At 35.4% G+C, this 72089-nt stretch overlaps 1 protein-coding gene across 1 annotated transcript; it reads left to right on the top strand.

Moving 5' to 3' along the window:
* Window positions 1–37398: 37398 nt before the first annotated feature.
* On the top strand, window positions 37399–63215 carry LOC129248466 (zinc finger protein chinmo). The gene is given in 7 exon segments (XM_054888020.1): window positions 37399–37528; window positions 59162–59379; window positions 59509–60239; window positions 60371–60509; window positions 60621–60861; window positions 61101–62720; window positions 62805–63215. Coding segments are annotated over 6 exon segments (2799 nt in total). The 5' UTR covers window positions 37399–37410; the 3' UTR covers window positions 62453–62720; window positions 62805–63215.
* Window positions 63216–72089: the final 8874 nt, after the last annotated feature.

The raw sequence follows: 72089 nt of genomic DNA, 5'->3' as shown, positions 1-72089 counted from the left end.
TTCTGGTAAGCTTATATCGGTATACTTTTGATAAATAACTTTCCCGACTTTAATAGATTTTGCTTTTGAATCGATAAATCCTAACTTTCATTTACAAATTTCATATACAATACTTTATTAAACTTTTAGTGAGACGTTTGTCTACGAATTATTAATAGTGAAAATATCGCATTAGGACCAATAAAATTAGTGCTTAACAAGAAGAGAGTAAAGTCAACGCTTTTTATTTTGTCAAAAGTCCAAAAATATGCTTTAAAAATCATTCGTTTTTTCTGACACATCGAGAACAGATTTATTCTTTTAAAGATCCTCTAGAAGTGCTCTCATACTTCTTCTTTTTCTACATTCCCATACTTACCGCTATTTAAATTCCTTTATGCCTGCAGTTATGTATGGGCATATTTTAGGTAAAAACAGCTTTAAAATGTTGAAGTTTGTACTCTTCCTTAAACTTCTTTAACTAAAGCTAAGCCGGCTCCCTGCATGGAGTAATAGAACAAAAGTCAAATATTTTATGACAATGTTAGCTTGCTAAATGAATTCGAGTTCCACCGACAGACGTGAGTTAAAGTGTACAAATGCGTTGTTCGGTATGTGTAAATATCTGCACCTGCCGGGCGTATGAGTAACCTGAAGCAATTAAAGCTTTGCATGGCCAGCAAGAAAAGTATGTAATAACAATCGAAACACGACTAGAGAAACGTAAAGCAAATACCATGGCATGGAAGAGATATCACCAAAGAGAAAGGCAGTCGCGCGCGCATAATGCAAGGCACACTCTCAAACCAGTGTTGCCAATTTAGCGACTTTGTCGCCAGAATTGACGACTTTTGCTTGAGTCTTGGCGACAAAAAAAAAGTTTTGACGACAAAAATTATTTAGCGATTTATCTGGCGACTTTTGATTACCCGTGAATGCCCTTTACCTTCCATACTCTAGAGTAACAATTTACTGACTATAGATAAAATAACGCAATCCGTCGCCATTTTTTTCATATGAAAATTTTCGAAATTCCGTACGTACAACGATAACTACATTTATACAAATTAACAAGCAGTTTAAATTTTTAATTCCAGATGATCCGTTTTTGAGTAATCGATGCGACCTTGGAGGAGGAAACACTCCACGAGATTGTTTATAACTTTTTTTATAAATTATTATTTTTCCATTAAAATTTAGGATGACAGTCTTTAATGGACATTTAATAAAATAAAGAATCCGATCCACAAGCTCCTTCATTTTCCCCCTAAAAAAAATCACTTATTTCTTTGGCTGTCACAGTGGTGTTCCCCCTTGAAGCGTAGCTTTTTTATGCCACTTTTTCTTTACTATGCTTAAATATATTTTATAAATCCATTTCAAGACTTTAATTAATATAATATAGTAAATTGTTATATGATTTGCCTGGTTTTATTATAAAAGCGTAATAGTTAATATTATTAATTGTATAAATTTTCAAATTTCCATTAGAATCCAGTACTGGATCAACTTCGTAAATAACTTTTTCAACATTGCTTGAATCACTCATGCTTTCCAATGATATTTTAAAGATACGAATGTTTTTCAGACACAAATTAACAAAGCGTTAGAAAATTTAGTAGATTTATCGAATCATAATAAAAAAAAAGTATTTCAGGAGATTGAAACTAACTTCCGTGTTGATCTCAAATTTCAGTAGAGTTGGTATTACTGGTTTAATTATTATTCATCTAAAAATTTTAAGTCCGCAGCTGGCCTCTTGTGCACCTCTCAGAATGAAATTTAGGATCCGCCCCTGATGGAGTTAGCGACTTTCTAGCGACTTTTGATATTGGCCCTAGCGACTCAGATTTATTGGCGTTGGCAACACTGTCTCAAACACATATCTAGTCGCAAATACACAAAGGCGGCGGCCAATGGACATTGATGGCTCAGCGTACCAGCGTAAGGACAGATCAGCAAATTCGAAAAAAAATGGAAAAAATGTATGTACATGCGTAAGTGTACGTACAATAAGAGTGTGTATACAATACAAAAACTTAGCAAATCAAGGAATGAATGAGTGGGTAGGGAGCCTTGAGCAAAGGATTGTTGCACCAACAATTTTAGAAAACTGCGACCGGAGGCAGGCCACCGTTGGCATTGCTGTTGATTGACGTGCTTTTTGCTGATGCGCGTCACTTGATTGGTTTGTGTCTACAGGTACACAAAGCTATGCCAAGCGGGCGGTGAGTGCCATCCTGGTTACCGGTCTGACTGTCGACCTGCCTGCCTGCCTGCAAGTATTGATAAGGCGCTTGAGCACACAGCGAAAAAAGTTCGCTGGCTGGCTGGCTGATTCGTCGGTTAAGTGCCTATGTCTAATGGCAGGGTGTCTAGTCAGAGCAAAATTCAAAAGAAAGGGTTAGGTGATCACATGTACGTTCAACCAAATCTCACGCCCCACCGTCGACGCCGATGTCGTTAGTTCAATATGTGCGTGAATTTTGAATTTTTCATAGCTACGCGCGGTTATTTTTTATATTGAAAGCTAAAAGTTGCGGTGATTGGTTTGTAGCTGCCTCACGCATCCATATAACTGTACATATACCTTTGTTTAACTACTCTGCATTGGCATATCGGGGCGAAAATGCTGGCAAAAAATTTCGCCAGTAGCCAGTTATGATTTTATTACATCGCTAAAGGCGATTACTCATACCTGGCCGCTTGTATATATTAAAAGGCTGTAGCTGTACTCGGCAGCTTTAACTTATTTATGCAACGCGCAAGAATCTAGTTTTATTTTCTGTCTAAGTTTTTACATAAAACGCCGAAATTTAGTATGCACGGCTAGAAGTTGTAAAAATATTAAAGTAAGCAAATTTTCTTAAAAATCAGTTGTAGAATAATAAAATATGAATAATGTTAAAATTATCTTAACGGTTTTGCAAGGATAATTGTTGCCAAGCTCTCTATTTGTTTGTTTTTATGAGGGTTGCTATTTATATTTCTAGCCTGAAAATGGAAAAATGTTTATTCGGGGTTGAAAATGATTTTATTGCTTGTCAAAATATTCGCCATGATGATCAGAACACTTCTGCATTCATTTGAATCAAATTTCGAAGCACTTGGCACAGACGCGTTTTCATGGAATTTTTACCTCAAGGTGATCATGCAAAATTTTATTGTTGCTCATAATTTATACTACTGCTCCAGGATGCCTCAATTTCACGGTATGTTGCATTACGATGCTCAATCAACCAATTCGCACAGCATCGATAGTTTCTGACACAACGACTGATTGGAATTCGTTGGTGAGCAAATAGCGGCCATTAAAAAATTCATTGTATGAGTTTTTTACGGTGCTAAGGGATGTTGCTTAGTCGCCGTATAACGATTTTAGTTCATCGATGCATTCTTGCCTTCTTAATCCACGTTGAAAATTATGACATTTTTTTTTAAGTTTTTTTGTCGAGTTATAAACAACACTAAAATGGCTCACACATCAAAACGTTCTGAGTGCATTTATGATACAATATAATATGAGAAACTTTCCAATAAAAATGTCAAATGGCGCTTGACAATATTTGAAGTATCCAAGATCAGAAATATCAATAGCAACAGTCATAAAAGATCGCAAGGAAGGATTTTTTCATCGAATGCAATTCTCACACTGGCTTCAGCTACAGATATGCGAGGTTCGTTTGAAAAGTCCAAGCAAAAATAAGAACTACTTACTAGACGACCTCGGTAGTCTAGCGTAAGTGCACTAGCCTGCTATCCCAGAGGTTGTGGGTTCGAATTCCACGTAAAGCAAGGGCCTCGTACTTTTCCAAATTTACCTACTTTCCCTGTTTCTAAAACAAAACAAAAATGCCTCCAATTCCATTCCTCAACCCCAAAACTTATGCTTTCCATCCTCTTTCCGCAAATAGTCTGCGCATTATTTGAACTGTGGCTGCTTAAGCAAGCAAAAAAACGACACATAGTTACACATTGTATCAGTAGCGCCAGCAAGAGGAAGCGGGTGACTTCGTTAATAGCGCAGACACACAAAATTTAGTTAAGTCTTCAACCATCTGTGTGATCCTTCTGGCCAAACAATGTAAAGCACAGATGGCGTTCCAAGCAGTAAAAAGGCGTTGTTCCTAAGCAACGATAGGTGGGCATTCCCACTACTTAGAACTGATTAACGAAACCAACGCAAGACTGAGACTTTTCGAGGCCCTATGCTTGGTTCTTTAAGTAGATAATAATATACAATACCAACCTCTTAAAGCATACTCACGACTAAATCTGTTCGAGTATGGAAGCTTTGAGAATCTGGTAAATCTATGAGAATCTGGTAAACAACAAAAAAACGAGGGATGTTCTGTTCTCACTGCGAGAACATTTCGTTCTTATAAAGATGCCTTCTTGAACTTTTAATTGAAGGAGCTAGAGGTCTTGTATAATTCTTTACTTATGAAAGTAAAATTCAAAGGTGATAATCGGTAAAGGCAACCTATCGGCTTTGAGACCATACCCTTTTTACTCAAATGCCTCTATTCAAAATTGACGAGTTGTTTACTTTAAGTTTTTGGGATGAAAAGTTCAAATAAATCTACTTTTGTATCCCGTCCATTCAATAACTATACAGGGGCGTGGTCACAAATTTTGGCAATTTGTTTGTTTCTTAGTTGATTTGAAGGTGTATCTATTAAAGGTGGTATCGGTAAGTAAGCTGAATGGTTTTTTTTCTCCGTGTTCATGTAGCTGTCAGCCCAGAACGAAGCAAGGCGAATTCGTTCTTTGTTTTCTACTTGGTCAGTACCGAGGCGAATCTATTAAAGATGGTGTTGGTAAATCAGCTGATTTGTTTTGCTTTGTCTTTCGCCGTATCCATGTGGCTGTCAGCCCAGAATGAAGCAAGGCGAATTCGTTCTTTGTTTTCTACTTGGTCAGTACCAAGGCGAACCTATTAAAGATGGTGTTGGTAAATCAGCTGATTTGTTTTGCTTTGTCTTTCGCCATATCCATGTGGCTGTCAGCTCAGAAGTCTAGTTTCTCAATACTTTACTTTGGCAATCAAACGTACAGAACAGTGTTGTTGGTCTAGTGCCACCACCTTTAATAAATGCGCCTTGGCCAGTACTGTGGCTTAATAATCAAACGTACAAAACGTTGTTGTTGGTAATAAATGCGCTTTTTTGATTTTCATAATTTTTTTATGAAAATATCGTTCATTCTCCTACAAAAACCATGTAAGGACATCCAAGTTTAAAATTAAAATAAAAGTAAACAATCAATAAATTTTCATCAGAATTTCAAAAGAATTATTTTTTTGGGACTTTTAGAAAAATTTCGCGTATGCAGAGTTGCATCCATTTGAATTTTGCTGGAGCTCTTGCGCCTTTTCTCCATAAAATGAATGCTCAAAATTTTTTTTATATCGAATAAATAATCGAATAATCACTTAAAACTGCGGTAGTTGTTTTGACGAGCGAGGCTAATTATCACCTACGTCTCACCACAGCTGGTAGGGTGCGTCTACATTCAGTTTAGCATACAAATTCGGTCTAGACCTAATTTGAAGGTCTTAAAAATCTTTTCTTAAACTTAAATCTAAATCTACCATTCAGAAGTGTACAGCTTCGAATCTACGGGTATGAAACACCTTCACTGAAAAAAAATGCTTTTAATAGCGGTCGTCCCTTGACAGGCATTGGTTAACTGTCTTATACAAACATTTTCGAGATAGCGCTTTTCATGCCTTCCATTTGTTCAAAGCCTTAAGAGCTCACACATCGATCTATAGTATACCAGTGGCGCATACCTGGTTTAAGGTTGAGTGTTAGTTCCAGTATCACAATGGAAGGGCACTTATCATGTTTGAAGAATATGAATCCATATATTGCCAGTATTATTACCAAGTTAAATAAACTTAATTAACATTGACGAGTTGATTGTGCGAATTTTTTTCGGCCAAATATGAGCTATTTTCAGCTTCACCATTTTTTGTTTTTTTTTTTTGTTTTTGCAAATATGGCAGAATAAATAAGAATTAAAAAAGAGGCAGCAGTCAGTGTTTGTTCTTCAATTAAAAAATAACAAAATTCCATGCCAACTTTCGAGAGAGGAGAACTTCCCGCATGCTGATGTCTACAATGCGTGGGCACATGAAAGTCCTTAACCCGCCATTATAATAATTTTTTTCGTAGTTTTTTCTATTCACATTGGCAAATGCGAGTAAATTTTTTGACATACGACACAGCGCAAAAGGCAAACGTTATTGTAAAACTAAATTAAGATTGAAATGTAAAACTGAAAACGTTTTACACAATTACAATGTATCAATCCCAAATGAACAAACATACATCAGCACACCTACACATACAAGTGCCACCATACAAACGCAAGTGCATAAAGAATAGCTGATGGATGAATGGGTTTCAGAGAGGCAAAAATGCGATGAGTGGGTTTCTGGAATGCCCTCTGGCATGAGGGCTGGCTCCTGCCATACGAATGGCGTCGCGCGACTGACTGTTGGCGGTTGAATGAATGTTTCGAAATGTCGAAATGATGGAGGTGAGTAGTTAAAAAGCCTGCATCCTGGCCACTTTCGATATCGATGAATTGCACGCTATTGAAGTAGAACGAGCTGAAGATTCGATTTCGCGCCGAATTGGCCATAGAAGGGTTATTGTGGGACGGAAGAGCGCCGGCTGCAACTAACTGCTAACTGCCAACTGCTTAATCGTACACCAAAAAGCACTACGTTAACGAGGGCGAGTGGCTTAAAAATCGGAATAGCTCCAAAAATACAATATTTCTTTGTCCATTTGTCCATTTTTTTCTTTGTTTTTCAGTCGCATTGTTCGTTGCTTGGAATCATTCGACTGCATAACTTACAAATCCGTTTGGTTTGCATATGAGCTGGCTATGAAGTGGCGTACAGTTGTTGTTGTTGTAGAACACAACAAACATGCGTGCTGCTGGCAATAAGTTTTGCACTCACTACCCAATCTATTTCTCTTCAAATCGAACTGCTCGAATTGGTGTGACTGCCTGCCGGCCTTCCTGCCTTCTGCCAACTTGGCTGGTACAACGGGTCGTATGAATTTTGTATTTCGTTTAGATATGTACATATGTATGTAAGTACATTGAACGCTTTTGTTATGCTTGCAAATCAAAGAGAAAACACACACACTCATGCCATCTGGTACATAGAAATATTGAATAGAAAAGAATTAAAAAAATGGCAGTCAATGTATGGAAATTTGAAGGGCAGCGAAAAGTTAAAATAAAATAAAACACAACAAATTGTCTTTATTCAATGGCAAATCCAATGATGTGCGCTTGGACGGATTTTGACAGTTCGTCAGCCGATGTGTCAAGCTGAAGCAATCACTCACACACGCAAAAACGGAAAACCCACACACACGCACTCAATATCGGTTGGCACTCTGTTAGCTGCTATCGCTTGTTACAGGCTGTTGGCCAGAATGCTGCTGCAGCGTGCGCCTTTCCGGTATTGAAAAGCCATAATATCCTTCATTTTTCTGTGTATTCAAAAAATTTCCTATCACTGCGTCTTGTATAGCCTTCGTATGTATGGATGTAGCTCGTGAGCTCGCAAATTCATTGCTGCTCTAATCGCAATGGTTGGCGCGGCTGATTTAGTCTTCGTTGGCTGTTGTAGGCTCGTCTCTAATTTAAACCCTTTCCCCCTAACAGGCCATTCGATTTGCGTGAGGATGAGGTGTATGAGCATTGAAATGGTTTGATGAAAAGTGGATAGTGCCTTCATTCATTTCATGTTTTGACTTGCTACATAAATATTTTTTCACTGCTAATAAACATTCTTCGTTGGGATTTGTAGGTGTGGCAGGCATTTTGTGAATAGGTACTTATGTGGGGAAAAATGCTTTAACGAGAGATTTAAATTTTTATTGCGTAATGGAAGTATTTTCAGTACACTTCGAATTTAATTTTGGTTGCGCATTGCGGATCAGGTTATTGAAAATCGGATACGATGTGGATATACACTAGAGCTCTCAATTTTGCTCGCACATTTTCGATCAGCCCGCGCAACGTGCGCGGGACATCTGCTTGATGCTCATAACTCGAAAATTTTCGACCGCAGGCGCGGTTACATCAACCTTTTTGGAGTTATTCGAGGAATAATTTTGATTATTTTAACATTTTGTCAGCACTTTTTTGAAATTCTACAAAATATCAAGAATGATAAAAACAAGATTGCGCTCATCAGAAAGTGCGTGACGTCTCATTAGTATAGTTGTGCAGTGTTGCTAATCCTTTGCTCTTCGCAATAAATTTAGTGCTTTTTTATATCCAAAATGCGATAATTTTTGAGTTTGGTGTTTGTTTCTTTTTTAATTTAAAGCTACTAAAATTTAAAAAAAATTGTATAATTAAAAAACATGACTTAAATGGCCACTATTGCATTTAAAGCTTGTACTGGAAGATTTCAGTGCTCTTTAAAATTTGTTGATTCTTATAAAATTTAATATTTTGAAAGTGTAAATCTAATTGTTTGCTCCTTTTGAGGTAACGCAAGAATTTTGGATCTTCTCTCTCAACATTTAAAACCTTTTTATAAATTTTGAAAAGCCCTGGAATTTACGCAATATGAATTAAAGATACTCCATAGAGATTTATTCATAGTAAAAATAAAAAAAATTGCAGATAATACTGAAGAAATCATAACGATCTTTTTGAAAAATGAGTACCCTATCTTGTTACATAACCTCAAATATAGCAAAAAAGTTCGAAAACAAATTCTTTTAACATAAGTTTTAAATACAAAGATGGATTTTAAAACTCTGTTTTTCAATACATTCCATTTTACATAATCACAACACATTTGGTTTAAAAACGCACACAGTAAAGACAATTTGTCATGCATACAAAGTTCTTCAAGTAATTCAATAAAAATTTGGTATTTTCTTTTCTTTGAATGGGAATTTTAGTTCCTTTTTATATCCAAAACTAGGCAACACTGCAGTTGCGAGAGAGAAATTTGACTGGTCGAAAGAGAAGAAGAAGAACAAACTTGGAAAAAAATTTAAATAAAGCGAAGATATACACACAAATATGATAATTACAAACACCAACAATAAACGTAATCGCCGACAATGTGACCAGATGGACTAAAAAATATATATATTTTACAGAATCATAAACATCACAGTTTAATTTAAAGAGGCTAAAAATATGTCATGAAATAAGAACTAAAACTCCGCTAGCGAACAAAAAAAATACTAAATCAAGTGACGAAATAGTTAATCTGGTCACACTGATCACCGATTGCACAAAGGTGACGTTACGGAAATAAGCCTCTCCTTTTCGGCAAGTCTTAGCAAGTGGCAAATAGATGAAGCAAGTGGTACAAATGAACATATCTTGGAAACGCGGCAAGAGAGCTACCTTAAATTATATGTATGGGTAAGGCAGTGCGGCCATACTCACTAGGGCCATATCTTACTCGATAACTTTGTGGTTCCTTTCGCATGCAAATTTTTCGTCAAGTTAGTCGAGCATAGAAATTGAGAGCGGGGAAATGGCGAATAGAAGAGGCGTATTGTTAAATGCGCTGAGAGCAAAGTAACGGTACCACAATGGGCTCCACCTCATTATCCACTCCATCGTGAAAAATTATTTCTACATAACGCTAGCGTCTTTGGAAAATTTAAGAAATGCTGACAAATAAAATTGACAACTTTTGTTAAGCTACTCAAATCAAAGACTTGAAAATTTCAAGCAAACATTTGAGCTGTTGAGCAATGAACGATTTTCGAGCGAATATATATATATTAGGGCGGGTCGATTTAAAAATCGCTCATTGCTCTGTGAAAATCGTATTCTAGGGATCAAAATAAGAAACTTTGCCGAAGGAACCACGCCTCTAAAACGAATTCTGATGTCCCACTATTTTTGGCCTTTACATGAAAAAATCAGCTAAATGGCTATGTTTTTTCTTTATTTTTATTTATTTATAATAATATCTATTTTTTCTCTTAAGAAATTTATTTAGTCAGAACATATGTAAATGAAAAAATTAATTTAAGTGAGTTATAGAAAAGAAACTAAAAAGTTCGACCCAAATTGGGGGACATCAGAATTCGTGTTAGAGGTATGGGTCATTCGGCAAAGTTTCTTATTTTGATTCCTAGAATATGATTTTCACAGAGCAATGGGCGATTTTTTTTGCCTCCCCACAAATCGACCAGGCCTAATATATTATATATACATTAATAACAGGCAAGATTCGTGCATCAGGCAAACGGAACTACTCTGGGCTTAAGCAGGATATGCCAGGTAGAGATATCTAATAAAGGAAAATGAATCTCGAAAATTCTCAGCCTAAGTGATTTTCTTCGGGCGTTGATTTTCTAGAACGTTCTCAGCCCAATTGATTTTCTTCGGTTTTAGAGCTTAGAAACTTCTCAACACATGTCATTTTCCTCGGCTTTATATGGATGGCAGCGAACTGAAGAATAGAGTGGTTCTGTCTACCAGACCATTGCAGTATTTCTCAAATACAACCGGCAATACAGGAAACTGCTGATTGTGTAAAATCAAGAGTGGTCAGAGTTAATAAGAGCTTCATATTTTCAAAAAGCCAATTTGTGATGAAGCTACTTAACTCTGCAGCAAAAAACTTCAAAACTTCACAGCGACATACTAGGCGATGAGGCGTCGAAAAACCTTCACACACCTACTTTCTTCCGCACTCTGCTAAGTTAACGATATACCAATTGCTCTGATGGTGGTCTTGGTCCATGTATTATCCAAGTTTGACCAACTACGGGCTGAAGAATGCCGAGAGAGCCTATTGGCAGCAGCCTCAATTTAACCTAACTCTGTCGCTACTACAACATTTTCTCTCATTACACGCACTGGCCACTAAAAATCAGCTCACCTCCCTCTATTCATATATGCATCTCTGTAAGCTCACACCCTTTCAAAGTTTTTGACAGGTAAAACTCGAAATAACAATTTCAACTGTCAATTTCAAGCAAACACAACTACACCTACAACCAGATACACGCGTATGTACAGTGTGTGAGTATGCATGTTTGCTTTCACAAAACTCTTGCCTCAATATTGTTATGCCTTTTTCAGAAAAACAATTTTGTCGCATGGTCTAAACTCTTGCCTCATCATGTATTACTACTGCTATTGTTATTATTGTTGTTGTTGTAGTTGCTGTGCCCTTGTCTCGCTGTGAAAATTGTGTAGCATTACAGCATGTCTGTTACCTTTTTGACATTTGATTGAGATTTGTTATCGGCGGCGCATTCATCAATGATAGATGCGTCCAAACGATTGGGAGCGAGGCGAAAGTATTGGGCGTAGGGGGAGGGAAATAAAAATTGCGCACAAACAGGCAGGCACGTTGGTAAGTTGGCAGAGGAAACAGAGGGCAAGTGGCGGCGGTTGTTGGTTAGTGGCACCAAACGACTAACTGCCTAGCAGCCGCAACATTTGTGCGCTGACGAGCCTTATTTAACATTTTTTTTTTATTCGTTTTAATTTTTTCTTGCTATTTTGTCAGTTCAATTCAGTTTGGTCAAAACGCATGGCTGAACAGCTGTGTGTATACATATATAATATGCCGATATGCAGAAGTGTGTGTGTGTGCTTGTGTTGATGGCATGCTAATGCCGTTCGCCGGTGACATTTTCCTGCGAATTGTCGCACATTCGAGCTACATCACACATCCACCTACTTCCATTCGCACGCACACATAAACACGATTACACTCACACCCATGCAGGCGTCAGCAGTGAGCCAAACTTTGGCGAGGACACCAACCGGCTGTTCGATACTTCCTGTGCGTTTGAAGATAGTCCTGCTCTTCCTTTCTTGCACCGCATTCTCCGCCATATCTTTAGGCCAGCCACTTGTGTCGCTTCGGTATTCATTGTCGCTAACAACGCGTCAATGTCAGCCAACTGTTGTATACCGTTATTATTTGGACCAGGTTTTTGTTTTTTATATTTTGTTTGTTTTCGTGCCTTGGTCCATCGACCAGCAGCAACCAAAATATCGCAACGTTCCAAAGGCAGAAAAACCATTCAAATACGTCCAGCAACATTCGCGGCGTCAAGTGTGTGCGTGTGGGTGTAATTTTTTTTATTATTTATTTGCCTTCTGTTTTTCTGTACTCATTTGTAACGTTATTGTTGTCCATTTGTGTTTTTGTTTATTTTTTTTACATATATACTTTTTAATTTTTGCTGACAACGCGTTGCATGATTCCAGCTTCAACCCACAATGTGCACGCATCCCACCACACCAGCTGGGATTGTGAATTGTTGGCGGAAGTAGAAAGAATGCTGGGGCAGACATACGTGTACATACATATATACGAGTATAGCTCCAGTTATTGTTTCTGCCCTGCAAGCCTCCAGCTGCGACACAAGCGAACATCCTTGCAACACAGGTTTAAATGTATGTATGTTCCTCGTCGCATAGCTGGCTGTCGCACTGATAAGCACAAGTCACAAGCAATACTACAGTACACCACTCGCCTCGGTCAACAACAATGCACGGCATACCTGGTAAAATTTCCATCAGTCACATTCGTAACAATTCGCGCCGTCTTCGTAGTATGAGTAAACTCGTATGTATGAATGTATGAGTGTATGCATGTGAAGTTATTTCTATTTTATGTACTAAAGTGCGTGGTCAAATGAAATAAAGTTGAGAAATCTACGCGAATCGCGTTAGACAGGTGAACAACGCTAATTTAGCAAAAAATGCATACATATTTACAATATTTATGTTTATATTTTAAAGTATCATAAAATGATCAAATAATTTTCCAAATCCTTGCTGTCGCATACTCGTTCTACATGAGTAATAGGTTGAACGATATTCGCCTTAATCGTCGCCATCATCTCACAGATCGCCCGCATACGAGTATGATGATCTTTCACAAGATTCTACAAAATGCAGCGGGTGCTACTTTCAAATACGAGGCGGAAATTTGAAAGAAAGCTAACACAATTCAACCTACTGAATGGACAGATACTCAATCAATCTGGCTCCGCTCATTGTGGCTAAAATCTCTTTTTCAGCAAGATTTTCGAAAAAAAACATTGACCAATAATCCATCACTCTAAAATGACCACCAAAATGTCATAATCTGTAGATAAATTGGGTTTGAGCAATAATGTGAGAGGAAACCGAAATAAGAATGAAAATCTTATGTTTTTTTCGGCCACATTTACTATACATTTTTCCATATTTTCCAATACGATCTCTAAAACCTGAACTGATTAGTGATAATATAGCAGATAAATTGGCGTAAATGAGTAATCCAAGAACATTACGCTAAATTCAGTTTTATAGATAATGAACTGTTAGTATAATGAAGTCTAAGTTTAAAGGCAAAAATTGCTTTCTTTTTAATACGATTGTTAAGCATTTTCGTCCATATAAAAGACTTTCAAATATACGCTTTATGAAAAAAATCATAATATCGTAAAAAAAATTGTCAGAAATCCACACGACTTTTGAACGACTTCAACTTACACTTTCTTGAACTAGAATTTAATTGGCTTTAAAACTGCATATCCAATATCATATCTTCTTTAGAAGATTTTATCTTATTTAGAAGATTTTAGTTACACATTTGAAAAATTGTATGACAGTATTTTGAGGAGCCGACTCCGAACGGCAGATATTTTTATGAGGACCTTTTTCATGGCAGAAATACACTCGGAGGTTTGCCATTGCCTGTCGAGAGGCGACCGCTATTAGAAAAATGTTTTTCTTAATTTTGGTGTTTCACATTCTCTCTCGACCTTTCTAACTCAAGTACACTTTAAGATATAGCACACAAGCCACCACTCTTTCCACCTTCCATATAATAGTGATTATCAAGAGGGCCAATATGTAGATTTTTCCCTAAAGTGGCGCAAAATTAAATAATTAATTTAATTTTTGAGTAAATTTTTTACTAAATAAAGAAAAACTTTTGAGTAATGAAATAGAACACGGTTTACATAGAACTCGCTTTTGTCCAAGTTTATTCGTTCCTATACTTCTTTCTAGAAACAAATTTCAGTGTTTGTACCTACGTACATATTAACATACCGATTAGAATCACTGCTCTAAATGCACTTTTTACTAGCAGAAGGTCAACCAACTTTCATTGACTGCATTTTGCTGCTACAACCCTAAATATCAAGAAGAAAAGTTTCATAAGAGTAGATTTACGAAGTGATAGGTATGAAGTCATAAACACCACCAACAAGTACTCACATACAACTTGCCACTTTCTGCATTACTTACTATCTTATTGCTGCCCGAACAACAAAACTAGAATAAGCACAACCAGCAATGACTTGTAAATTGTGTAGATATCATTAACCCTCCGATGTTCATATGGGTCTGGCCAGACCCATTCGATCTTTAAATGTATGTAGATCTTTTATTTTTAATATCTGAGGCTTCTTAGTCCATGACTTCCTAAAATGTAGTGTGCTAAACACAATGAAGTGGCAAAATTAAGATTTTTGCTATATTTGTTGTAAAAATAATAATTTTAAACTAATTTCGTTAATTAAGCTCACATGGGTCTGCGCAGACCCATATAAGCTTCTCATGTAAATTGGTTAATCGTTAGGTGTAAACAACTAAACTGTTAGCGGAGGCAGCGGCAGAGATAATTTTTTAGTTGACATTTGAAAATTAAAGTGAACACGTGTTATTTTATTAGTGGGAAGTGTTTTTTTAAATAAAATGGAACAAGTAAATATGGATGAAGTTGATGTGACGACGCGTTTGCTTCGTAAGCTAAGTGCAGCAAATGTGAGTTCGGAAGAACGTCAGCGACTTCAGGCACAAATTGAAGAAATTATGGGACAGGAGTCCGATCCATTTGAAACAAATGGCGACGTAGAAGATGATGAATATTTTCCAGATGAAGATGACTTCGGTGAAGCATCAGATATAGAACAGGAAATCGAGTTAGAGGCTGTTCTGGATGAAAACCATGATGTATCGAGGATTTGTATAGAGAAGCTATCGCCCTTCAGGCTTCAACCTCAATGGAATCATGCAGCACATCTATTACCCAGGGCCTTATATACAGGTCGAAAGATGGTAAGATGTGGAATTCAAATCCTCCACCACCTGGAAGGCCTCATTGTCACAATGTTACAACTTTTACTCGTAAAGGGCCACTGAAATCGTAAGTATCATTGTACGGGAAACCAACAGAAAAGCCGTTGAAGCGTTTCGTCTATGGAATGAAAAGCATCCCAGTAATAAACAGCGTTCTTGGGTAATGACTAACGAAGACGAAATGTATCCCTTTTTTGGGATGCTACTTATTGCTGGTGTATTCCACTCGAATTCTCAGCCAGCGAAAGAATTGTGGGCCAGTTACAATATGCCAATTTATAAGGCCACTATGTCATTGAATCGGTTCAAGAGCTTAACTACTTTCATCCGTTTCGATAACAGTGGTACTCGTGCTGAGAGGTTGAAGCAAAGCAAATCTGCTGCCCTGGACGATGTATGGCTCATGCTGATGGCCAATTTAGAGAAAGCATACACTCCGGAGTGTCATGTAACCGTCGATGAACAGTTATTTCCATATCGTGGGCGCACTCGATTCACCCAATATATTCCGAGTAAGCCGGCAAAATATGGCATGAAAGTGTGGTGGATTTGTGACTCTGTTTCAAACTACCCTTTGAAAAGTATAATTTATACCGGAAAACCACCAGGTGGTCAGCGAGAAACGAATCAAGAGAAACGGGTCGTCATGAAATTGATGGAAAATTATATGGACAGCGGTAGAACTGTTTATGCTGACAATTTTTTTTCAACATACAACTTGGCAGAAATGTTGATGGATCGTAGAGTGGCTTTCGTCGATGCCGTAAGAAAAAATAAGACTTTCATTCCGCATGAATTGCTTAACCCGAAGCGTGATGTTAAAGCACTTTATTTTGTTATCACAATAATAATATCGCTCTGTGCTCGTATATGGCAAAGCCGAAAAGCCAGTAATTATGTTATCCACTGCCCATTACCGTCAAAGCACCGATCCATTGAAAGGATTCAAGCCAGATAAAATTTTGGACTACAATAAATTTAAAGCGGGGGTAGATACAATGGATCAAATGTTGACTGGCTATTCGTGAAAACGCTCGACAAACCGTTGGCCACTGGCAATGTTTTATAATATGCTTGATATTGCCGGTTTGGCCTCATTCATCATCTATGACGAGCTGAATCCGGCAAAGCAGAGTGATAAGAGGCGCTCATTTATCATTGAATTGGCACGGCAGCAAGTTATCCCACATATGACGAAACGGGCGACTAACCCTTTAGTATGGAGGTTTGCTCATATAAGACAAGCAATGAATCTTTTCAATATCAAGGTGAGTATGAATTATATACACACCTACACATATCTCCGCGTATAAAGATATGTGTATGCATGTATCCATATTTATTAATTTAAAATAAATTATTTCGCTACTTTTAGGCACCGGAATCTTGTCCATCGATATCAGATGCAGCACAGCAACAATCATATGCTCAAGTTGCTTCAACACAGTCATCGTGCTACCATTGTGCTGCTTCTTCTTCGAAAAAGCGCCGTAAAACTCGTTATAACTGCAGCAAATGTAATCGTCCCATATGTCTTAATGAACATTCCATGCAACTATATAGTTGTAAACCCAATTGCTCTTCGTAATTAATACTAATCCGTTCAAATAAATAAATAAAATTATTTTTAAAACCGTATTTCTTACATTATTTGTATGGGTCTGGCCAGACCCTTATGATGCACTTACCGCATCATAAGGCACCGAACATCGGAGGGTTAAGAAAATATCAGCTCGCTTAGTTAAGCAGTTGCTTGATGGTCCTCAAGTCATGTGCAACGAAGTGTGAAGCCCACAATACAAAGTTTTTCTGCAATGTTATGAAATATACCCGTATGTTTGTATGTGTGAATGTGTCAGAAGCATATGAGAGTCAAAACGGTAAAAGAATAAAAACTAGCAGCAGAAAAAGAAGCGTGTAAATGACGTACCGACACCGCAGCGACATGGAAATAACACAAATTTTTGACCGGATGACTGACTAATGTTTTTTTTTTCAGAAATAAAAGGCGAAAAATAGTTAATTGTACAGCAAAATTCATAAGATGTACTTAGTTGTGTTTGCAGTTGGTTTACCAAAAAGTAATGAAGACGAGGTGGAAGGAGAAAATATGCATTTGTTTCTCATGTGCATACACCCTCGTAAATGTATAGCACACACTTATACATATATAATATATAATGTATTTATGTATGTTTGTATACAATTTGGAACCTTGAATGACAGAATCTTCTTGCTGCAGCAGACATGCTTTTAACTGCTTTTGATAAGCGTGGCATCGTGAAATTACTTTGAATTTTTGAAGTGAAAACTTCTTTAGAATCGTTGGGAGTGATTTGGGAAAAAGTGAAACGAAAAAAGCGACCCTCTTGGCTACGAAGCGTTATATTATATGTTGATATAAAGGTAGCGACGAACTAAATAAAAATAACTTTTATTTTTTCTTGTGATTCGAACCAAGGATTTTGGATCGGAAGATCACATTGCTAGTCGCTCGGCTACCGCGTCATGCTGTAGGTGCTGGCCTAAAAGTTATTTAGTTACGAAGCGTTGATGTTGATATTGATATAAACGTAGCGACGAACTAAATAACTTTTAGGCCAGCGCCGACAGCATGGCGCGGTAGCCGAGCGACTAGCAATGTGAGCTTCCGATCCAAAATCCTTGGTTCGAATCACAAGAAAAAAATTTTTTTTAAACAGATATTTTATTTTATTTTATGATATGTTTATGAGGAGCTTTTTTTCATGGCAGAAATACACTCGGTGTTTTGCCATTGCCTGCTGAGGGGTGAGCGCTTTTAGAAAAATAGTTTTCCTTAATTTTGGTGTTTTCACCGAGATTCGAACTGACGTTCTCTCTGTGAATTCTGAATAGCAGTCACGCACCAACCCATTCGGCTACGGCGTTTGTTTAATTTTACTGATGCAAAAATGAGGGAAAATATTTGAATAAAGTTTGCTTACTGTTTACACATTTTCCAAAGGTGACGGAGAACCAAAAAAAAAGTCGATTTTCAAACAAATACGAGTGCATATGTGTAATTGTATTAGAGTTTCGGTCACGCCCCAGCAAAACCTGCGTGCATATGTGTTTGTAACATTCAAGAAAATGTATTTGTGTTAGAGTTTCGGTCACGCAGGTTTTGCTGGGGACGCTCATAATAGCAAACGCGTGTGTATTTTTATATTCGTAAATATTTTCATTTTTAAATATTTACCGCAATTATGCCGAAAAACAATGCAGAAAAGTGTCGTGAATATCGACAGAAAAAAAAATCAATAAATAGCATCACGGAATTCATTCACGAAAATTTAATAAAGTATACACCAGAAGTATCGCGGATACTTAGAAAAGATTAGGATAAAGTTCCAATGATTTTAAGTGGCGATTTTAACGTAAATTTTGCATTAGACACAGCGGTTCCTTCAATTGACTTTCTCAATACAACATTCAATTTAAAAATGTGTAACAATCGCACTGAACCGACAACACGATCAAAAACAACAATTGACGCGGTATTTCAAAGATATGTTGACAACATCGAAACCAAAGCATTTGTATCATATTTTAGCTATCATAAGCCACTCGTATCATTTGTTGAAATTGAAAACATTGAGGATGAATAATAATAAAATGAAGAAAATAAAATATGAACTTTATAGCAATATTATAATGAACCTATAATTATCCCGCCCCTAATGCTGCTTTCGTCTCATTCTCTCTCAGTTTGTCTTACGGAAGGTTTCACTTCTATCCCGTCTAACCGTTAGACTGATATTTTTTTTTTTAAGACTGCTACATAATTTAGATTTACTTAGATGGTTTACTTAGAGAATGCTTGGATTTCGTTGGGCAAAAGATGTTTAATCGCCAAAAAAAAGTATCACATCACGGGAGCTGAGCGTAAAATGAGTAAATCGATATTTAAAGTTATCGACAATACTTGCTTTGCTTTTACTTTCCTATGCATTGCGATATTGTACGTGGGTAACCCTAAAAGTTTGCGGAAAAACATAGAAGAAGCACATATTTTACTAAAAAAAAAGTTGTATTACTTTTAAAAATATTTGCCTTCAATATATATCTACGCACTTTGCGTCCGAAAAAATCATTTATCGAAACATTTACTTCACTACGAAATAAATAACGGATATTTTTTTAAGAGCTAAGACGGACATCGAGTACGAATGAAAATATTGAACTCCTCGCTACAAGTTTACACGTTAATGTTCGTCAGTCCGTGCGCATGAGAACGGTTACGTTGGGACTTCTAAAAAATATTGTGCAAGAAATATTGAGGAAGGATCTTAAACTTCACACCTTCAAAATTCAAATCGTGCAAGCGTTTAAGCCCACTGTTATTTGGAGTGACGAATCCCATTTAAGTGTAAAAATGGAAGAACAAATAGGTCAACTAAAGGACAGAATCCACTACTAAAACCCACCACATCAAAAGCTGTTTCACAGACCCAAAGTCGAAGACATTTCTGCACTTGTCTTCTTTGTAGTATAGTATTTAGTTATAGAAATAAACTTTTATCATTAGTAGTTCTTTTTTAATTTAGCCTTTAATTCTTACTTTTGCCACCGGACACCCTGTATATCGTTGTTTGGAGTGTGGCCGAGCTCCTCTTCCTATTTATGGTATGCATCTTGATGTTTTTCCTCAAATGGAGGTACCAACAGTTCTACTATATGCAGCATCCCACCGGCAGATATTTTTTATAAGGAGATTTTTTCATGTTAGAAATGCATTCGAAGGTTTGCCGATGGGCTACCGCTATAAAAAAAAAAACTTTTCTATCAATTTCGTGTTTCGGACCCGCAGTGGGCTTCAAAGCCAAACTCTATAGAATAGTAGTCACATACAAACACCTTTCGGCTACTGCGTCAAGAGGTGACGTGCCTGACAGTTCCAACACAAACTAAAAACTTAAAATTAAAAACTCTTGGTTATACTAAAATTCTATGGGCTATAAAACTGTATGGTCGAAAGAATTCTACAAATTCTGTTTAAAATGTTTAAAGTTTTGAGGAAATTTTGTACAAACTTTGAAACTTTATTTAAGATGGTTTTTATTGTAGTACGAAGTATATTTTTATAAAAAATAGTGGCAATGCTGTACGAGTCAACGGCGGTAAGGCAAGTACTGCATTCCTGCTCAAAATATCTAGTAATCTTTCATTTTAAGCTTTACGAACATAAGCACGCACGCTTGAGACCACAAAAATACATTTAGTGTCTGCACTTTTGATGTTGTTGCTGTAATACCTAGTAGCCTTAATATTCTTTATACATTTTTGGTGGCTGCTGCTGAAGTGAGAATAATTTGGCTGGATATACCAACTTGACCAGGACAATAGCCAGGTGACATTCTAAACCAACTGATTTGAGTCCTGTTTTTGTTTTTTGTAAGGTTGCCACATCTGTGACTAACATTTCTACTAAAATTTTATCGTCACTACTTTTCAATTACTTTTACAATGCTGTCTTGAGTCAATCTACCTCTGCACTTGTTTTCGATTTTTTACTGTTTTAAAATGGATTTGAATTTTCTACAACGAGTTTGTATTAAATTTTGCGTTAAAAATGAATTGGAGCGAAAACCTGAGAAATGTTGGAAAACCTTTTCGGTAGTGATACTCTAAAGAAAACAGCCGACAGCCGCTTACGAGTGGCATGAATACTTCAGAAGTGATCGGGAGTCCATCGAGGATGACGAACGTAGTGGCCGTCGACATCAAAAACTGTTAAACACATCAATAAAGTGTAAGAAAAGATTATCAATAACCGCAAATTAACCATCAGATTTGGATTACCGAGGTGTTGCTGTAAAATTGGTCCCTGAATTTCATGAAAAAAGTAATGGGAAAAATCTAAGGTGGTTCTGATGGCTACACCGAAAATAGAGTTCCAGAAATGCTTTGAGAGTATCTAGTTCACGGGAGATAATATCACTTTTGAACAATAAACTTGTATTATGAATTTTCTGAAAATATTCCGGGAACTTTTTGTTCAAGTTGATATGTTAATATGACTTTAATCGCCGTAATTCTTAGCAATGCACTGCTAAAAAAATTATTTAAAAATATAATCATATGCTGCTGTTTACTCAAACTATAAAAAAAATTTAAGAGATTTCTGTACGCTTATATTAAAGATGTAAAATTACTGAAACGCCCCTTTAATTCAACTTCCAGACGTTTCCAACGTCCTTTACTTTTATTGTCTTTTCTAGCCACCTTCACACATTTCTTCAACTGATGTTATAATTGTTGTAATATTGAAGAAAATTTAAAAACAAACTACAAGAGTTGACTGCATAACTTACGAACTTAGAGATAATATCGCCTTACACACACTCATGCATATGCATGTAAGCAATTTTCATAATTCACATAATTCACGTAATGCCCATCTGTGTGTTTGTTCATAAGTAATGTTTTTGTTTAAGTTATGTGAACATCAGTCGCTTGGACTGCACATCTAATCAACCGTATTCTTCGCATTCCTTTTCATTTCCTTGCAACTTTTCAATGCTATTTTTATTCAACTCCACATGGTTTTCCTTTCTAATCTCTGCCATTTTTATGCAATGCCGCTTTGAAGTTGTATCATCATATTGCGATACGCGCCACAGGGCATCTACTACTTTTTTGCTGCTAGATGTGCATATCCCCTACTGTGATTATGGCCACAAATTTGGCAAGGTGCTGTCAAACGAGAAGAGTCTTTTCTTTCTGCAATTGATGAGTTGCATGGAGTGCAGGTTGAGTGATATTGCAGCACATCTGTGATTATTATTATTTGCATATGTAACGGCACATAAAAGGTGTGTGTGTGTGGTGTAATAAACAGTTGTTTGCACATTTGCGGGGAGTGATGCAATGTCGCGACATAGTACAGATTGAATATTTGAGTGCATCTGGCAGCTGCTGTAATGGGTGTGACATGATTTGTTTTCATTTTGTGTTATGCCTAAAGATTTAGGCAAAGAAAGAGGCAACTTGCTCGGATTAGAATGTATAGAAAAAGAAGGCAGGCCATTGTATTGGCAATTTCGTGTTATAAGAACTTATGCGACATGTTTGTAGGTATCTAAATATATTTTATTTTATGTACTCAGATTTAGCTCAATAGGAAAGAAATGTGTGTACTTGTTCATAATGCCAGAAAAGTTTGCATTTCGTAATGGAACAAAGAAATTATGGCATAATGCCGGTATCTGGCTTCCAGCCTACCTTATTTTAGATAAACCGCAAAGGCTTCATTGTAGTTAAGGTTAAGTAGGTAAGTAAGGCTCGATTAGGTGGGTTGGCTGGGCATGAAAATGAGTTCATGCGCTTGCCGCAGAGGTAGAGTGCGTTGCACAGGAAAGATTGCACACAGAAAGTGCTCGTCCTCAGCTCTATAGTATGCTGTGTTGTTGTTGAAATAGTTGAGTGTTTCTGTTGAAATAATCTTAATAAGCGAGTAGGCCGTTTTACTACCACTGTTCTCGTGTGGTGTCTTTGTTTTAGATTTCATTAATGTTTGAGATTTCATTAACTTGCTGTAAGAAAGGCTTATCGAAAGAGCGAATTCTTGCTCTAGCTACATCCGGACATTTGCATAAGTAGTGAAAGAGACTTTCTTTCACCCCTCCCCGCCTGACAGCTTTTGCTTTTGACCTGTAAGGGTTGCAGTAATACGTGAGGAGCTTGGGCGTCCTCTGGAGGTTGTACGATGGCCATGTTTTTCCTGTTGTGGTGTAGTGAACTGCTTCCACCTTCTTTCGGCTAAAGCATAGTAGCGTGAACCAATGAAAGTTTTTTTTGTGTCGAATGGGGTAGCAACTGTCACCGCCTCTGTTATGTCTAATGCTGAACCTTTCCTTGCTAGCTCATACGCTATCTCATCACCTTTTATATTCCTATGACCGGGAACCCATATCAGAGTGATTTCAAGCTACTAGCCAAGCAATTATATTTCCTCTCTACACTGTAAAACTAGTTTGGATGAAATGGCATTGAAATCTAAGGCCTCGATAGCTTTTTGACCGTCTGAAAAGACAGCTACTCTTGTACCAATTTATCTGTAGTGTTTAAGTGATTTGCATGCTTCTCTGATTTTTAATAGTTCTGCCTGAAGCACGCTGGCATAGTCAGAAACTCGCATTGATTTAGATACTCTGAGCGGCTCCAAATAAAAGCCAGCTCCACAACACAGTTCATCTTAGAACCTCTATAGTAGAAATCTTGCAGAAATCGTCATGCAGGACGCCATAGTGGCCCTATGCTTTTGGTATTCCTCTGCAAGTCGTATATTTATTTTTGGGATCCCCAGTAAGTTGCATTCATCGAGTGTTGGATACTTCCTACACATCCAGAATAGTTCACCCTCTGTTCCTCAAATTGTGAAAATATTCAACTCAGAGAAACTTGTACGCTTGAACTCGATTTCCAAGTGTTGCATCAGACTCAGTTCTCATTTAGTCTTCTGCTCTCTCGTTTGATACATTGCTATTAGAGCTCGGTGCTATAATGAATTGATGCTGCGCGGTCTAAAATATTTTAGAGATCTTCGACATTTATGGACAAATTTCGCGTTAGTCGATTTCGGCTTAAAATGTTAATCCGCTTACTGGCTTTACGCCATATAAATTGCTTCAATTGCTTAACTTCGGGGCTGAAAAGCATTGCGGTAGTCTGGAAGGTGAATTCCAAGGTGAATTTTAACTGTGTGGTGCTGATTGGAATCTCGTCATCAGATGCTTAGTTTCCTCTGCCAGTGAAATGAACGCCGATGTTAAGGTCGAACTCGTTTCTTTATTTCCTCTACACTAGCGGGTATCTCGAACCCCAGTCATGAGGTTTTAGGTTAGGTGAGATTGAGAGGGCACACTTGAACGAAAATCAAAAGGAGGAGGTTGGGGTGGATGTGTATTTGGTGAATATACCTGGCCGATTTCTGATTTACGGTGATGTCAGCCGCTTCGTACTACTAATGAAATTCTCTCTTAAAATCAATGCCTGCTATATCAGCAGGCGTAGGAAAAAGATGGAAACTCAGATCAGGGCAGTTAAGGAGATAGTGCTGAGATGATTTCCCCTCATCCTCCATACAGCTGACATGAAAAGGTCTCGAAGTAATGCCGAGTCCCATAGCATACATAATTTTACTTTTTGCGAACAATTAGCGGCCAGATGCTTGTGTTTCGATTTAAATGTTCCAAAAATGAAAAAAAATATTTTATTCAAATTTGCAGCGGAGTTTTAAATATCCTAGCATTTGGTGAAATATGTTCGTAAATAAAAAATGAGAATTCGATGCAATAATTCCATTGGGAAAATTGAGAGAACAAAATATCACACTTGGCAATAAAATCTTCTACTTAATGTGGATCCTTGAATATTTGTATATTCAGCTTAAACCATCTAAATTTCTGCTAAAACCACACGGAGATTTACTTGGTGAGCCTAAAAGTGCATATGTTTGTGTGCCGCATTCGTTTTTCTTGGAAACTTTTGTCAACATCACAACTTTTACTTTCACATTCAATATTGCTGCGGTGGCATGTTGATGACGCAGAGCAGAATTGAAGCAGAATCACTGCGTCCCTGAAAACCTGAAGTGTGCAAGCGACCTCATACATATTCAAGCACACTGCTAGCACTAGTTAGGAAAAGAAAAACAACAACTGCGTTGCCAAATAAAACAATAAATTCGTGTTGAAAGTTCTTTCTAAACTAACCATTGCGATTTCACTTTCGCTTATCTACAACAAATTTACTACAGCAGCAGCAAACGTAAAAGTTTGAATAGAAAAAAGTTTAAAATTTCCACAGCATTCCCCCCTCATACAGTTAGCCAGGCTGTAACTTTGTTGCCACCTTGCGTGCTGAAAAGAAGCTCCATGAGCCTCCGGCCGAACTACACAGCATCACACACAACGAAAAAAAAAATAAAGAAACACAGAAACAGCAACAAACATCAGCAACATCTCCCTATCCACCAACTACCGCAAATTTTGCATTGTTACTGTAAATTGTGTACTCGTGACTTGCAGTTGGAGAGATGAAAAGTTTTTGGAACGAAAATGTATCTGCCAAAAATTGAGTCGTGGTTGTGTGCTGAGGTGGTGGCCTGAGTGCGAAAGTGTGTAAGCGTGTAAACGTGGTAGCATTGCCTCCACCACAAATCCTCAGACGCCACCTACACGCGCTTAGTTGTGGCGAGCGTACTTACTCTTACTCCCCCCCGCCCGCTCTCTTTATCGTGACAGCCTGTCACTGTCACAGCGAAATTTCGCTGCTGTCAATTTTCTGTGGCCACAAGCAGAGTGCAACGTGAAGTGAAAATTAAGCAGCAGCTGCAAGTGAAAATAAAAACACTTTCGGGAAAACAATTGTGCGCTGCCAAGAATTTGAAAAGTTTTTCGTAGAAGTTTTTCTTTAGCTCCCTACCCACTTCCTGTCACACAACTAACTCGCCTAACTGGCGCTGCAAGTTCAGCCAAAGCGTGTAACACATACCCATTTTGTATATGCACAGGTGTGTGTGCGTATATGTGTATTTGTGGTAGTATGTGCGTGCCACTTTCTAAGAAATCTGTGTGCGCAGCCGAAAGTGAAAGTTACTTCCTTTTCAAGGCTCACGGTGGGTGTTAACTTACTTGCAACATAATGTTTTATTTTGCCTTTTCAGCGAATTTTGCTTTTGCTTTTCTTCCTCTAGCTCGCTCACCCGCCTCCTCTTCTGCCAATCATGTTGCATAGCAACTATTACCTAGAGATATGGGTGTATGGGTGTATAGGTAGATACATCTTATGTAAGTGTATGAATTGGCATTTCAGCTTATTAGGGGTGTGCTGCCTATGTGCACGACAGTGTCGTCGTCGCCGTGCCCGTCTCAGCCGCCATTTCCGCCGAAGCATGCATGCGCATATTTTCTAAGTGGCACAATTGTCGTAACAATGCATTCCCTGATGTGCTCAAAAAACGAATTTAGAAATATGTGACAAAGCGCGAGCATAACATGAAGGTCTAAAGGTGAATTGGAAATTGTCACAATTCTTTTGCTACTGCTCTGCAAGGGAAGCGTGGAAAGTGAAAATAAATATTTTGTGGTTTAAATTTATGAATTTCACAAATGTGTAAATATTAATGCAAATTCAAGTAGTTAACTTTTGCATCAAGAATAAAGAAATAAGTTGACAAAAATGTTGACATCTCAACTCAATTTTGTTCCGCGATTTTTTAGGTCGCGATTTTTCATTTGATACTCAAATTCTAGTATTAAAATTATGTTAGTTATAAAATTTAATATTTCATTATAAATAACATAGTATGGCAATATCACTCAAAAAGAATTTTTTTAATCAAATTATTTTCAATGTTTTAGAGTTAAATACAGTACAATTACAATTATTGAACATACATTATTATAAAAATTTGTTATTAAAAAAAAAATATTATAAAAATTTGTTATTAAAATTAAATTATTATAAAAGTTCATTTAAAAAAAAACACAATATTTTTTGGGGTTAAGATTATCTTAAGTACTTCTGCTATATTTTGGATACCCATGCATTTTCATTTATTTTTGCTTTTTAAAAAACTACTTTCTTTATGAGTGGCAACACTGACACAAAGTGTTATGCAAAAATCAGCAACAACCAATAGCCGTCGCTCTTAGGTGAAGCATAGGACCCTAATAAACAATTTAAAATAAATGTATATGGTTCTTTATTTAACAGGAGAAAAACTATTGGAATCGCCCTAGTAATTTTTAAGTTATACTCTTTTGAAAAACATCCCTTGCGCCTAAAGCTAAATCTTTAATGCATTTACAAATAAAGCAAAAAGTTTTTTTGAACAGCGGTCTGGCACGAAAAAGCTCCTCAGAAAAAATTTCTGCCGTTCGGATTCGGCTTAAAACTATAGGCCCTTCCATTTGTGGAACAACATCACGACACAATAGGAGGAAGAGCTAGGCCGAATACTTAACAGAAGTGTACGCGCCAATTATTTATTTTTTTAATATATTTAACACTTTTAAAAGAGTTAACGGTATACCTTGTACTCAAATATGAAAGAGACGGTATCAATAAAACCGTCCGCGGATGGCATATGGCAAAAATAAATTTTTTTGTTTTTTGGTAGGACTGTTATAAGCTTACATGGCAAATTTCAGCGTGATATGTCACATAGTTTGTTTTCTATGCTACTGTAAACAAGTCAAGCTCGAGTGTGTTCTTCGAATTTAACGATAGAAATTCAAGTTGAACAAAGAATTTGTTTGAAATTTTGTTATTCCAACAAAATTTCGGCTTCAGACGCCTTAAAAATGTTGCAGACAACCTTTCTCTGCTCTTTCGCGTGCATGTGTTTTCCAGTGGTACAAATCGTTCAAAGAGGGCCGTACATCGGTTGAAAACTTGCCTCATGAACGTCGTCCAGCAACATCAGTAAACGACGAAAACATAGGAAAAGTAAAGGAAATTGTGCTTGAAAATCGCACAAATCGCAGAATCGGTTAACGCTGAATATTATTTAGACGTTTTAAAGCGTTTGCGCGAGAACATTCGTCTTAAAAGGAAGAAATTGTGGGACAACAAGGCATGCTTCTTGCATCACGATAATGCACCAGCTCACACATCACGTCTTGTTCGCGATTATTTGAACAAAAATAATGTTCCGCAAGCATCGTATTCGCCTGATATGGCTCCATGTGACTTTTTTTCTGTTTCCCAAGCTCAAGTTGCCGCTCCGTGGAAAACATTTTGAGACAATTGAAGTCATAAAAGAGAATTCGAAAAACACACTCGAGCTTGACTTGTTTACAGTAGCACAGAAAACAAACTATGTGACATATCACGCTGAAATTTGCCATGTAAGCTTATAACAGTCCTACCAAAAAACAATAAATTTATTTTTGCCATATGTCATCCGGGGACAGTTTTATTGATACCGTCTCGTTCATATTTGAGTAGAAGGTAAAATATTTGAGAGGGAAATGCAAACAATTTTTGTGCATAGTTGATATTTTTTTATTTTAATGTTGATAGGTACATATTAGATTATAATACAATTCCCATTCTTTTTAAATTAAAAAATATGTTAGTGGCAACGCCATTCGAAAAAATAATTGTTAATTAAAATATTGTCGCTCATAATTTGCGTGATATTCACATACTAATACTTAATTTATCTCCACTATTATTTACCATCAAGTGTTAGGTGGCAACGCCATTCACTAATAATTATTATTAAAGCCTCACTCATCCTTTGAACATAAGTATATTGTTTGATACCCAAATCCTAACCTGTAATTAAATTTGGTGTTAGTTAATTTTTTTTTTAAATTAGATGGCAAGGCCTTTTAAAAATATTATTGGATTAAATCTGAATCTAAATATATTCTTATATTTAATTTATATGTATTTAAATAAATAAATTATAGACATATTTTTTTGCAACTAATATATTTTCGAAATACATTTTCTAATTTCAAAAAAACAAAAACAACCGGGTTCCACCATTGTGAAAGCTTGTTTAAATGCCTTTCATTGCTAACACATTAATATTCAACTGAAATAAGTAGGAAATTGCTATTTTTGCAATAACATTCAAGTGGCAACATTGTCAAAAAAAAATTTTTTGGAACAAATTTTCTTAAAAATATCTGTCTTACATATTAAAAAATCTTAATATTAAATACGAACAGGTGGCAACACCCAGCTAAAATGAATGTTATGCACCAACCAACTAAGAAACTGTACCACTACTTCTTGCCATGCGTTGTTCTAACTCAATGCGCAATTACAAAAATTTTAATGTGGGCATTCCTAATTCGAGTACCTATTTTTTGCTTCTTTGTTCTGCGAAAACCAGTAGTTTCACGTCACTTGCGCGTGCAAAATCTAAACAGGAATACTACGGAAAAATACATACATACTCACACACATTCAGAGATATTTACAAAATCATAAACAAAGATAGTAGTGTAAAGCTTTCCGCAAATGCGCACATCACGAGGATTCAGGTGTGTTGCTATCCTTTCAATAGCAGCAGAAATGAAAGAAAATCTGCCACACAGAATTCCTATTGCAGCTGCGCAGTTGTTGCTATAGAAAATTATTATGATACAGAAAGGTATGGAATATATACGTAAAGTATTTAGAAAAACATGTATATATTCAAAAACACATACATCCACATACATTAGGGTAGGCCAGTTTTTTCTCGACATCGGCCCCTGATTCTGCATATAATTTCATGCAAAAAAGTCCACTAACACATAGTGCTAAAGTTAATTTCGAATCCGCCAAATTAAAAAAAAAAAGCTATCTTTAACCTTTCGTTGGGAACACAGGCCAGATTTTTTTGACTTTGGACATTAATTTAACATATTTCTATTATACTTATTGGTAACGACTTGAGGTTCCACCTTAAAAAAATTTATTTTTCTATCGCTTTATGAATATAAGGTTTTGAAAAAGATCCTCGAATAGGACAAAAAAGGGCAGACCCGCGTGCCCAACCGAAGGTTTTAAAAAAGGTGTTCAACGAAGGGTTAATTAATACGAAGTTAATATTGAAGATTAATATTGGCCAAAGTATTATGAATGTTAATTTTTTAATGTAAAAAATTTGTACTTGGAGATTCTTTGGTACGAAGAACTCATTTTTGATATTTATTTTCTATTTAAAACATCCTCTTATAGCAATACAAAGCAAATTATATGTAAATTATAGGCACCAAGGAAATATAGCGCCAAAACGTAGGCACCAAAAATATATTTCCTACAAGTTTGCACCAACAAACAAGCGCCAAAAAGTAGGCAGTGTTATTTTTCTAGCAACCACAAGGAAAAACTCAGGAAACTCAGCCTAAAGTGTATCTAAGATATATATAGAGTACAGCTCTCTCTCTCCCTTTCCTCTACGTTATATCTTTTTTTCTCTCTCGCGGAATGAAAATGCCAAAAACGTTGCATGCCCTTGAAATTTTACTCTCCATTCTCGCTCGTCCTTTGGCGCCTAAGATGTTTCAATTGAATAAATAAATTTTACAATATCTGAAAATTTTATTTAAAAATTTTTTTTCTAATCACAATTTTTTCATAATTAACAACGTATTTGCAGTTATTTTGATGTAAGATCCCTTTTACTTCCAATGGGAAGTCTATTTTTTCTACTTTTCACTTCCTTCTTAATCTTCCTATTAATTGAAAATAAATTCTTTTAAATTTGGGCGCTCGAATGGACTTCTTTTCTTAGAATTTCATGTAGAATCCGAATTTGCTAGGAACGATGCCGAGAAAAATCGTGCCATATAAATCTACCCACCCTAATACGTATATGTATATATTAAGAATGAAAGGACTACTGACAAAGCATAGAAAAAATGAGGTTATGCGCTCAATTGGGGTGAGAAAAGAGCAAAGATGACTTTTTATTGGGGAAGCGAATGCATAGCAACAAAGCAATAAAAGAAATAGAAAAAAACAGAAAAAAAGGAAAAGCAAAATCCTAAAATAACATAACAACAATAGTTAAAGATTCCTATGCATGCCATTTATACTTGCACATGCAAATACATACGTATACAGTACCTTCCAGACTTTGTACGCTCACATTTTTATGGACTCAATTTACGTCACAAATATATTTTTAAAACGCATTAACACTTTGTGCTCTAAATAGCCTGCTTATGCTTTCGCATGCAGTTAATAACTTTATTATGTAAATATATATATATATATTTAATTGCCCTTTCTTGTCTGAAAGTTTTCCTTAGTTCAAGTTTTCCGCTTTCAATACGAATTTCTTTGAAGTATGAGTCATCAAGCTCCACTCTTGATTAAGTTTTTCTATTTTTATGCGTTTCTACCTTCTTCGGAGAAGCTTATTTGAAGCGTTTCATTTTTCCTGCCAGATGATCAGCCATATGTGTATGTATGTACGTAGCTAACCAGAATTTCAACGATCATGGCTTTGAGCATCAAAAGACTCTAGTCGTTGCGTTCTTGAAATTTATTAATATCAGCCAAGAGTGTCAGTTGGGAAAACTCTACTGAAATCTCGCGCTGTCTTTAAAGTTTTTAAAGAAAACGCGAGTTAGCCTTATCATCCAACTACCAATCATACGCATAAAAACGCACTGAATTCTAGGACTTCCTGCCACCTTCTTTGATTTTTTGCATAAATGCCAATGTTTTCAAGCGCTTTTAAATTGCTACTGTATATCTCTTCCAACGATTCTGCGAATTCTACTTGCATTTCACATAAATCTTCACTGAATAATAATGCTTCCAATTGCTTAGAATTGCCTAAAAAAATTTTTGAATTAGGACTTCCTCTTCTTATTTCTTAATTCTACCAACATCTTTGCCAAAAATTGTTTCAACATTTCCAATTCCCCTCTTTTTGAATACAAGCAAATGTAATTCTATCTGCTAGCGATTTCAAATTTTATTGCTGGCAAATTGCGCTCAGCAAGCAATCGAATTTTCAACACCCCGTACTCCTCTCTCTCTCTCTTCCCTAGGAAATGCTGTATTCCTCTCACACACACACATACTTGCACCACAGCCCACCGCATGCTGGGGGGCAATAAGGTATCAAACATTTCCGTATGCAAAATTTATTAGCAGCTAATCGAGCGCATTTGCCAGCATCAATTTGGTCGTAGCGGCAACGTAATGAAACTGAAAACCAAGATACAAGTGATTGCTTCACTTTGGTTGCAAGTCAGATATTCGATTTAATTCCTAGAATCGCCCTAACTTGATCACAAAAAAATAAGATGATAAAAAACAAACACGCAGAATCACAGCAACACGGATCTAAACGAAAAGCCGCCAACGTCGCTGCTACTCCTGCAAAAATTCGAGATAGATTTGAAGCCTTGAAGGCAGCACACATAGGTACATATCAAAAATCAAAAAGAAGACGAAATAAATGGAAAAATATTGTCGATAAAAAGTAGTTGCATTCGCAGTAACAACGTCAGTAGTGACGCTGCTGACTGCCTTAGCACTGAAGCACCACTAAAAACTCGCTGCCATTGGCTGTTGGCTCTTTAGCTTAGTTTAAATTGCCTGCGATGCGCTTCAACCTTGACAATTTTTTGCAGCAACTACGAAAAGCACTTTTTTCCTCCGCTTTCGGTCAACTTCTCTGCAGAACGCACGCATCTCAACCTATGCTTCATCGCGCCGCAATTCCGAGAAATTGCAGGTGACTCCTTTCAAATGGTTTTTACTGTTGCTTTTATTGCTATAGTGCTGATGCGACTGCTTCTTTGTTGTTGTTGTTGTTATATTGCATACCTGTGCAAGCAAAACGGTTTGCTTAGGCGGCATGTTGATGTTGAAATTGAAGTTGAATTTGTACGCTAGAGCTGAGAGGTATTTGAAGGGAGGCTGAGTATAGAGATGCGTTTCCGCGAATTTGTTCAATCATCAGAAACCCATTCTCAAATTCGTACATTAAGTGAAGTTAGCTGAACGCTGAGTATCGAATTGAAAGTTGCAGTTTTTATGTTGAGTTGGATGGGTAGGAAAATGTTGCTGCATTATTAAAAGTAGTCTGCTTAAATTATTTATTCGAGAAATGTGATCCTGTTAATCCAATTTCGGTCCCGAAAATGTGCTTGTAATTGTTCGGTAGCCCTCGTCGTAGACAGTTGTGTCAACTTCAGTTATTAAGAACCTCCAGTTGTTGGAAGAAGTAAGTATCGAAATTTCGTCAAACCACTGGCTTTCTCTACATACATTTGGCGCTGGTGTCATTTGTGTGAACCAGTATCGTCCCAAATCTGGAAAATTCTTTTATCAAAGCAATCAGCCATCCATCGAAAAATGGTCAGGACGATTATAGTGAGGAGAAATTTAGCAGTACTTATCCCGCACGAAGCATTGACTTTGAAAATAAATTTTTATAAGCTTCTTTGTTCTCTCAATATAGGCAATCGCATCAAATTTGTATAGTTAGTTATGTTAACAGAATTTCTTAAAAAAAAAGCCGAAAAACACTTCTTTGCTATATGTGAGGTTATGTAACAACATCAGGTACTTATTTTTTAAAAAGTTCGGTATGATTTCTTTAATATTATCTGGTATTTTTTTTGTGGTTAATTTTTACTATGAATACACCCCTATGGCTTTAATCCGTATTCGGTATATTCAAAGGTTTTTTAAAATTTATAAAAAGGTATAAAGTGTTTAGAAGAGTTGAGAGAAGAAAGTCCAATATTCTTACATAACTTCAAAAGGAGCGAAAAATTAGATTTACGCTTTCAAAACCCCAAGTGTTATAAGAATCAATAAATTTTCAATAGCATGGAAATCTTCTCCCCATAAGTTTCAAATGCAAAAGTGGTATTTTAGCCTTTTTTTTATTATACAATTTTTTTAGCTTACAATTTTGGTAGCTTTAAATTAAGAAAAGAGAAAAATACCAAACTCAAAAATTTTCGTATTTTGGGTATAAAAAAGCACTAAATTTTGTGACGTCACGCACTCTCTGATGAGCGCAATCATGTCAACAAGAAAATATATTTTCTCTTAAACAATATTTCTATTTGAAAATGTTTTCACATTTCCTTTTGAATTGTTTGAGTGAAAACAATATTTTTCTTAAGGTTTTGATTAAAAAAGTTCTGTTGTGAATATTGTAAATAGATAAAGCGGCTTAATTATGTGAGCACAAGTGTACATATGCACATAAAATTGCCGAAGCAAAGAATTACGATAAACAAATAATCTTTTCACAAATTCATTGTAATGCACAAGTAATTGAAAGGCAGCGCAAGTGATTGTTTTTTGCACCCAACGAGTGAGTGAAGCATAAATCCATAAATTCGCTTTAATTGATGCCGTTTTTTCACTTTGCTTCGCGAGTTTGACTCAAATGCGCCGCAATGACATAAAATCTCGAATTTTATTATTTCAACACTTCGTCACACAAGCAAGCAAATAAATAAGTAAATATTTATGCATTTTCAGAACTTCCAAAAAAATGTTAAATAAATATTTCGCAGCTATTTATGCAAGTATATGTGGTGCATACATACGTACATATTTCCATTAGCAAAAATTTTCTAAGAATCGCGTGTCGCCACCGCTGACATCAAATTGCATTCAGCCAAAAAACCGATGAAAGATTGGCGGTATTGTTGTTGCAGTATTAACTACCAGAAAAGCTGGATTTCTTGCGACATTCTGTTTAAAATTTAAATTTAAATAAATCAATAAAACTCTTAATGTACAAGCGTATGCGCGACAAGACAAATTGAGTATTAGAAATCGGTGAGACAAAATGTTAAAACATCAAACAGGTTGCCTCGAAACGAAGACGTGATTTCTTTTCCAAGTGCGCATAATTTTAATTTATGTATGCATCTCTAAAATTAGCTGATCTCAGTAAAGATGGGTGTTAGTGACTAAAGAGTGAAGGCTACTCTGTTTGCAAGGTTTTATGAGCACTTTTACTTTACTTCATACTCGGATATTTGGCTTGCAATTTCTAATGATGCCAGTGGTAAGACAGCAAACGCGAGGCATCATTTTCATTTGACATCTTCGTTCGAAAAAAAAATAATGAAAAAAATTGTTCAATATCCGAAACCAATCAACGAACATCGTTCTTCCCAGACGAGAGCCTTTAGAAACTATAGCGATGAACAGCGTGCGCTTGACTGCAATGAATATCCAGGAAATTGACATGCGACAATATTCTTCGCGCATGTAAGTACGCAGCAAGTTCACCTTTTCAATCGGGGCAAAATCCTTTATGAGACTCTTCGCAATCTTATTGATATGTTTGGCCACCGAGCTATAACGTTCTAGTAAATAAAACAGTGAACGAACTCACCCCGAAGCTCAGGTAATCCTCCTTATTAATAAGAGAAGCTCCGTAAGCTAATCAATATAATTTTCTAATGAGAGCGATATCTGTTAAAAATGTCATGCGTACAATATTATATAAGTTCATATACAAGGTGGCGCAAAATTAATCACCCTATAGGAAGATTTAAAATTTGTTTAAAAAATGTCGTACGTCAATCATATTTGACAATGGTGAATTTTAGTTGATATACAAGGTAGCGCAAAATTGGTCACCCTATCGGAAGATTTATAATTTTTGCAAATAACGTCGTACGTCAATCATATTTGATACTTGTGTACCAAAAAGCTGCAGCATACAAACAGACAAGCGGTAGACCTTGTAAAGGTCAAACTAAAGATTTCCATCACTCAAAATAATTTGTTTTATTTAGTACAAAATGTATTCAGAAACAAAATTGGATGAATAATTTTGCGCCACCTTGCACTTGAAGGACTGCTTTACCTTCATATAATTTGTAGCAATGAAAACTAAAATTTTGGAAAAGTTGTGGGAAATTACCGAATTATTGCCATAGCAACTGATTAATTAGAGTTCCCGTTCAAAGTTATCCCACATTCAAGGCGAATTTATTACAAGTGACAGCAAACACATATAAGTAAAACCCTACAAGTATTTGTTGTTGCGTTTGGTCCAACCATCACGTCAAAATCAGCAAGCAAATGTAAACATACGAATGTAAACATACCAATACATACAAACAAAGCGTATCATTTTGACGTAAGCCATACCTACGGTGAAAAATTCAGCTGGGTGAATGCTGTCACCTTAATAAATCCACCTTGCCCACATTTAAGCATACGCACATATTTAGTCTCAGCCTACTGAGCTAATTCGAAACCCATGCACTTTTTTACTTTCCAAAACTACTGTATGAAAACACCTTCCCACATCTGTCACTTCACTTGCTTGAAAAAATGCACTTTTCTTATTTCGATTTTGTCTGCTTAGAAACTACACTGAGTAGTCCATGACGTTGCTTATATGAAATGAATTTTATGCTTTCAATTTGCATTAATGATTTTTTACGTTTTCATTTTCATTGCAGCTTTTCACCACGTGCGGACAGATGTGAATAAATTTACGACGACAAGCGACGAACAAAGCGGCAGCGTTTCGGTAAAGAGTGCGTAGCGTGTGTAAGCGAGCAGCAGCAGTCATAGAACAAAGGAGGGAGGGTAAGAATCAAATAACCAACCTTTGCTATTGCGCAGGCGCAGCACACGTGTCGAGTAAATTGCGTAGTACGTGTGCGTTTGTAGTGGTGCAGAAGAGGGAAGCGCATTTTGGTGCAGCGCACGTCGGCACTACAAGTCACTTAAATGCGAAGAACGCCTAAAAGCAGAAAATCAACAAAATTGGAAAATTCCCTTTGGCATTATCAGAAATTCTTCAGAGAACTTAAACAACGACGCATAGATTTTATGCAGCAAAAAAATTATCGAAAATTTAATTTTGGCATAATTTATTCGGATTGCTTGGTGGCAGCAGAACAACAGACAACAAGCACAGTAACTCAAACGCAAACGCAAACGCAGACGCAAAAGTTGAAGAAAAAGCCAGCACAAGTGCAAGTGGAAGTGGCAGTTAAAGAATATAACTTCTCGTATACGCAACACGCGAGTAGCTTACGCAGTCGCACGAAAACCACGACGACGAAAGCCATAAACGCAACGACGTCCAACAGCGCATTCACGAAGATCAACAGAAAGTCAAGAACAGTAAGCAACGTAGCGGCGAAGACGAGAACGACGACAACAACACCAACAACGAGGGCGACGACGCATAGAGTGACGAACGCGAAACGCAGGTACGGAAATACGCCTACAAAGCATATGCCGATACTGACGTACGTGTTGCGAATGCCATTGGAGTCAGCGAGCGGTGCATTGCAGCTATTGGTGAATGCTTGAAAGAGGAGAAGAAAGTTAAGAAAATCAAAAAAGAAAGCAATTTTTGGCAAACAAAAGACACTGAAAAAACAAGTCGAAGAGAAAATTTAACATTTTGGCAAGGAAAAACTAAGCACAAAAAGCATACATCCTGCTTGGATGGCAGAACCCAGCACAGCTGGCCACTTACATTTCGGAAAAAGTGTAGAAATTTAGTGGCAGTCACCAATAATAACTCCACCGTAACTGCCTAAATTGGCAAGGTTCGGCTGCTGGTCATCAATTAGCCTTTATTTGTGGGCTTTACAAACATTTGGCTGTTTTAAATACATACACAACTACGTACATATATCTTCGTTTAAACCTTAGTTACTTAGTTTTATCGTTTTGTTCCGGCTACTTGCAACAAACAACAAACCTACGTCGTTTGATTTGTGTATTTTTTGGTGATAGTGCTTTAAAGAAAACAAAATCAGCATTTAATTTTTATTTAATCATAATAACTTAATATAATTCAAAATGGATCCACAGCAACAATTTTGTTTAAAATGGAACAGTTACTCGTCCAATTTGGCAATTACATTTTCCAATTTATTCAAATCGGACGTTTTGGCGGATGTGACGTTATCGTGTGATGGTGAGTGAGCGTTACTTTTTACACTACTATTTGAGTTACAAGTAACTTTAAAATATTTAGAAATTAGTTATATAAATTATTACAAATTTAGTGATTTTTATAGGACTTTAATTATTTGCAGTTGTAGCGATCAACTTGATTTGCCTATTTAGTTATATTTTGTAATATCCGAAGTTCAACCAATCTATGGCCTCGCAATTAAAACCGAATTGTGTGGACTGCTAAAAAATGAGTCGCAATCTACGAGGTATGCGCAAAAAGTAGGTTAGGTTAGGTAAAAGCGGTTGTCCACTGTGAGACACACTCAGGCTCATAACACATTGTGATGCCGCGTGGGAAGCTTGTCCTTATCTCTTTTAAAACCAGTGTGTACTTTTCAAAATTTTTTAGAAGATCATGGATTCATTCGCAGTACTGAGATCCTCTAACTCATTACAAAATGTTCACCTAAAAAGTAAGCCGACTTCAAATTGCGCGTGTAATGTGCATTTGATTTTAAATTAAACAGAAAACTTTTTATTTATTTTTGTTTTTTATTTTATATTATTTATTATATATTTTTTTATTTATGTATTTTTTTATACATAAAAAAAATTTATAAAAACAAAAATTAAAAAGCGAAAAAAAAATTAAAAAGAAATAAAAAAAAAAACAAAAAATCAATAAAAGCAAAAATTAATAATAAACAATTTTAAAAAAATTGTATTCAATATTAAAATTAATTGGTTTAATCATTTTTTACAAATAAAAATTTTTATAAAAAAATTGAAAAAAGGAACACAAAAAACTTAAAAAATAGGAACAAAAATTAGTAAATCATTTTTTTAACAAAATTTTTTTTTTTTTTAATTTTTTTATTTATTTTTTTTTTATTTTTTTTTTTGCTTCTTGTTTCTATTTTTTTATTTCATACATATACATAATATATTTTTTTAATTCTTTTAAAACAATTTTTTTTTTAATATTTTTTATAAACATTTTTTTATTGATTTTTTTTTTGCTTTTTGTTTCTATTTTTTCATTTCATATGTATATTTTTTTAATTCTTTTAAAACAATTTTTTTTTAATATTTTTTATAAAATTTTTTTTTTATTGATTTTTTTATTTTTTTCTTTCTTTTTCTTATTTTATTTCCTTTTTAAATTTTTTTATTTGTTTTTGTTGTATGGCTACACATGTCATTCGCATACATCTGTACATTTTCTACTAAATCGCATATTTAGTTTGTTTTTGGCAGATGCAAAGGCTAGAAGTGGTTTTAAGTGCTGAGTAAGTGTCTGCTATAATTGCTTTTGCAACGCGATAATGCACCCCTTCACTCATCCTTGCTTGTGAGCGATTTTGTGGCCAAACCCAATGCCACTAATTATAAATGTATTGCATTTGAAGGGGACGAAATAGATATTCATGAATAAATAAATATTTTTTAGTATATATTTGAAAGGCCGAGATATCGGATAAATGCTTTTTAAAAATGTTATAAAAAAATAGTGAAATTTTTTATTTATTTATTTTTTTATATGAATAAGTAAACCTTCAGATGTATAATCTAAAATAACTTCATTCAATGGACTGATGGACAAACAACGAACAGCGTATAATCGTAACTCTAAGGCGACCAATTGACATCGCCAAGAGGGCGAGTAATACGATTACCAAACCAAAATTTCGATTAGTTGTTAAGCTGTTTGTCATTCCACAATCAAAGATTTTAAGAATACAATTCATCAATTTCAACCTAGAACACAGTCTGCAATTATGCTCCCGATTTTCCTTAAACAAACTTATAAATAAATAGAGCCGACGTGAGCAAATCGAGGCAGGAGACACCCAAATGTACAAGGTGACGCCAAATTAATCGGGAGATTTATAATTTTTGCAATCATATTTGACAATAGTGAGTTAAATAGCTGCAGCATACAAATAAACAATCAATGGCGCGCCTAAAATTCAAAATAAAGATTTCCACCACTAAAAAGCATTTTTGTGTTTTAGCAAAAAAAGTTATTCAAAAACAAAATTGGATGATTAATTTTCCGCAACTCTGTACTATTACAAAATTATGGATTTGTTTTCAATCCGAATAACTCAACCATCTTCTCTCTCTTCATCTTCATGCAGTTGTAGCAGCACCAAAATGTGTTAGTGTGAAATATTTTTCACTCCACATATTTTTTGTGCTTCAGAATATAACCAAATAAGTATAATGCAAAGTAATCTAACTAAAGAGTTTTTCTAGCGAATCAGTTTATTATTTCCTGATTTGAATCTGTCCCAAATGGGTATTTGATGAGCTTTTTCATAGTTTTACACAAAATGGTAAATTTTCCTGTGCCTCTTGCTTTCTTTTTCTTCTTCGTTTTCTAAAAAATAATCCTTTAACCTACATGATTTTGTCACGGGACGTTCTACGCTTTGCAGTCGTTACGATTTACTGGAAGGGGTTCATCATATAATGCGCCTTTACTTCTTTTAAATCTGAAACCTCTAAAAAGTAGAAGATCTGTTCTCTCCTTAAACTGTGTATGCTCTTCCAGAAAAGATAAATTTTAATATTCCAAGAAGAGAACTTCGGAAGTCCTACCCTTTTTATGGAAGTAATAACAAAGCAAATTAGGCCCGAAACGCGCCAATTACGCGCGTTCTTAATCAGTTCTCTTATCGAGCTTGCGTGATTTTTTTTTCTAGTGATGTTTCCATTAACCTTCTGAAATTTTGTATATAATCTTATTTAATTTGTGATCCGCAAGAATTTGTTATTCAGAGACTTTATATATATAAATAGAAAATGATTAAAATTAAAAAGAAATTAGGCAGTTCGTATTTATTAACGTCTATGTTGTCGGCCGCCGTAGCCGAATGAGTTGGTGCGTGACTACCATTCGGAATTCACAGAGAGAACATGGGTTCGAATCTCACTGAAACACCAGAATTAAGAAAAACATTTTCAACCATGCATTTCAACCATGAAAAAGGTCCTTATAAAAATATCTGGCCGTTCGGAGTCGGCTTGAAACTGTAGGTCCCTCCATTTGCCTCCATGAAACTAACTTTTTAAAAACAAAATCAGTCCTATGGAAGCATGGTTCACAACAATCCTTCAACCTTCTTCGTTTACTGGCGTCGACTTTCTTGCCTGTTAAACTTCTCCAAGCTAGTATCCTTTTATATATATTTCTCTTGCTCTTGCTTTAACTTGCTTAGAAAGCCTTCAAATTCGTATATGTTATTATAACGCTTCATTCAATTCATCTCCCATTTGGGTGTTGATTCATACAAAAATACATAATTTCGTCCCATTCCATTCAGCTGTGACTCACATTTCTCAAAGTTTTGTTATTCATTCATTCAACCAAAAAACAAAAAAAGGAAAAGCACAAAGAACTGAGCAAAATAAAATGCCAGTAAATATACAAAAAGAATTGACAACATCCAGCAAATAAAGCATAAAAAATAACAAAAAATACCAAACAAGTACATACATACATACGCACATTCATATGCATGCATCAAGCAACCCAAACTTAAATACTCGAAATACACAACAAATCATTATCTATGGCTCGGGCGAATTCCAAACAACCAGCGATAATAACAACAGCAGAACGAATAAATGAACGTAAAGAATACCCACAGCATTTTTTTTGTTTGAAAGGCAAGCGACATTAGAAATAATATATTGAGCATAGTTGGTTTGTCTTGCCGTGTTTAAGGAATGAAGGTTGGCGCTCAATTTATATTGCGGATTCACACGAAGTTTATTTTGGTTATGTTATGCTTTTCGCTTTATAATTTTTTTGTTCTGTTCCTGTGCATATATTATTTTCGGTCTCCTTTTTAGTTTATTGTTCCCGAAATATGTGTGTGGCTTTATAAAAATTTTGTTGTGCGGGGCGGGAAAATATCCAGCTACCCAGTGTAGTTTATTATTTTCTACAGAAAAATTGAAAATAGGGAAAATAATTAAGCTCACTCTCTATTCGGTGAAATCTTTCGCTTGACTTTTTAGTAAGAAGTTAGACAAACTCGAAGGCAAAGTGTCTAGACTGGGAAGTAAATCTTAGCGTTGAGCATCCAGTCTGGTATTCAGTGACATTCTTCAGAAGCCTCTGCTATTTCTTATTCGTCATTTGCGCAAATATTGTAATTCTAAATGTTTCTCAAAACTTTGTAGGAAAAAGTATTTTTATGTCCCAAGTATTGTCCTGATTTGGTTTTTTCCTTATTTCGAGTTTTTTATCACTCAGCCTGTATTTATTTCAACAGCACAAGCGAAGGTCCATTGAAAAGTTAATGGCAGTAGAGCAAAAGCAACAAAAGCAATGTATTTTGTTTTTGCGTTTGGTTCAAAGAATGTCAAAATCTACACATGAACAAAAATAAAAAGTTTAGAGAAAATTAAACAAAATTTGGCAGTTTAAAGACCAAATGACTAGAAAAACATCGCATCAGCTGCTCAGACTAATTTTTGATTACTTGTTTTTGCTCAAGCGTTTCTCATTGATTTTGCTTTCATATTTACATAAATGTGTGTATGTATGTATGTATGTACTTTCTATAGTGTGAACTTTCTTTTTGTTATTTACGTTTGAAAGCCAATTTTTTACCGATTTTCTTAAACGCCTTGGTGTATGCTTTATTTTATACATACGCGCTATCTGTCTATCGCGCGTGCACGTTTATTAGTGTGTCACGTGCATGCGTGAATATTTGATGTGTCGAGCTTACACTTTTATGAAGATCATTAAATAAATACACACACATACACGCGATTTCATATGTGTGTCAACATCGCCGCCGCCAGCAAATAAAGCAAACATACAAGCACGTAGCTACTTAGCTATAATTTTTTTCTCTTTTTTCGCATTTGTGATAGCAGAAGATACAAATACAGAGCAGTAGCGTCGTGGATAGCGTTAGCAGTGGACAACGACGTCGTCATCAGACAGCGTCGTAAAAAAAATTATGAGCAGTTGTCTGAGGTCAGGTCGGCCCTGCATTATTATTTTGATTCTTATTATTACTTTTTCGTTGTATTCATTATTTGCTTTTATTTGTCTTCGACTGGCTCGTACTTGATTTTCTTCGCAGACATTTGTTGTCAAAAAAGATACACAAATGTTCAATATGAATGTGCGTGTGTGTTTGTGAGTTGTGTTTTGCGAATGTTTACTCACTGCTTCTTATTACCGTAATCTATTCTTGTTCCTTTACTCGCATATGCTAAAAGCGCGCTAAGCTCTTAAGCTCTCAGATTCCCTACTTCATTGAACACTTGTTCGCCATAACTGAAATAACAAATATGAATATTTTCAGAAATATGTGAAACGGAAGAAGACAAAATAATTAGAACTCAGGAACAATAAACTTATTATACAATAAATAATATAAGAAAAAAAGAAATATATTAAAAAAAACAAAAAAATAACAAGAATTAAAAAAAAAAAATTTCTTAAAATTAAAAAAAAAATTTAAATAAAAAAACAAAATTCCTACTGCAGTTGAAGCTATCTATTTTTATATAAAATATTATAGAAGACAACATTTTCATAAAAATAGTTTTATTCCACCTAAAGTGCTGGGAAGCAAGTCCCCCTATAACGAGCACTAATATAGTGTAGCAATTCTTGCATCATTTTCGAACTCACTAAACTAAAGGGTGAAAAATTTAGGAGTATCAGATTTTAAATTGAAATAAAACCACGAAAATTCAAATTGATTTGGCAAGCATTATTATTTTTGTGTAAAACCATTCATGACATTTATTTTTTAAAGATAATCCCTTTCAAATGATGGCCGCAACTGCCCGGTAATACGGCCATCCGTAAACACCAATTTTGAATGACTCACTGGAGGACTTCGGTTGGTATCTCGAGAATAACTTTAGAAATGTTGACCTCCAATGTCTCAATTGAAGCTGGTTTGTCCCCAAAGCATTTAGATTTTACATACCTCCACAAAGAAAAGTCCAAAGGTATGATATCACACGATCTTGGTGGCCAATCCACTGGTCCGAGACGACAGATAAATTGCTCACCAAAACGACGACGCAGCAAATTCATTTTTTCACGGGCTGTGTGGTAAGTAGCGCCATCCGCCATCTTGTTGGAACCAAATGTTGTGGAAATTACGGGCTTCAATTTCCGGCATCAAAAAGTCGTTTATTATGGCACGATAGCGCTCGCAATTCACTGTTACATTGGCGCTAGCCTCGTCTTTGAAGAAATATGGGCCGATGATTCCTCCAGCCCATAAACTGGACCAAACTGTTGTTTTCAATGGATGTAATGGCTGTTTTTGAATGGCTTCGGGTTGCTATTCAGCCCAAATAGGTAATTTTGCTTATTGACGTAGTCATTAAGCCAAAGTGGGCCTCATCGCTGAAAAAAATTTGGGTCACGAAATGCGGATCTTCGGTGAGTTTTTCAAGAGCCTAACGACTGAAATTATGACGTTTTGGAAGATCAGCCGGCTTTAAATCTTCCACTAGTTGTATTTTATATGCTTTCGAACCAAAATCTTTGCGTAAAATTGCCCAAGTAGTGCCATTAGATTAAGTTGTTGAGATCGGAGCCGAATCGACTCTTCCGGGTTCTCGGCAAAATATTCATTTACAGCCGAAATAGAAGTCAGAGCAAGAAACTCCGCCAAGAAAATATTTTGTTGTTGTAGTGGTTGTTGCTTTCGTTGTTCTTCTTGTTGTTGTCGCCATATCAGCATACGGCATTTTACGTACACTGCTGCTGATAAAGAGGATAAATATGCGTCTTTTCGCCTGGCACCCGTGGTTACGATAGGAGATATGAGCTAGAGCGTATTTTATTTCAGATTTACCTTAATGAACTACCAAGCCGCGCACCACGAACATTACCTGGCTTCCTGCACACAGAGACATTCTTGTAAATTGCTTCTACGATGAGCTGGCCAGGAGGTGAACTGATTTTAAAACAGTCAATTCTGCCCAACTCTTTATTCATCACTTCTGCAAGACTTTATCCTCACGCAAGCTCTGGATGAGGTCGGTGTGCATCATCGCGCAACCCAATCGTAAATGGACCACGGAGCCCACTTGTGAGATAACTAGACAGGTTTAGCCTAGAAGGAATGAGCACAGAACTAGGTCCCTCATCAATCTAGACAGGCCTTCCGTTAGTAAGCAGTGGCTACCATTGATTCTGTGCTTATTGTGCTAAGAGTCTGAAAATACTATTTGCACGCATCTCGTAGCGACAATACAATACAAAAAATAACAAAGAAAATATCTGAATATTAAAAATCGCCCCGTACACATTCGAAGTCAACTTCTCTTTTCGTTTGCCTATTTCTTTTTTTTTTATATGAAGATAAAATATGCATAAACCACCTTCAAATTAAAGTCGCTGACATTGGACTTCCGCCCGCCTAAGCAGCGCCACTGTAGCGGGTGCAGCAGAAGTGGTAGCATTTGATAAATTGAAATCCCACATTCACACATTTGTGTCCAATTTTTTAAGGGATTCTGTTAAGCAACAAACCAAAAAAATAGTCGCTGTGAAGCCGTCGAGTCTATTTGGTATTTGAATTTTCATATCAGCCAACAATGGAACAACAAACACCCACAGCACAAAGGAAAAGGGGAAAGCCAGCTTTGGAGCGAAAGGGTTTACCCATGTGCCATGATCAGCCACAAATACTTGTTTCTACATACATATGTACATATATATGTGCATACATATGTGGGATAGTGTATTATTTCGTGCGGGCTATTTGTATTATGGGCATTGCACACACACGCGCACGCTTACAATGAAATCGAAATTGAAATACTTACATACCAGGATAACGACAACTCCATGCGTGTAAAATAAATGAAATGAGCCGAAAGAGGGACACGAAAACAAAGTATTAAACCTAAATACAAATACAAAAAAAAATACAAAAAAATCAATTGTAATATTGGGGATACTGTAGCTGTACTTGGATGGAGTTAATGTTGTCGCCATTCGCACAACCGCAAACTCACACAATCAGTTTTAAAGTCAACTCTTTTTATTGCTGAGAAAATGTTTAATACTTACATATACAAACATACACTTGCATAAAATACACTTGAAGACTGTTGCAAAGTGCTCAAACTATTGGAAAAAACCGCACAAATGTCGGTAAGAGCAAAATATATTAGAAGTTCTTGCAAGAAATATGTGCATATGTGTCCATTCGAATACTTATGGAGAGGGGATTTGAAAAATTAATTTGAAAAATGTGAACATTTGTTACGCCTGCAGCGTTGCAAAGCTGGAGGATTCCTATGCTTTTCATATTACTTGGGAACTCTATGTCCTGAAAGGTACGAATCAAAGGCGTAAAATAGTTAAAAAAAAGTATTAAGACCAAGTTTTTAAGTTGCAAACACATTCAGGTTTTAGTAAGTAATAAATCTTTAGATGCTCCCACAAAAGGGAGGCATCTACAATTCTACAGCCACCTTGAAATGTGAAACATTTTTTTTGAGATATTTTTTTTTATGGCAAAAATTTAATATAATTGGACATCTGCCATTACCTGGCTTATGATTATTATTATTTTTATTTTTCCTCGCCACTTTCCCCCCCGCATACCGCGCGAGGCGGGGTCCATTTCTTCTTATTATTATTAATTATTATTAGGCTACTGCGCACTGCGACCAAAAGTTATCTCTTGTGCGAAGCCAGCTGAGGTACCCCATATTTTAAGGGTTTTTAAAATTTTTTAGCACATTCTGGTTTTTATTGTTCCATAATTTATATGAATGCACGGCAATACAACCAAAGTGGTGTAGCCTTTTTCAGTCTAGTGCAGGACATTCCAAAGAATGTATTTTGAGTTTTCAGTGGCCATTTCTCAGAATCGGCAGATGATGGTCTCAGAGCGACCAATTTCGTTTAATTGATATCTCAGGCTACAGTGGCCAGTAACCAGAGTAAAGTAACCCGTTAGAAGTCTTAAGCCTATTCTGCTGAGGGAAAGTAGCTTCTCAGAAATTCCTCTGTCCAGCATTAGAAATTATTTCGCTTGTTGGCGACCGATAGAATTCCGCTTATGTTCAACGAATTTCTTCTCCTCCCACTTTCTGAGAAATTCGTTCATTTTGCTTTGCCTTTTGTAAGTCCGCAGAAAGGCTCAGTACAAATTAGAAGCATGTTTGCCCCTTTTTAGCTAGATGATCAGCCATTTCGTTTGCAACAATTATGAATTTTCCGGCAGGTTGATTAATTTTGCGCCACCTTGTATGAAAACATTTATATATATATACATACATATATATATCATGCACTTATAAGCGCATATATGTATGTACATATAAGTGCAAAAAAGTTGGGCACGCCATTTTTTAATCAAATAAGCGCCAAATAATCTTATCAGTGCCCAACCAGTCCCAAAATAAAAATATAGTGCACCATGAAGTTAAAAAACATATATATGTACGTATCATGTACATACGAATGTATGTATGTATGCGTGTGTGTGTTTGTGTTCGGGTTTGCGGTACTACGATAAAACCTATTTACGTTCTCAATATTTTATTTGCTCGATTTATGCATCGAAAAATTGTGTCAAATTATTTCGCCAAAACAAAAAAAAAACAAATTCACTATTTTTCAAATGTGTATGCACATACCTTATATACATATTTATGCACACATATGCATGCACATTCATTACAATCTGTTTGTGTGCTGTCTGGTGATAATTTAGCGATAAAATTTGGAGAGAAATAATTGCCACCGTTAAATTGCACATTTTTGTACTTGAAATATTTAATATTTGTGTGAAATTTAGTCTAAAAAATTAGTTATTTTAAAAAATATTTGCTATGGTATTATAAAATTTTTGCAAAAAAATAAAACTTTTTAAGAAATCTCAAACACTAAAATTAAGAACAAATCAATGTTAGAATGATTTACTGAAGTTTGCTTTAAATTGGATTAGGTTCAACAGACATAATGAATCTTCGACTCTTCCATTTGTCACACACCCCCAATCGACGGTCCTCATTTGTAAAATCAAACGCTATGCAGAAGCGACTAAGACAGATGATCGAATTTTTTTATTAACCCATGATGTATTCAACTTGATTACCTTAATCTGTAGTGTTCCATAGCCCATCAGTCTATAGCTAGTTCAAGGAATACCACTCTGAGCCAGATATCCAAACCAGTTGACTTGTGCGTTTCAGACAGATATTAGGACTCTTCTTTTCGCCAAGCGTTAACAAGTGGCGCAGAGATGGAGCAATTGGTGTAAATGAACATATCTTGGCAACGCTAAAATAGAACTGCCTTAAAGTAAGCTATACCAGTTTAATGAGATACACCCATACTCGCTAGCGGCGAATCTCACACGATAATTTTGCTGTTGCTTTCACATACAAATGTTTCCTGAAGTTAGTCGAGCAGAGGGATAGGGAGCAGAGAAGTGGCGAATAGAAGAGGCCTATTAATGATGATAATCACTAAGCATCACTGAGTATTTAAGCAATTGAAGGCACTACGCAACTCCATATCGTGAACTGATAATTTATTGAAACTTGAAATCCGATGAAATGCACAATAATCAAAAAAATAATAATAATAATAAAATCAAAAATAATTAAAAAAGAAATTTTGGATTTTTCCTCAGTTACGGCCTTTTATATTTCAGCTGATGACATACACTTTTCTATATGACTTGGGATAAGAAACTTGAAAGAAGTATTAAAAAATAAAATAAAATACAATTCTAAAATCCCAAAGTATGTTCAGTCTGAAAACGAGATCGCCGTTTGGGTTAAACAAAGAGTGTTCCTTGATCACTTTAAGCGAAGATTGCTTTTCAAGGCCAAATTGATTGATCGATAAAAAAGCATTTCTTTCCAACATCTTCAAGAATCGTGTCACCGCGTAAGCCTTGAGGCTGCTGAGCTACCAAATTCATACTGGCTGATTATCATCTGAAGAGAACATCCAATCTATTGGAGAAGCTCGGCCAAAATACCTAACAAGAATTATTTTTCTTCTTCTCGATTGGCGCAATAACGACTTTTGGTCTAGGACAAGAATGATTACAATATTATAATCGAACAATCGAACATTGAACAAAAGGCGACTACTAGGCAGTGCAAAATTTATTATTTGCATATAGTTTCCTTCCCTTGCCAGCTAATTTGCAGTACAGTTTGAGAAAATTTGCCGGCAAGCAAAGCTCTTTAAATGCAAAACAAAATCGAAGAAAAATGTCCCATGTCGACCCCAATTATTCACTTGTTGTTCGCTATTTTCAACCACTTGGGCTATCATATTATATAATCAATTGCCTTTGCGTTTCACCACACACAGCGAAACAACAATAACCCAGCCCACAAAAAATCCCTCCGACGGCGCAATTCCAAAAGAAATATGACTTGAATAGCAATCGATATGATATTTGGCGCCATGATTTCGTTAACTGTTTACGGTTTCTGCCAATATTGAACAATATTGACAGATTTAGAGTGCTTTTTTTTTAACAGACTATGGTCAAAGTGCGTCGGTACATGCAATTTCCATATACAAAAGAAATTCGATGGCACATAGGCGATTGTAGCAATGAAGTGAAGTCAGTTATTTGATAAGATTAGCTAATATTTGAAGAAGTCGGCAGTGTACGTGCGGAGGGGCGAATGAGCCGGCTAATCGTGCGTATGCATGTATGTATGTATGAGTGCTTGTAGATGTATGCATATAAATAAATACGCTCATTTTTTAACACATACTCCTTCGCTCCTCACTTTTCTCTTCTGCCTTCTGTCATCTATTTATGTATACAAAAATAAAAATAAAAAAGTTGCAAAAAATAAAATGATTCGGCTGCCTGTTTTTGGCTATTATCAAATTGACCCACTTATTGTTGTTGCACTCAGTGATGAAAGCTATAAATCGCATATGAATAGAAGGAAGGAATATGTGGAGAATGTAAAAAAATTTAAAAAATGTAGAAAAAAATTTAAAAAATGTAGAAAAAAATTTAAAAAAAGTAAACCAAAATTAAAAAATTTGAATGTTAGAACAAATATTAAGTATAAACACACGTGATATAAGAGAGGGAGAAAAAAATTATGATTGAAGTGATAAATAAATTTGTGATTCAAATAGGAATGGACTGTCGCTAAATTAGTACGAGCATGTTTTCAAAAAGAACAAAATATATGAGTGTGTATTTATAAGTATGTATGTATGTATACATAAGTATGCATATATGTATATGTATTAAATAACTACAAAAAACTTTGCTAATAATGCAAGCAAGCGCTTCAATGCCACTACTACAATGGTGAGATAGAAATAAATATTATTCAACAACAGTTTTCAGGCATATGCGCCGAAAAATCGCAGAGAAGCAATAAAACTAATGCGAAATTGAAAAAGAACAGAAAAAACCCGAAAAACCCGAAAAAAAGAACACCAATAGTCGTACTAGAAAAATACATACAACACATTTATGCAAGTGTACACACACACACATGCATATATGTAAGTAAGTACATACATGCGCATTTATGTACTGTTTACCGAAAACTTAAAACATGGCGTTTTACTATAGCGCCCGGCCGGCATTACATGTGAGGAACGAAAGCTGTCCTACAAAAGTGCACAGCCATTGAAAGCTTAAGAACGTTACCCAATTTCATTGCCCTTAACTTTTTGCAATAAAATCACAGTGAAATCGTTCCGTATTAGGTAAAACTTTGTGAATTTAGGGTATTGATAGGATTTATCAGCCTTTATTTTCAGTAATACAAATTTAATGCAATGCGCAACATAACTCACAAAAATAATTAAGAACCGCGCGAAAATTTACTAAATTACAAAAACTATTGGGAGGTTGAATTAGTTTTAAATGTTTTTTTCGAAGATTTGGGGCTTTATTGTGAAAAAACGGTACAAAATATTTTATTCGAAGTATTGGCCATCGCTAGCTACAACTTTCGCCCATCTTTCGGGCAATTTCCGCATGCCGTTTCTCCAAAATTCTGGCCGCTGCTTGGCTATCCATGACTCAACCCATATTTTGGTAGCCTCGTACGAGGAGAACCGCTGGTCCGCCAAATCGAGACTCATATGCCGGAACAAATAATAATCGGAGGGAGCTATGTCTGGACTATACGGCGGGTGGGGTAACACTTCCCAGCCAAGCGTTCCAAGGTATTTTTTGACAGGTTGAGCAACATGCGGCCGAGCGTTGTCATGTTGCAAAATAACCTTGTCGTGCCTTTTTACCGTTTCCGGCCGTTTCTCTTTCAATGCCCGGCTTAAACGCATTAATTGCAGTCGGTAACGATCCCCCGTGATTGTTTCGCCCGGTTGGAGCAGCTTAAAATATACGACGCCGACCTGATCCCACCAAATGCAGAGCATGATTTTCTTGCCGTGAATATTCTGCTTGGCCGTCGAAGTTGATGCGTGGCCGGGCAAACCCCATGATTTTTTGCGTTTTGGGTTATCGTAGTGGATCCATTTTTCGTCGCCAGTCACCACCCGATACAAAAAACCCTTCCGATTTTGTCGCTCGATCAGCAATTCGCACGTAAAAAATCGCCGTTCGACGTCGCGCAGCTTCAACTCGTACGGGACCCAATGTCCTTGCTTTTGGATCATTCCCATCGCTTTTAGACGCTTGCAAACGGTTGATTTATCAACGCCCAATGATTCAGCAAGCTCTTCTTGGGTTTGGCACGAGTCCTCGTTTACCAATTCCCCCAATTCCGCGTCCTCGAACTTTTTAGGCTGGCCAAGACGCTCCTTGTCTTCGGTGTGAAAATCACCACTTTTGAATCGTCGAAACCAGTACTCACATGTTGAAATCGACGGAGTATGGTCTGGGTAGGCCTCCTGCAGCAATTCACGGGCTTGGGTTGTATTTTTTTTTCAAATTGAAGCAGAAATGCAAAGCTTCACGCAAATTGCGTTTCGACGGCACGAAAGTTGACATACTCGGAGCACGAAAACACTGCGTTGTTTATACTTCAGCGAAATGACAGATACTGATAAACAAAGCCTAGGGATGAGGCTTTGTCATGAATATATATTCAGTATTGCCAACGCGATAAAGTGATAAATAGCGCCATCTGTGTGTCACCTTTAAAACTAATTCAACCTCCTAATATTAAATTTACTAAAAACTATAAAAATTAAGGAAACTCCTTCAATTTTATTTAATTCCATTTTTTGATTTTAGGTTAGGATAGCTTAGGTTTGGCAGCCGCATCGCACATAGAGATAACGATGCCACTTAGACCACGAAATAGGTCCGTTGTGAGCCGCGGGGGCTGGGCTACATTTCCCTCTCCATATTGAATCTTCCTGAGCTTTTGACAAAGCGTAAAAGGTTGTTGATACCTAAAGTGTATAGATTATATATATTCGTTAAGTAGGATTTTAAAAATCGGTTCCTGCTTCTGGCTAGAGCCGGGCATGTGCAAAAAAGGTGTTGAATTGTTTCCAATTCCTCCTCATTTCTGCAGCTACGACAGAAATCATGCGTGTAAACGCATAATCTTCTTGCATGATTTCCTATGAGACAATGTCCTGTGAGGGCCCCTACTAAGGTCCTGATTTGAAGTCTACTCAGTTTTATAATACTCTTGGACAGACGTAAGATTAGCCTTGGCCATGTTTGCCTAGCAATTTCACAGGTGTTAGCGCTAATCCATCTTTGATTTGCAGAACTCATTAGTGCGTCCTTAATGAGAAGCTTACAAGTTGCGAGAGGTATCTCCATAAAGTTACTTATGTCTAGCATACAGGTACCTTCTCTTGCAAGTTGGTCTGCCCTACAGTTCCCTGGTATATCGCTGTGGCCTGGAGTCCAGCATAACATGATACGATATTGCTTGGTCATCTGATTAAGAGATTGGCGACAATGTAAGACACTCCTTGATGTTGTTTGGAATGCATCCAGGGCTCGTAGGGCAGCTTGTGGCTGTCTGATAGAATGCAGATATCCGTTGATGATATGCTGTTTATCTTTAACCATTTTAAGGCTTATGAATAGCGTTTATTTCCGCTTGAAAGACGCTACAGTGATCCGGTAATTTAAAGGATTCACTAATAGAAAGCTCTTCGCAAAATAACCATGATCCTACACCGGTGTCCATTTTGGATCCGTCCGTGTAGATCTTAACGGGTGTGTTGGGTGTTGGATCTTCTTCAAGCCATTCCAGTCTAGAAGGGATTTTCATTAGGAAATTCCTTTGGAAGCAAAGAATGGGAGGGTGATAATCACAGTCACTGGGTATATCCGTGTAGGAGTCTAAGATGGTTGAATGTCCGTGTGTGACAGTTCTCCATTGTGAGCTCGCTTTGAGCCTTAAAGCGGCGCAGGCCGCTGAGTATTTGCATTTTTTTGATTTTATTTTTTTCTATTTTTTTTTTTATTTTACTCCATTTTTGTTTTATTTTATCTTGTTTTATTCCATTTTTTTATTTTATTTAATTTTTTTTTTATTTTATTTTTTTTTTTTTTTATTTTATTTTTTTTTTTTACTGCATTTTTTATTTTATTTTATCCCATTTTTTTATTTTATTTTATTCTAATTTTTATTTTACTCCATTTTTGTTTTATTTGATTTTATTTTTTTTGCATTTTTTGATTTTACTTTATTCTATTTTTTATTTTATTTTACTTTATTTTTTTATTTTACTTTATTTTACTCCATTTTTTGCTTTATTTTATTTTATTCCATTTTTTGATTTTACTTTATTCTTTTTTTATTTTATTTTACTGCATTTTTTGTTTTATTTTATACTATCCCATTTTTTTATTTTACTTCATTCTTTTGTATTTTATTTTATTCCATTATTTGATTTTATTTTATTTTATTTAATTTTTATTTTATACGCCCTACGCCATGCTTTCAAAAATGCCCTGGTGCCACAAATTTCACTATCACTTACTCAATATATCGATGAATTCTGCGTTTTCAGTCTCTTTATCTGTCATTGAAGCTTTTCTAGTGCATTGATAATAAATTTCTTACCTATTTTTGTTATGTAGAAGAAGCAAAAACAACCACAAGGAATATACAAAAATATAACCACTGTGAATGCTGCCATAATAAATATTGCAACAGTTTCAAGAAACATGAATGTAACTTGTCAGCCATTTCACACTCATTCCACAAGCTCTCCTACAACAGGACGACCCAAAAATTTGACAGCTGCTCAATGTTGTATACTTTCCCCAAAGAGTGGAAAACAAAATGAAGATAGAAGGCAAAACTGACAGGAGATGCGTGAAATGCGGTAAACGTCAAGGGCAGTAGGCAACTGCTCATTCTTTATTCCGCGTGTACTCTGTGTATGTATGCGTGTATTGTCTTCTATCTTACATAATAAATATTATGTACTCCCACATGCATTATGCGCCACATTCTCCCAGCGCATAACTTTTGCCATTTAATGTCTGCAGCTGTCTACTCTCCATCCACTAACTACTTTCACTTGTACGGGTATTCTTCCTAGTTGCGGTTGTTGTCACCAACACCAGCCAACGTCAATGTGTGCGCTTGTCATTCATTTCAATTTTACTTTTAAGTAAGAAGTTTGCCATTCGAAAAACAACATCGAATCGCTTGCTGCCCTGTTGGGGTGAGTTGGTACGGAGGCAAATTGCTTGGCGGTCTTCTTCGTTTATATGGCACACCAGCCAACAAGTGTTCCATAAAGAAATTAAGTTGAAATAAATAAAACGGAGAATGGATAGGAAATTGTTACAGTGTGTAATAAAAGTAAGAGCATCGTGTGAAGTTCCATTTTGGTGGAACATAAAAGAAAGAGGGGAGCAAAAAAATACATAAATATATTCGTGTGTAAACGAAAACTGCTGAAAACTTAGCTACTTACACTTGAAACTGAGAGAAAATGGGTGGCATCTCATTGCACCAGTCGTCTGCCACCACCCGATCGCCTTGACAAACAAGTATTACAAAAACTTGGTGGTCTTTTTACCTGCTCGGCAGGAAAACGGTCTAACTATGAATGCGTATGGTGAATTTTATATGTAAGATATCGAATTTTTGTTAGCAAGTATTACAGTTGTATTTGTATGTATGTATTTGCTGTGTATTTATATTGCCGATACACTGGTATTTCTTGGTCCCTATTCCCTATTGGCAACTTCTTACTAAACAATTGTATCTTGGATTTTGGATAGCAGTAAACATGTCAGAATAAATGTGTGGGTTTGTGTGTATGTAAAGTTGCAACCTTTACTTGTAGCTATTTTCTATGTATATATCTTAGAAGCAATCTCGACGTCGCTAACTGCAATGCTTTGGCAGTTGATGCTGCTACATTTTATTTATCTATTTGCTTACTTTCGTGTCTGCTACTGCTGCTCTTCGTATCGACCTGCTTATCACTGTCATCATTACCAACATCCACCCACCATTCCCGTTCAATATTAGCGCTTGCACCACCTCGCACTCGGAAGCTCAAGCTTCTTTTCACTTCCCTTTCAGCCTCATTCATGAGCAAGGAAATCGTTTTCTTGGCCTTGCTTCTGATTCGTCTTACTTTACTGCTATTTAGTCGCAAATTTCGATACATACATGCATGCGTACGTACGTATGTATGGATGTATAAGTAGAGTACCTTATTCTTTGAAGCTTTTGTACTTTATTCTTTCAAACACGTTCAAATTCACATATAAATATTAGAAATATAGAACTGTTTGTTGTTCGCTGCTTGGGTATTTGACATGATTTTATGGGTTCAAGGTCTTTGGTTCAAAGCTTTGATGATGGGTTAGTCTCCCTTTCACCACCTTTCACTTTTTAAATGCTTTGTATACATCATTACGAGTATACGCCCATATACTTGTATTTGTACATAAACGGTGTTTTAATGAGGTCGTTGGAGGAGGCGTTGAGGTCATTTGAATTTCATTTAAAGACATGCCTACATATGTATGCATATACATATGTATATTTAAATAAATTCTTGTGCATATGTGTGTACTTGCTCATTCTTATGTAACGGTCGCGCATTCACTTCCAAGTGTTTTCTTTGTTGCGCCAAAAAGTATGCCTTGAATTTCTTTATACTCGTGCGATCGTATAGGTATGTGCCTGTGTGAGAATTGTTTTTGATACTTATAAGATTATGTCATCGATTGGTGTAATATTTAAACATCAACAAGTTGACAGTCGCGTTTTTGGCTACCTACTACCGTAAAGTGCATAAATAACAGAAGGTAGACTATACACTTTTTTTTCGCTTATTTACCAAAGTGAAATCAAACATACAATGGAAATAAATTTAGGATTTAAAGTACATTTCGGTGTGGGGCAAGTTAACTTATAATATACATAAGAAGTATAAAGCATATGCTTTCTCGAGTACGGTACTTTTTTGCTTGAATATATCGGGTTTTCCAATAAGAGGTGTTATTTTGATGTTCAAAGAAAAATTCTATTTTTTAATATAAATGATCGGATGTTTATTTTATTATAAAGAAGAAGGTATACCGTTAATAGAGGAAAATAATATCAGGCAAATGACCACCATGCCCACGCTTACAGGACAATATCCTTTTCATGAAATTTTCCATAATCGAATTCCAAAGTGGCTGCCCTATGTCCTCGATAGTCTCACGAATTCCATCTTTGAGATTTTGAATCGACCCTGGGCTGTTGGCGTAGACCTTCTCTTTCACGTGGCTCCAAAGAAAAAAGTCACAAGGTGTTAAATTACAAGATCTCGTTGGCTAGTTGTGATCACCTCTTCGAGAGATAACATGGTCCGGAAACTTTTCCCGTAAAAGATCAATGGTTTCGTTGCTTGTGTGGCACGAAGCGCTGTCTTGATGAAAATAAACATTGTCCAGATCAATACCATCCAGTTCCGGCCATAAAAAATCGTTAATCATCTCTCGATAGCGCAATCCGTTCATCTGCAACACCTGTTATTGGAAAACCCTTTACTATGTATATTATTTGCTGTGATCGCTTTCATTGAACTGCGTTCGTGTATCTATTTCTCTTAAAGGGTTGGCAATGGTTTTTTGCGTTTCTGTAGGAGCACTGATATTTTTATGCGAAATTTTATTAAAAATGATTCGGTCTTTGTTCGAAATTTCGTGAATTGTTTTCTTGTTTATATCGGAGCTGGTATGCAAGTAAAAAATAAATATTTCTACAGCATTTTACTTTAGTTGAAACGATTCAATAATGTGGAAAGGGAAACTTGCAACCCAGCGCTTTGAAAAGCAATCATAGAGTTGCAAAAGACCGGTGCTATTTCAAAACAATTAAACATCTCAAAAACGATGGTTTTTAATGCTTTGCAATATTTTCCTGAGTGTAAAACAGCAGAAAACGTTTCCAGAAAAAAGAAAGCGGGACAAGACTACCACTCAAATTGATAGCAAACAAAACAGGATCCCACGAAGAGTGCTGCTCACAGCCATCGAGAAATTTTTGTTTTCCTCGAAAATCCAATAACGAAAAGAACAGTTGCGCTTCGATTGGCAGAAGCAGGGCTTCACGATTCGCTGGCACGAAATAAGCCTTTGGTAACAGCATCGCAACGACAACGCCGAATTGAGTTTGCTCGAAAGCACATATCCTGGAGTCGAAATCAGTGGCGTTATATTTTAGACAGCGATGAAAACAAAGTACGTGGGAGCATCAATAAAGGTGTGGGGCTGATTTTCGTGGAAAGGTGTCGAGACAATTCATTGTATTAAAGTAGATATGGATGCAGTCAAGTACTTTCAGTTATTGAAAATGTAATGTTACCTTATGCGGGAGAGAATTTACCGTCGATTAGCAAATCTCAAAGAGGCAGTGAGTCGAAGCACACTTCTGATGTGGCAAAAGAGTTTTTCGAAGACAATTTGATCACTGTTTTGGATTGGGCATCCTCGAGTGCCAACTTAAATCCAATAGAACATCTTTGGAACGATGTAAAAAATGCACTCAATACGCAGAATATCACAAATTTGGATCAGTTATTTGAAAAGGCCAAGGTAGAATAGGCATTCATTCTTGCTGAACGCTGTAGATGTTTTATAATGTCAATGCAAAAGCGGCTGTTCAGTAGTAATAAAGCAAAACGGATTTACAACGAAATATGAATGTATAATTTTCTCTTTTGCCTGAATTTTTTATGATTTGAATATTATTTTGCGTCCTTCTTAAGTATTTTTCTTAAAGAAGTTTCGCTGTGTATTAACTTTTGCATGATTTTGTTTTTCTTATATATATAGTACATATATGTACATAGTATAATTGGCGCGTACACCCTTTTTGCGTGTTTGGCCGAGCTCCTCCTCCTATTTGTGGTGTGCGTCTTGATGTTGTTCCACAAATGGAGGGACCTACAGTTTCAAGCCGACTCCGAACGGCAGATATTTTTATGAGGAGCTTTTTCATGGCAGAAATACACTCGGAGGTTTGCCATTGCCTGCCGAGGGAACCTGCGTGCGTTCCGAATGGTAGTCACGCACCAACCCATTCGGCTACGGCAGCCGCCGAAAATAAACCTAATATGCAAAACATTTAAGTGATTTTATTGAAAAAAAAACCTCCAATGGAGAGAACTGGGTATCTTAAAGGGTGCTTAAGTATTTTTCACCAGCTGTAAAACCATTTTGATCACTGCTTATTTTTTTACTACTTTTACTGTAAATTGAACTCGCCGCAGACTTTATTTCACGGAATTTTTTTGTTTTTGGAGAAATTATTATGCCTTCCTTTCTGTAGATAACATATTCGACTGAAATAAATAGAAAGAATATTGAAGACTATCAGTGTGAGCAAATTTTATCTGACAATTTTTGAAGTCTTAATTCTGACTACTGTCTGAGATGCAAGCAATGCCACCTGAGTAACGCATAAAGTTTTGTAAATTCTTAAGATAAATGCTTTCGCGTTGATTTTGAACACTCGTTTTGAACTAAGACTTGCCATAATCACTACTAATTCGTACCCTTACGATGCTACGATTTCTTCTCACATACACCCCGTTACAAATTTATAAACTCACCACTATTTTTTTTTTTAATAAAATTCAAAGTTTCAAATTGTGTACAAACATTTTCGATATTTCCAAGTTTTTTAAGCAGCATTTTTGAGATTATTCCTTATTATTTTATATTTATAGCCCATTAAAAATTTAAAAATGTTTTTATTAAATTTTGAAAAAAAAAATTAAAAAGTTTTCATTAAATTTTGAAAAAAAAATTTGAAAAGTTTTATTAAATTTTGAAAACAAAATTTAAAAAAGTTTTTATTAAATTAAAAAAAAAATTAAAAAAGTTTTTATTGAATTTTTTTAAAAATTTAAAAACTTTGAAACTTTGCGTTATATGGTTTTTGATGTTACGATTCATTCGCCCCCAGCATTCGTCAAAAATTCTGAACTGCCATATGCAATTTTTATATGTGTAAATTTAGCGAGTGTAAGCTCCTATCAAAAGGCTGCCTTAGTAAATGATAAAGAGTTGATTTCAATAAGTTAGCCACTGAAATTTTATTTCTCAAGACAAAATATTATATTTTCACTTTGTGATTTCAAAAAATCTTAAGTCTTTAGTTAAATTTTATGATTGAAAACATTTTATACTTCAATATTTCCATTTGTTTCTCATTATAGGCACAGTATTCAAAGCACACAAACTCATATTGGCAGCCTGTTCGAAGAAGTTCGCCGAACTGTTCGAGAGCACACCAACAAATGGGCAATGCGTTGTCATATTGGAGGCCACGTCCTCCGACAACATGGCCGCATTGCTCGAATTTATGTACAAAGGTGAAGTGCATGTATCACAAGAGGCTCTAAACAGTTTCCTTAAATCTGCGGAAAATCTGCAGGTAAGCCACAATTTAAAAGTGACAATGAAAAGTGGAAGATTATATTACAAAAATCAGCCTGAAAGTGGGCTTAGCCAAGCTTTGTGCTAACAAACGACTTACACAATTTTTCTCTTCCCTCAATTGTAGGTGAAAGGTCTGTCTACAGAAACTGGCCGTTTGGCCGCTCAACAAGCACAACAACACATCGATGCGTCGCCACTAGACTCGCCCACCGGCCGTCGCAGTATGCGCAACAGCCTGAGTGGTGGTGCGGGTATCGGTAGTACTGTCAGCGGCAGTCCCCTAACGAGTATTGGTGGCGGGGTACCGAGTGGTGCTATCATTGGAGGCAATATGTCCGGCCAAATGACCGGCAATTCGGATCGCAATAGCAACAGCGGCAATGGCAACGGTGGCAGCAGTGGTGGCGGTGCTGGTGTCAACCTTATTAGCGGTCCTGGTAGTGCACACTGCAATCCCCCAGTTAGCGGGGCATGTGCAACCGTTGGTGGTGCAGGTAGTTTGGGTAGTGGCGCTGGCGTTGCACACCATCTGAGCAGTTCAAGTGGTAATCTTAAACAGGAATGCGATTCACTGATGCAAGGTGGTACCGCAGCAGCGCTGGCCGCCGGTATACCGCCCTATGTGCCGCCCATCTATCGCCCCATGTCATTCGAGCCGCTGCGTAAGCGTGTCCTCCGCAGTCCATATGCTGAGCAAGAGGTGCGCGGCAGTGTCTTGCGTGATGGCTCGAAAAATTCATCGTCCGAGTGTGCGAGTCCGATTAGCAAACCGCCCTATCATCGGCCGTCGTCGAGCGCATCATCGAATGCACCCACCGAGGCGGACACAATGCAATCGGAGCGAACATCACCGAGGTGAGTGCGGTGGGGTTAAACACGAGTCAATGGAATTGGTGTAGAGGGAGTTATTCGAATAAATGAAATGGATATTATGAAGCTCAGTAAAAAGCTGATGGTTAAAGGTTTGCTTTCATCTTTATTTTCAGCCGTTACGAAAATCACAGTCCTGGCGCCACAGCAGGCAATGGCAATGCGCCGGGCAGCGCTGTGAAAACGGAACGAAATAATGGCAGCACACACGAGGCTAATGATGATGACCGAAGCGAGCACGACGAATCGATTGATGTAAGTGTGGAGTGAAATAAACACTAAAACTAATTTTTTTGTGTAATCTTAAATTTACTTCGTACCTCACACAATTTTGGTACTATCTAATCTGTTACTTTCTATTTGCAGAATGGAGCCGAAGATCTGCGAGTGAAGTTAGAAAACTCCAACTACTCGCCGCCGCCGCCACAGCCACCTACCTCCAACACATCTTCCACAACACCATCCGCCCTGCTCGAAAATCTTAAGAATGTCGAAGCTGGGATGCCAAGCAATTTGGCCACATCCATTGCGCCGGAGGATATGTTAAATGTATGGAATGCGACGAAATTGAATAATAAAAATAGCGGCATGGTCAACACGGCGGACGGTAATAAAAACGAAAACAAAAATGTTTACACATAAAACTAACCCTATTTTGTCTTTGAAACACCTTAACACATTCAACTCAGTAGCAAACTTTTGTGCGCTTACAAGTAGACTATCTTGTAGCATTTGCTCATCCATCCTTTTTATAGGATAATTTTTTATCATTACGTATTTTTCTTTCAATTATTTTACCTACACAATTAAAATTATCTAACGATCCCCATCTCCCGCCCCATTTAGGTAAGAAGCTGAAGTGCCTGTACTGTGATCGCTTGTACGGCTACGAGACAAACCTCCGCGCCCATATCCGCCAACGTCATCAAGGCATCCGCGTCCATTGTCCCTTCTGTTCGCGCACTTTCACCCGCAATAACACCGTGCGCCGACACATCGCACGCGAACACAAACAGGAGATCGGCTTGAGTGCAGCCAGTACTGGCATTGTGCCCGCTTCCGTCGCCGCTGCGGCTGCGGCGGCGGCCGCGAATCATTCGCAATAGGATGCGGCCGCAACAGCGGCGGCAGCAGTAGTCATGAGTGCGCAGAAAGCAGCAGCAAAACAACGTAAACGAAAATCATTAAAAATGGCATTAGAGAAGTGTATGCAGCGACGCGACGCAGCAGCAAGCAGTGGTGGCAACACCGGTGCAAGCGGTGTCGTCGTCGGCAGCATCAGCAGCAGCAGTGGCGACATCACCGGCGAGACAGCAAGCAGCAGCAGCAACGCGATCGCCAGTGTAGCCACTATCGGCGTTATAGCCAGCACGTCGACACGTGCGGCTGAGGAACGCAAACAACAACAGCAACAACTCGCACAGCAGCAAGTCGAGTTGGAACAGAAGAAGCATCAGCAACAAAAGCAGCGACAGGCGCGGCAAGAGCGGCGACGCAATAGTACAGCGACTGGTCATAGTGAGAGCGCCACCGACGCAATGGTGAAACATCAGGTGGAGGGAGAGGAGGACGAAGTGGAGGAAGAGGAGGAGGAGAAAGAACCAGAGGCAAAGCGGGAACGGCAGGAGTTGCCAGCAACGGTGGAGAGCACAACCGAGGCGGATACCTCACTAATGGATACAACTGCCAGCAGTAGCGCCACCGCCACTGATACCTCCACCACCAGCACCACCACCAATGAACGTCTCAACACCACCACTAGCACCATCGATTCATCAATTGGTGAGTTGGCCGACATCGCTGTGGAACGTTTGCGTGCATCCAGCGAAATGGAAACGGACGCGGATGATGCGCCGCCTGTGGCCAAAGAGCCCAGCAGGGCAAGTGTTGCCGAAGAAAAACCACCAACTGACGCTGATGCTGAAGCTGAAGAAAATGCTGTTGATACAACTTCAACCACAATAATAACAACAACGCCGTTAGCTGCACAAACCTCAGCCTCTAGCGAGGCTGAAAACCCCCCACCGGTACAAATGGAAACCGACGAAGACGACAAAGTCGCGCCCACCACCAAGTCCGAAGCTGCTGCGGACGCTGGCGCGACTGTCACGCAGGTGACCACAACAAAAACAACTACAATCACAAATAATGCCAATGCCAATGATACGACAACAACAACTACAAATGCTGCTGAATAAATGTAGTCGTCGTGTCGTAGTAAATAACGAGGAGGAGAAGAGAGGAAAGTAGAGGAGAAGTGAAGATTTTCGTTTACGCGCACTCAAAAGGAGCGCAAAGGTTTCATGCGCGGCGCGCAATTTGCCATTACGCGCGCGCAAGGCGTTTGCTGCTCCATCTTAAGAACAAGAAAAGGAAGAACAGAGACTACTGTTGCAACCGCTGTTGCACTCGGATGGAATATATTAATTTAAAAAAAAAAAAAACAAAAAACAAAAATGATAAAAAGTAAATATGCAACAACAATAATTATAATGAATTAATATAATAATTAATTATTTTACGAATTAATTATGATGAAGTTAAATGAAGTTTGTGTTTTACAGAAGACACAACCAGCTGCTGTGAGTTAATTTAAATTTACATTTTAAAGCAAAATAGAAGAAAACAAGTAATGTAGGCGCAAGTAGCGCAGAAGGAAAAGGAGAAAGCAAAAACGCAAAAACACGCAGTGAATCAGCCTGAAAGCATGCTTCAGTGCAAGCAATAGAAATGCCAATATTTTTTTTTTTTTGTAACGAATGCAAGCACACTGAAGAAACAAATCAAATCAAGATTTTATGATTTTTTTTTTTAATTTCTCTTAATGTATAGCAAACTCAACTATGAACTACGCTGTTATTGCAATTGAATTTTTGTTTGTGTAATATAACTCTATTTGCAATAAATACAATAACAATTAGCATTAAACTGCTATTTAGTTGAGATGCAGAAAAAACAGGCAAGAAACGCAAGAAAATAAATATGAAAACAGCAAAAAATGAATGATATTTTCAAAACCACAGTAAAAACTGACCTGTAAATCCGACTGAGAAATTGTTTTCAGGGTGCTACTGTAATTGCATTTAAATACCATAGAGATTGGCAAAAGAAAAAGTGTTTGAAAATATTTTTGCAAGCGTGCTGTGTGGGGTATAACGATTTCTTGAAAGAAGATTAAGATTAAGATTAAGATTGAAAGTAAATTATTTTGGCGATACATTAAAATTAACTTTTATTTTTTCAAATATTTCATAGTACAAAAAGTCGAGCAAATTTTTGATTTCACACAAATAAGTTGAGACGGTCGAGCGCATTCATTTTCATTTAAAAAATTCGAACACAGAGTAAAGTTTTTTTTAAATATTTTCTTTTTCGCTATAGACTTTTTTAAGTAGCAGTTCAATAAAGTATTTGATGCAAATTACAAAAAAGAAGGGTTTTTTAACAAAAGCACGTACTTTGATATAAATTAAAAATTGTTTTAGTACACTTTATAAAGTCATATTTTCTGAAAAATATTCGATTTATCATTGTTATTTTAATTTCGACCTAACATTTCAGTTTTTTCTCTTAAACTTGCTCAGAAAATATTTTGATATAAAAAATAACTATAATATTTATGAATTTTTTTGTCGGAAATTTAAAAAAACTATAATTTGAATACATTTTTCTTTTTTGAGCCTAAATATTTTTATTTTTCTCGAAGGCTACAGTAAAATTTTAATATATAAAATACCCATAATTTTTATAATTTTTTTTTTCGGCGAAATTAAATTAGAAATTTAAAAAATTATAATTTGAATACATTTTTTTTAGCTTAAATATTTTTATTTCTCTCGATGGCTATAGTGAATATTGATATATAAAAATACCTATAAAAATAATAAATTTTTTTCGGCGCTTAGAAATTTAAAAAACTAAAGTTTTAATACATTTTTTGTGAGCTTAAATATTTTTGTTTTTATCAATGGGTATAGTGCATTTTATCTCAAATCTTCTATTTTTTTTTTGTATATGCTTCGCACTAATTTGTCAGCTTTTTGATTTCCCAACATTTATGCGCCACATATCACGCATGCAAAAAAGGTTTTAAGCAATAATATATTATTTTCAACAGAAATATTTACTTCATGAATTTCAAACAAACAAAAACTCAACAGAAAAGTATTACATTTCTTAAATTTTTTACAAAAAAAGAAAAACAAAACAAATTCACATTTAAACGAAAAAATGCATTTCTAATTACTAATGTGTATTTAGTAATAAATTTAAAGAGAACAACAACAACAAAACAAACAAATAGTTTTGTGCAAACAGTGAATAAGAAAGTTTGAACGTTTTTGATTGGTATTGATGTATAGAAATAGCGGGAAAAACGTGGAAATATTTTGTTTTTGTAAAATATGTTTTAGTTTACTGTTGTTACTTTTTAACTTAACTCTCGAAAAGGAAACGTAAACGCTGTCTTTCTTTTTCCACAATCACAATGTGCATTTTTTTGTGAAAATAATATTATAAATATTTTTTTTAAATTAAATTTTTTTACACAGTCAATACCAACATGGCAATAGCAACACAAGACATAAGCAACAAGCAGTACCTTATTTAAAGTAAAGTGAAGAGACACTACATTTGTATAGGCATTTTTTACAAGATATAAAAAAAGAAGAAACCAAGTAACCAAGTAACAGCAATAGTAAAAATAAGCAAACAAACAAACAAACAACAATAACTTCAAATAGGGGGAAAACATAAGAAAAATAATAACCACACAAAAGAGTCCTAAAATTGCAAAGCCAAATAGTACAAGTTCAACTCTTTTTCCCCACCACGCGCGCGGTTGAGTGCGGGAACGATCGAAAATAAAATAAATAAATAAATTTCTCTACTAAAGTAAAATGAATTTTTTAGTGTGTGAATTTCCAAAAGTGATGCCATTGCAGCAGTTTAAAAAATCAATATTTCAATATATTTAAAGTAAAAGCATTTATAAAACAAACGATAATAATTAATAAAGTGAACGCGTTTTTTTTTTAATTATAAATTTTTGAAATAAAAAAGTGCTATTGAAACGCTCACATACATGCATGCACATTTATGTATGTATGTATAATCCTTATTTGCAAATGATCTATGTGTGTGTAATATCCAACAGCTTCGCTTTATAAGTTATATTTGATTCTTAAACGTACAAACAAATTAAGATGAAATGGATTTGTTAAAAGTAATTACTTACATACTTACATACATACATACTTCCCACGCCACAAGTGTCATTAAGCAAAGCAGCAACATTGAACATTTTTCAAAACACTAAAACAAAGCAAAGAAACGAACCAAGTTTAATCATAAAAACAAAAAACTATGAAAACACACAATCAACTACTCTACAATAGCATGAAAACAAATTTGAAGCATATTCTTAAGTGCTTCAACACCTACATACAAACATACATATATACATATAAATGTCACAAAGGTATGGTGCTGGAGAATAGAGTATGTTCTCGCTAGACGTTTATGTGTGTATGCAAGCGTGACAGGTATGCACAAACTGCGATCGAGACTCGCTAGTTGTGCCTACCTTTTTCACCACACACTCAGCCGTTTGCCCGCCCACACTCTAATTCTCCCACCGCTACCTTTGTGGCCCATAGCAACCGCATGTACCTGCAATATTTTATGAAAAAGTTAAATAATACAAAAACAATGTTGAACATAAACCTTATTAGAAAAAAAACTGAATAACTGAAGTTAAAAAAATAGTCAAACTTTTTTACGGGAGAAAATATAAGAGTGATGTGAAGTGGTAAATCTGAATGTGGTGACTTCAAGTGGTGAGAGAGAGCTTAGAGTTTGTTTTTTTGCTTTTTATATTTTTCATTTAATAATGTTTTCATTAAATTAAGTTTTTATTTTATTTATTTTTTTTAATATAATTTTTTATTTAATTTAATTTTTTTTATTCAATTTTAATTTTTTTCAATATATTTTTCATTTAATAACTTTTTTATGAAATTTATTTTTTATTTTGTTTATTTTTTTAAATTTTTTGTTTAACATAATTTTTTATTTAATTTAATTATTATTTTTTCAATTTAAAATTTTTTTAATATATCTTTATATTTTTCATTTAATAATTTTATTTTATTTTTTATTTATTTTTTTTTAATTGTTTGTTTAATATAATTTTTTATTTGATTAATTTTTTTTTATTCAATTGTAATTTTTTTTATATTTTTCATTTAATGATGTTTTTATATTTTAACAATTTTTTTTTTTAAATATATTTTTTATTTTGTTATTTTTTTTTAAATTTTTTGTTTAATATATTAAATTTAATTTTTTTTATTCTTTTTTAAATTTTTTTAATATATTTTTATATTTTTCATTTAATAATTTTTTTATGAAATTTACTTTTTGTTTTTATTTATTTAATATTATTTTACATTATTTTCATTTTTCATATTTTTTAAATTAATTTTGTTTATTTATTATTTTTATTTATTTAATTTTTTTTGTGTAATTTATTTTGTTTTAATTTTTTATGTTAATGTGCATTTTATTTAGTTTTTTATGTATGTTATGTTATGTTTTTTTACTATTTTCATTTTTTTTTTACTATTTTACTTTCTCCCTTTTTAATATTACATCTGTAAGCCAATTTTCAGTGTCGCGAGCTAATTGAGGGCTTCAACTAATAGTTTAGGTTACGTTGGAAAAGTTTGTTGAGCTTTAAAAAATCGGAAAAAGTCGTAAATCTCGCTTTAACTGAAATTTAATGAAATTTTATATATTTTTATATTTAATTTTTGGTGGTTCTATTGTTTTTTTTAATTTGTAATTTTTTTTATATTTCTTTTTTTCTAATTTTACTTTTTTTTAATTTTTAGCTTTGTTTATTTTTTTTACATTTGTTTTTTATATTTTTTAACATTTTTATATATAAATTTTTTTTTTTAGATTTTATTATTTTTAAATATAATATTTTTTTATACTCTTTTTTACTATTGAACGCAATACAATTTGAAGGTTAGGTTGGGAAAGGGTTGCGCCTTAAAAAATCGGGAAAAAACCACAAATCCCGCTTTAAGTTATTCGAATTTTATATTTTTCTTTATTTTATGTCGAAATTGTTTATTATATCTATACCTTCCATGGTCCAAACTTCCAACAAATATGGCTTTCAACATTATTTGCTCGCGAACGATCCACCCACTTGAAGTCATTCTCAATTCTTCATCACATCACAATTTTTTCTCTTCATATCCTAAAACAAACTGCTTTTGGCTTGCAAAATTTCAAAACCATTAAATGCTTTATTTGATTTGATTTTTTATGTATTTTTCGGAAGCAAAATTAAAATGAATTCTTTTATCACAAATCAACCATTAACCCTCGGAGTTGAATGAGCTTTTAGGTTTTTTTTTTATAAAGAAAAAAGCATATAAGGTTTTTTATTTAGTATTTCAAATGAAGGATTGGTAAATTGGGTGCCTATAAGTAAAATAATAAAGAAACTTTAAAAGAAGTAGTTAAATTTTTTATATAGTATACGCATAAGTAATATATATAACAAAAAGGAGAGTGTAAGAATTCGAAGAAAAACTGCATACATACAAACAAGCAAACAAACAGATGAGTTAAATAGCAAAAATAGCGACCCAAGCAAAAGAAGAAAATCATGAGAAACATATACATGAATAAAAACGTAAAAATAAACCACTCAAAAACGTTCTGCACAACTTTTTGTAATATGTTTGAAAAATCATGCAAAGAGGCAAAAAACTTGCAAAAATTAAAAGAAAAATTGTTAAAACTGTAGTTTGCTACAGCTGCGCATAAAACTAGGCACGCTTGTGAAAAAATGCGCGCCGCGAGTACCGCGAGACACGCCCGCAACAAAGCTTAATTCTAAAAGCGACTACAGTTTCCAACAATTTTCGTAGTACTATTTTTGGTTTAAATCAAAATTTTTCGTTTAGGCACACCTTTGGAAAACATTTTTCTAGTTCTGGTTTTCGCACTACGAAAACAAAATGCAGCGTATCGCCACTCTAACAACTCTGTGTAGGCGCTGCAACAAAATTTCTAAATTCAAAATTCTAAAATTTCAAAAATTGCAATTTTGGCTGGAGTAAAATAAAACAAAAAAAGAAAATCAAACAAAAACCAAAAAGAAGAAATGAAATCAAGCAGAAAGAAGTTTAAGAAAAAGAAAAACAAGCAAACAATTAGTGTTGGAACTAAAAATAATACATGCAACTCATTTTGATTTTTTTAAATGCAAAAACAAAAAACAAAAACCGAAAAAGAATAGGAAAAAGAGAAACAAACAGAAGGGAATTTAAATGGAAAATAAAAAGCAAACAGGATGCTATAAAATTATATTTAAAAAGCATGAAAACTTGAAGTGAGCAAAATGAAGATTTTAATGCAAGCAAAAAGTTGTTTAAATAATTTATTCAAAGCGATAAAGCAATAAGCTTAACATTGTAAATTTTTTATTAAGAAAAAATATTAAAAATATAAAAATTAATTAATTTTAATTATTACGTCGGTATATAAAATTTATATTATTATATTATAAATAGCGCAAACAAATATTAAAAAACAAAGAAAAGATTTTCTTTTGCTAAAAACGCAGTATGCAAAATTACTGGAAAAGTTAGATTGAAAACACTCTTATTATAAAAAACAAAACCACATACCCATAATAATAGCAAGCAAAAGTAATTAATTTAATTAAGCAACCAAGCCTTCTATGTGAAAAGTAAAAAGTAAAGAAAGTGTGTGAGTGTAAAACAAGTAAAAAAACAATTTATTATGATTTAAGTTAAAAAGCAAAAACAAAATATACAAACAAAATTTAGTAAAATTATTGAAAACATTTTGCAAACAAAATACATATTTATATGCATAATAAAAAAGCGAAAAAAATTACAAAAAAAAAGTTATGCAAACAACTACAAAATATATGCAACATACACATACATGCATGCATACTATATAGGTAAATAAATTTGTATATATGTATGTATGCCAACCATCTGTGAAAATAGCCGCGCAATAGACTAATTTTACAACAACAACAAACTAAACAGGGTGATACAAGCAACGTAGCAACAATAGCCATTTTACATACATACATACTTACTTTACATACAATAGATTTACAAAAACCAATAAACCTACAGCAACAACAACGCGCAGTCAATATCTGATTGAAGAAGAAGAAGAAGGAAATAAAAAAAATCATCAAACACATAGTTAAATACCAATTGAGCAAAGCTAACAAACACTTGTACATATATACTATATACACATATTAAAGAAAAAGCAAAACAAAATATGCATACACACATACACGCATACTAGCATAAGTAGCGCAGAAAAGTTTATTTACCACTTTTTAAATTGAATTGTTTTGGCTGCATGCGTACACACTTTTATTTTGTAAATTAAAAACAAAAAAACTGCAAAAAATTCAAATGTATATACATAAAACTTTTGTTAGTAACCTCCCCACACCGCCCCCGCCCCCCATTAATATTCTGTGATGCCGCACTATTGGCGCTGATTGCGTATACGCACCGGCGTGCTGTAGTGCATTTAAAATATTTTTTGTTTTCCTTTTTTTTTTATTGTAATAATAATAAACAGTCTACTTTGTTTGGAAAACAGGAAAATGTAATATACCTACATAAATAATTTGAAAATGTTTTCTTGAGTTATAAGAATTAATAGTTCTGAATAAAAGTAAAACACGAGTATGCGTACATGCATTCTAAACACACACACACACACACACGTACGTAAAATAACGGCAGGCCTAATATAATATTATAAACTGCCTCGCACACTCTCGAATCAATAGCCAATTCAATGGAATTTCTATTTACAAAGCAATAGTTAATGTATTCCCTTTTTTATTGCAAGGCAATAGTTAGTATTGTTTTTTTTTTTCAATTTACATATTTTTTCTTAATAATTTTTTATTAATTTTCTTAATGCAAAGCAATAGTAATGTTTAGCAAGGTTTGGCAATATTTGCAAATACAATTAAAAATATTAAAAATATTGGCACGTATTTATAGACAAAAAAATGTAGATGCTAAGAGTAGTAACGACTTTTCGAAAAGGCAAATTCGGTGAACTAAAATTAGTAGTTGTTTTATGAAAAATGTGTTTTTACAAGATTACTTAAAGTTAAGTGAGCGAGTCACATATATAAAGAAAACGCACGTAGCGAGAAACTTTAAGACGATTCCGAGTAAGACGCGAATCTGCGTTAGCGGAATGAGCCGAATTTATATCACAGCTACTGCAGCAGCCTTGAGATGCAACATTTATTTACTATTTACATTTATTTACAATTCACCTTTTACAACTTTACATTTCGTTTCACTAATTTCACTCCACTTACAACAAATTATTCTTGAGGCAGTGAGTGATACTCATCGTTTGAATCGCGCATCCGTTCGAAAATCTACGTTTGAGAGGCGCTGAACCTATACAGTAGACGACATTACTGCTTAATTTATAGATTTCATTACCCTCAATAATTCATAACTGTAAAATAAGTAGACATAAAAAAGACAACTGTCAACTGGTTCATTCAGCGACTCCTAAATTAGTTCCGCATATAAAACTTATTCCTTCCTATGTAAATTAATATGCGTTGAACTTTTTGCTACAAAATTTTATCAAATTCTTCTTTTCGAAATCTAATCTTACATCCCTCTCCCTCTTACATTTCTCTCTTATCGCAAAAGCTTCCACTGTAAAAATGTATGAGAGCGATGCAAAAAAGGCTGTTACCAACAGTTCTGTAACAGAGTTGATTTGCTGTAAAATAAGTAACAGCTTTGAGAGAAAATTTAGTTGAAACCAAGAAAGGAATTAACTTTTCGAGTAGCGAATCTTTTGTATAATAAATAATAAAAAATTTTGCAGTAACATAATTACAAAACTTACGTATATGTATCGGGTGTTTTTTTAAGCGCTTGAGAACTTAGAAAAATGCCAGTACAAAATAGAAATATTATTAGAATGATTTGCTTTTTTTTATAATCTGCTAGATAATTTCAAGCCATTTATTTTTTTAATATGACATCCGGCATATGTCTACCGCGGCTACGAGTTGCGCAACTCTTTCGATCTGACCAATTTTCGACTGCTTTTCCCATATAACTGAATAATAAATCTAAATGAGCCCAATAAGCCAAATTGTGGCGCAATCCGATGGTCGTTGGCTTCAATTCTTGAACGAGCTGTATTTTATACGTACGTAAGCCTTGATCCTTAAGTAAAATTCCACGTAGTCGAAGGACAAAGGCCAAAAAATCGATTACGCCGACGAATCGACATTTCGACTCTTTTTGAAGTCTACTTAATTTGCCTATAAACACGCGCCAATACATATCAGTAGATATTTGTATACTTTTTTCCATTTTGGGTCAATAACACCAGAAAAACAACAAATATTTGTGATTTGTGAAATTTTAATTTTATTAATTTGCTAAAAATATTCTTTATAAAAAGAAAAAAATAAATAAATATTTTTTAGGTATCAGTTGTTCTGCTATGCGGGCATGGCGCACTAAAAAGGTAGTTTTAATATGTAAGTGGCAATTTTTTGAGGCAAATAAGTGAAATTTAATTTTGCAAAGTGTGACTAAATTTATAAAAATTTAATTAATTTTTTAAAGAAATTTATACTTTCAAAAGTGAAATCGTAAATTGTCGGTTTTCTCTTTGCCAAACTGAGCGCAACAATTTGGCAAGTGCGTCTTTCGTCCCAAGGAGTCTGAATTTCATTATTTTTAAGCACGT

This window comes from Anastrepha obliqua, chromosome 5 (assembly GCF_027943255.1).
Source record: "Anastrepha obliqua isolate idAnaObli1 chromosome 5, idAnaObli1_1.0, whole genome shotgun sequence".
In the NCBI taxonomy this organism is placed as follows: Eukaryota; Metazoa; Arthropoda; class Insecta; order Diptera; family Tephritidae; genus Anastrepha; species Anastrepha obliqua.
Note: the sequence above shows the minus strand (reverse complement) of the source record. Positions and strands in the feature narration are given on the sequence as shown.